Source organism: Silene latifolia, chromosome 10 (genome assembly GCF_048544455.1).
Source record: "Silene latifolia isolate original U9 population chromosome 10, ASM4854445v1, whole genome shotgun sequence".
NCBI classification, from domain to species: domain Eukaryota; kingdom Viridiplantae; phylum Streptophyta; class Magnoliopsida; order Caryophyllales; family Caryophyllaceae; genus Silene; species Silene latifolia.
The window spans coordinates 36066849-36138937 of record NC_133535.1 but is presented as its reverse complement, the minus strand read 5'-3'; the positions used below and the strand labels follow the sequence as shown (position 1 = coordinate 36138937).

The 72089-nt window shown below is 35.3% G+C and overlaps 2 protein-coding genes across 2 annotated transcripts; one reads left to right on the top strand and one right to left on the bottom strand.

Moving 5' to 3' along the window:
- The first annotated feature begins 34809 nt into the window (after window positions 1-34809).
- Window positions 34810-36985, top strand: LOC141605487 (cinnamoyl-CoA reductase 1-like). Its single transcript, XM_074424280.1, has 6 exons — window positions 34810-35051; window positions 35538-35710; window positions 35807-35992; window positions 36071-36233; window positions 36322-36508; window positions 36637-36985. Exons 1-6 carry the CDS (start codon window positions 34940-34942, stop codon window positions 36779-36781), a joined length of 966 nt encoding a protein of 321 aa, XP_074280381.1. The 5' UTR covers window positions 34810-34939; the 3' UTR covers window positions 36782-36985.
- A 538-nt stretch (window positions 36986-37523) lies between these two features.
- On the bottom strand, window positions 37524-47175 carry LOC141605485 (ethylene-insensitive protein 2.1-like). The gene is made up of 8 exons (XM_074424279.1): window positions 46853-47175; window positions 46344-46741; window positions 42956-43042; window positions 42717-42827; window positions 42415-42627; window positions 41763-41948; window positions 38966-41674; window positions 37524-38104 (listed from the first exon to the last, which is right to left on the bottom strand). The coding sequence occupies exons 2-8, from the start codon at window positions 46593-46595 to the stop codon at window positions 37748-37750; spliced, it is 3915 nt and encodes a 1304-aa protein (XP_074280380.1). The 5' UTR covers window positions 46596-46741; window positions 46853-47175; the 3' UTR covers window positions 37524-37747.
- Window positions 47176-72089: the final 24914 nt, after the last annotated feature.

Below are 72089 nucleotides of genomic sequence, written 5' to 3'. Positions count from 1 at the left end.
AGGCCTTTTGGGCAATCAAAACTCTCAACCTTGATCTTAAACTAAGTGGTCAAAAGAGGATATTGCAAATTCAAGAGTTGGAAGAATTCCGACTACAATCCTACGAAAATGCAAAGATCTACAAAGAAAGAACCAAATTGCTTCATGACAAGAGGATTAGGCAAAAAGCTTTGCACAAAGGAGATAAAGTCCTCTTATTCAACTCCCAATATCGACTTTTTCCGGTAAAGTTAAACTCAAGGTGGATGGGTCCCTATGTAATCACCGAAGTGGGAAAATATGGAGACTTTGAGATAAAGTCGGAGGATGGAAACAAGTTCAAAGTTAACGGTCAAAGATTGAAGCCGTACTATGAAGAAGCATTCATAGGAGAAGTAGAGGTCATCCGCCTCGAACCTCTCCCACCATGATGAGATCATCAAAAAGAGAGAGTTTGGTGGAGTCCTCCCTAAACCACCACTTATAAATATACTAACCCTTCTTACTTGTATTTTATTGCATTTGCACTTAATCTTTCCCATAGCGTGATTTTGGCATGAGAGATGGTGAGGGAGTGCTACTAATCTTGTTTGGTGAATAAAGGATATGACAACTCAAGTGTGGGGAAGCATCCTTGTCAATGAATGAAACGAGAAGAAAGAAGAGCAAAGAAGAGGAATCCCCACGGGCAGAAGAGGAATCCCCACGGGCAGAACTGAGCTCGTGGGAGATGAAGATGATCCGGGCGTCCCCAACAACAATCCGGGCGCCCCAGAGAAGAATCTGAGTGTCTTGGCCATAGGACGCGGGTCCTGGGAAGGTTTGAATTGAAGAAAGTGTTCTATAAGATAATCTGCTCAGATCAGCTTCAGGACGCTCGTCCTCAACCTCAGGCCGCTCGTCCTGGCATCGATCCGCGCGTCCTTGGAGACTTCAAATCTATGGATTTTTGCTGTAACAAAATCTGCACATCCCCAGGCGGATCCGAGCGTCCCCAGAAGAGACCCACTTGAGCAGAGAAGAATCCGAGCGCCCTGGCACGGGTATGCAATTTCAGAAAATCCTGTATCAGAATCCGAGCATCCCGAGCTCAATCCGCCCGTCCCTAACTGCTCGTCTGAATTTTCTTCAAAAGCAGAATCTGCTCGTCCCGAGTGCGATCCGCGCGTCTCCTAGCCGTGTTGCTCTCCTATTTTCGAAAAGCTTGCCTCTCCCTCAATCACACATATTAAGACACCTCATCCCCCTCTCCTCAATAAAACATATAATCCTCTCCAAAATGCTTATAACACACCAAAAACACCCAATTACATCTCCAAAACAAAAAAGACCCAAAACCTAGGGTTCGAAGGGATATCAATTGAAAAGATTAATCTTTATATCATTCAAGCAAAATCTCAAGATCTACTTTCAAAATAAGACCAAGAGGATCCCTACCAAGAGAAAGAAGAATAACAAGGGTTATCAGAAGCTCTTGTACCTCTCATCTCAACACTTTGAGAAGAGAAAATGAAGAAATTATTGATCTTTCAAGACTTAATGAGTTCTCCAACATAGAATTTGTCAATGATGTGCAAAGAATCATCTTTCACCGTCTCCTAGGTAAGAATATCCTTCCAACTAAATTTGTTTGCCATGAGACATTGAGGAAACTAGGGATTTATATCATCAAATCGAGGCACTCTTCGAATTATTTGGTCTTTCGACTTTGTTCAACATGCATGAGCTTACTTATCGACCATTAGTCCTCGAATTCTTGAGTTTTCTGAAAATATCAACCCTAAACAAGACGATTTCGGCTTGAGAACACAACAACAATGATGACCCTTGTGGAATTTGCAAATGTGTTGGGACTCGATGTATCTCCTACCAGTACATCAAAACCTCGGAACTATAGCATAGTACCTCTATGACGAGCCTTGACGGGTCGCGATTTCTCATTAATCGTGGAATGCTTGGCCTCTTATATCCAAAACCCCATCATCCGGCTCACCTACCAGTTTATTTTAAGCACTCTCCTAGCTCGCCGCGATCCCGCGGTTATGAATGAACTTGATCTAGTCTTCATGGAGTCTTATTTCAAGATAAAAGGGAGGAGCGGTTATCATTTCAACGCACCCTTAGTACTTCTTGAGAGGTGGGCAAAATTCCGGAATGGAGATGATGATGGTATGATCCACATTGTCAATGGAGGATTAATAACAAGGCTTGCTAAGTTCTTGAATCCATCTTTCAACAACAACAATGCTTATGTACCTCTTCCGGGTACTACCAAAATTGATGAGATGTTAATCTTCCGACACCACCATTGGATCACCTTTGAAGGCTATGAGCGACGGATCAAGTGGCTTACCAAGGGAAGCGCCCCCATTTTCCTTCCAATGGAAGGTTTAACAAGAATATCACCTAGAAGGGGTCCCCTTTCACAAGTGTCATCCTACCTTGTCCCGACTCATTCAAGCCAAGCTAATCAAACCCCACCTCCTACTCAACCTCAACAAAATGAGCCTCAAGCTAACGATCAAGGAAAAGTTAATATCCCGCCTTACCCCTTTCCTTATCAACCTTACAATCACCCAAATCCCTTCATCCTTCCTAGAGATGACTTTGTAACGGGTCTACTTCAAGATTTACACCACAAGCAATATGAAGCTAGAGTAGACAATTATTATGCTCTTTATCCACACATGTTGGCTCACCAAGGGCATATTAGTGAAGAGGGAATTCTTCCCTCTTGGGCCTAAATGGAGATTCTATTTCCCAACTCGGAGCATGCCAACGGTGGAGCACATGGAGAAGGAGAAGGAGAAGGTGTGAGGTCGGGGTCAAGTGGCGGTGATACAGTGGAAGTCAATAGCGATGGAGACGAATTTATGGATTTCTATGAGAGTGATGCATCACAAGCACAATGGGATAGTGATCTTGGTGGGGATGATGGTAATCAATAAAGATGTTTATAGGCTTGGTGGAGAGGGCATGAGGCACCCAACATGGCTTCGGTAAATCTTTTCATTTCCCCCTCATTTTTCTTGTCAAAAATTTCATGCTTTTCTAACTTGGTTAATGATTAATTGTTTCAAACTTTAGAGGGATCCTTGTAAGTATTGAGGACTATTTCCACCTTAACAACATCAAGGTGATGACAAGTTTATTGTTCCCGCTTTGAAAATCCTTAAAATGACAATCAAGATTCATGCATTGCATCCTTTTCTTGTGCATGAACTCCCCCTATTTTTACACTAGAAATAGTGTCTTACTTGGTTTGGGGAAGTTCAAACACAAGAAATGCGAGTTAATTCAAATTAGCTCTCCGAACAATAGAAAGCATGCATCATATAGAATAGATTAGAATGCATCACTTATGTATATATGTCATATAGTTTCCATATTAGTATAAAAATCATGCATATTCATTTAGCTTGCATTGCATAATTTCCTATCGTATTGGTCATTGAGGACAATGCCCATACTAGTGTGGGGATGGGAAATTCTAAGTTAACTTTTAAAATCAAAAATGATAAAAATCGAAAAATTTTGAAAAATCAAAAACATGTTCTTTCATTTCACAAAAACAAAAACCAAAAAAATTTGAAAATTTTTGAAAAATACAAAAATATGTTCATTTCCTTTGTAGTGTAGTATTGTATATTGTGTATATACTTGTGTTTGTTTATCCTCCTATCGCATTGATCGACTACGCCACATCCGAGGCATGTAGAATATGAAGACCGCATGGTATGATCTTTCCAATCTCCTTTTTCCTCTCTATGTTAATGACTATGTGGCTTTATTTTGATTGATACGGTACAAACCAATGTGATCTTAGAAGTTTCATTTAGTTTATATGGAATACTAGTTGATAGAAGCATATGCATTAGGTTGTATAAATGATAGTTGCATCATGGCATGTAGTTGCATTTTAGGAAACATTTTGTGAAAACATCTATTTGGGAAACTTAACAAGTGTATATAAGGCCCTTGTAGATATTTTTTCTTCTTGAGACTTTGCTCATTAGAATACCTCTAAAACACCCTAGGATGTGTCATGCTAGTATCCTTTGACCCATAGACTAAGACCTAGTCAAGAGTGCCTTGTGATGTGATGACTCATTGGCTACCGTTTATTTCAAGGTGACCCTTGAAACCATGCAACCATCTTCCACATATATCATCATTTTTGTCAACAAAAAGGGAATGGGCACAAAAATTATCAAATTGAGTTCAAGTACCAAAATGAAAATCAAAAAGTTTTCAAAATGCATCAAATGAAAAGAGGAGTACAAAAACAAGAAATCATATGCTTCAAATAAAAGCGCCCTCGTTACAAATTGGGGTGACTTTGAAAATGTTCAAAAAAATGCAAAAGTTGAAAATTGTCAAGCATCAAATTGCCAAACATTAAAGAAATGGCAAAAGAAATTATTCTCAAAAAGACAAATGCCGCAAGAAATTGGGGGAATAACAAAATCAAATGCAAACTCCCATTATGAAACTCAAATACATTTATCCCTTTTTCCATTTGAACCCACTTTTGTGCATGGTGGAGAGGGAACGACACTTCTTCTTGTCTACACAAGAGGGGGAATTCCGCGATCCTACAGTGTTTCTAACATCATAGGGAGACTACTCTTGACGAAAGTATTTAGCAATTAGGGACAAAGGTACCCTAGTTTGACACAACTTGGAGGTGATTTATTGGTATCCTCCTAGGCTTAGTAACTTGAAAAAACTATATCTATAATAGAGTGTGTACCCTTAGATTGCTTCCCTTATAGATAATTTCCGCCACTTAGATGAGGAAAGTGGCTATTTATTTTTGTAGATGCATCCATTACCTTTCTTTTGTGTGCTTAATGCTTGGATGTATAGCCATTTTTACAAGCCATACCTTGCCTTGCAAGAAGGCATCCTACCTCATGGTTGTCTTGTTGTGAGTTGAAGGGGCGGAGTGAGACCCGCTAATTGTCTCACATCGGTTATATTAGTAGGCTAGTTTAAATAAAGGTCCTAGTTCTAGTCACCTCTTTACTCGGGACGAGCAAAGGTTCGGTTTGGGGATGTTTGATGTGACTCATATTTGAGCACATTTAGTCCCCGAATTAGCCTCGTTCCCATGCTTTCTAGCATATATTAGGGTCATTTCTAGTCTTTAGTTTTCCATTTTGTATATTATTTGAGGTTTTGTGTCCTTGGTAGGAGAAGATCGCTAACCTTGAATTTATGAGGCTAAATGGAGCTAAATGGACCACATACAATGACCAAGCATCAAAGAGAAGACCAACACTAGAGGCCTAAGTAGATAAATAAAGTGAAATGGGCAATGATGAAAAGATCCTTGCATCCCCAACACGATCCTTGCGGATTCTAAAGGAGCCAAACAAGGGAACAACTCTGTCCAAGGATCCGAGCGGCCCGAGCATGATCCGAGCGTACCAAAGTGCCAGGATCCGAGCGGCTTGATCCCAGGATGAGCGGATTGAAGAGCTATGATCTGAGCGTCTCCTGCCTGATCCGAGCGGATCCCATTACAGAACAGCCCGTGCCTCAGCACAGGACGAGCGGACCGTGGTGGGACTAGTAGAGACGATCCACGCATGTCCCTTGGGAGTTGCATTTCCTCAAGTTTTCTTAGGGTCTTAATAGTCTCATTTAAGCCCTTAGTAACCATAATCCTTGTACTTAATTTTAGTATAAATACCCCTTTGTACTACCTAGATTATCATAAAATCTTAATCAAGTTATAATCATCCCTTAATACTACTATAATCTCATCTTAATTTAGTTGTAATACACATTTTAATATTAATCATGTCTTAATCTTTCCTTAATTTCTCTATTGTTCTTCCTTTTATTTGGGTAATTAGAAGATTATTTGGGTTTATTTGGAGGATTGACAACCTTCCATCAATCATCAAGTACTTCTATTATTCTTTGCTTTATTATTTGGATCATCTCCATAGGTATAATTCCTTTTTACCCTTGTTTAATTATTGTTAATCACTTTCATTTATTCATCATGTTTTGCTTTGTTAGTATGATTGAGAACCTTATTAGCATGCTCAACTTGATCATGAGTGAGTAGTTTCTCTAGCTAAGGTTAATGGGGAATTAGGGGAAACAAACATGGGGATTGATCTATGCTTAATCTAATATGCTTTCATAATTAATTTGCTTACTTGTTATGATTTCAACCTATGCACATGTTATGTTTGATGAAATACGAGCGTATGAATCCTTGCATTTTTTTACCATCCCTTATCTTTTCAATGAGGCTTGTAAGACATAAACCAACTCGAGCCTCATTAGACCATGCATAGAGTTGAATAGGAAGAATTAAGTCGACTTGTAGGTGTTGTACAGTCTAGACGACTCGGCTCCGGGACCCAAACCTTCCTAGGGATTGTAAGACATACACTAACTCGATCCCATCACAACAATAAGTTCTTGCATCTAATTGAGAACATGTTTGTATAATCTACTCCCATGAATCCCCTATGAACCCATGACACCCTAGTGTCTTTAATCAATTGTTTACAACCCCCTTTATTTGCTTTACTTTATTTTCATTAATTTACATTCATCTCGTTGATTAGTTTAGACCACATCTCATCTCAGCCCAATTTGTGACACCCTTATACATAGCTACTTACAATTGAAAATCCTACATCAATACCCGTCCCTTGGGATCCGACCTTTACTTGCCTCTTTGCTAAGAGTAGTTTGTGAAGTTATAAATATTTTTTTAGTTGGTAACTTTTGACGACGAGTTTTATACCCGGACCAATGTGACGACACGTGACAACGTAAAGCATATTATGACCACGTGTAAACCATAGAACCAACATAACCACAATACTTGTGACCAATCCAAACCACCAAGTATAATGTATAGAATGAATGCCGTTAGAGGGATTAACGAACTGCCTCTATCGAATGGAGCGATTAACGAACTGACTCCACTCAATGGTATGGGCCGATTAACGATTTGCACCCACAGTGGACCGATTAACGAACTGCATCCACACTATATATAGAGTATAACCACTGCCTATATGCCTAAGACCTGGCCAGACCTCTCAGTGTAATAACTGTACACCGAACGAGACTCGGGGAACAGAGCGATTAACGAACTACCTCTGCTACCCCCCCCCCCCCCCCCCGGATCATAGACCATATTAATCATCCCCGAAGGGTAGCGTTTGTTCATTCCGATAGTATATAACTAATACTACCGTTATCTATACACCAGCCAACCAACAAATGCATAGTATAACTGACTTACCAAAAATGCATGAACAACATCATGACATAACTCATAGAACAGTGCAACTCACTGTACAACTTATCATGTGAATAGAGTAACCAACTGTAGATACCTCATTTCTGCACCTCTCGCAAACCACCCGGTGATGATTGGGCCGCATGTTTGGTACGCGGAACGATTTGTGACAGTTCATAAGTTTATCGTCAAGTGATTGCTCAAATATTAATGTCTACCTCTTAGTTGTCATCTACATGCCGATACGGTCGTTTTGACAGTAATTAGAGTACATTTGGAGTCCGAGTCTAAAACCGTCTCCATTTTTTCGATGATCGTTCAATCCCGAGTCGGAATGTTGGAATGTTAGGAAATTTCTATTCCATATTTTATAAATATTTCACAATCTTAATCTTTTGGCAAACAATTTCCGGTAATATTCATATAAAGTATTAAGGAAAACCAAATTATTCCGTCCTTCCATAACTCAAACACGGAAATCTTTCTTCCGCAGAAGGAAACCACTTGGGAACAGAGCAAAGCGGTCTTTGCGCCTCTTCCAAGAGACGCAGTGCTTGCTGCGCCTCTTCCCAGGTCTTATTCTGCGTAGTTTTCGTATCTTTTTCATATCTTTCCGAGATTCACTTCCAAAGAGTCTCCGAAACCCTATTTCCTCCACGTGATTAGTATAAATAGGAGCCTTCGCGCCTCATATTTCTCACGCGAGTGTCCGCCCTTCTCTTCTCCCTTTGCATTCTAGACTTTTGTTCTTACTTTTTGGCGTCTACGTGCTTGATCTTTCGACCACGTAAGCTCAGATCCTTCTGAGCACCAGCCTCGTTTGCATGACCGACCAATTTGACCAACTCCACAATCAATCAACTTAATTAATCTAATCGTTTTCCTCTTACGAGGGCACTTTCTTTGCATTCGCGTCGAGCATCACTAATCGATATCTTAGTTCTTCTCATTTCATCAACATGTAAGTCTGAGGGTGTAAATCTCTCTTTTATTTATTGTATTTTAATTATTGCATCACAATTGTAAGGTTTATGTCGAAAATACCTCTTAAAACCGATTTCTAAACCATGCTTTAAAAACCTCTTTTTACGGATTTCCAGAAGACTAACCGTCGAGAAAGGACGCAGCAACTGCTGCGCCTCTTCGAAGGAACGCAGTACCTGCTGCGCCTCTTCGTGAGGCTGTCGCAGTTCCTGCTTCCTTTCTTCTTCCTTCGTCCTCTGTAATTCGTCAAAGTTTATTTGTTTCGTTTGTTTTCTTTAATTCTTCGTCGTAATAGTCTAATAATTTCATGCATATTATTCATTATCATTGACATATTTAATTCGTCATTAAATCCGACTTAAATATCTTATAACCAATATTTGCGGGTTTTCGTCATTAAATTCAATCCGGGTTGTAGAAGTTCGATTTGTTCATATTGAGTTTCTGGAATTCGTCTTTGATATATTTTAATCTGACTTTTGTCACATTCATCGCATGTTCATCATTAATTTGTCGTTAATTTGTCATATTTAACCTATTTTAGTTCACCTATGTCACTAATCAATCATTAATCATGTAATTAATCCGTCTTATCTTCGCCTCAGCCATGTGTATCGTTTTCATGACCTTTAATCGTATGTAAATAACCTACTAATCACTTCCATCCGAGTAAATAAATTAATCCATCGTTAAATTCACCAATGAGTATTAACAACACGCAATTCCGCTTCACACCGAATTCAAAGTCAGAACAGACGCGGCGTCTGCTGCGCTATTCAAGGGACGCGGCTCTGCTGCTTACTATTCGGTTGAATTCTGTCCCTGAACTCCGTTTTCTGCCTTGACTTAGTTTAATTAACTTACATTTAATTGACTATTATTCGTATTATCGCCTTCTGATTTGTTCGTTAATTCTTTCTTTTTTCTCAAATTTTCCGTTTTAAAGGTATTTTCGACATAAATCGCCTACTCCATTGTAATCATTGTAATTTTCATTATTGTAATTTATAATTATTGTGTTTCTTTTATTGCTTGAATGTTTTCACATGTAATTGAGCATTAAATCCTACTTCGACCCTAATTGTTTGCTAAATTAATTGTCCACCGACTTAGTATTAATTCTCACATGCTAGGATTAAAACTTGGATGTTCCATTGCATGCATACAGTCGACGATATATCGAGTACGAATAACTTCCCTAATCATTAGTAGAAGCCGCTATCGAGGCGGGCGGGATTAGGTGTTCGATCAAAAGAGCTTCCTAATACGTACCCTCACCCCTTACTCCAGATCTCCGTGAACACCCGTGTTCATTGGCATCCACGAGAGTCATTCTAGACATAGAATGCTAAGGGTAACGATTGCTTAGTGTTCATGTCACTACTTTGTGTCTTGACATGACACGAGGTATTCGAACGGTTCCAATTTCCCATAAAAATTGGTGGCAACTCCAACAAAAATGCAAACGCTTGTTTCTCTTCTCTCCCAAGCGCCCCCGTGGGCCCCCCCGCTGTCCACACCAACGACTCATGCAAACACAATGTTATACCACAATTGATTACAACTTTACATACGAAACAAGCACTAATGATCAATGTTATAGTAACCTTAACCATAACATGAACTGTAAATGTGAGGTTATACTAGCCTCGACTATAACTTCAATAAATATCTATGAAGTTATAGTAACCTCAACCATAACCTTGACACGAAACTCAAAGTTATACTAGTTCCAACCATAACCTTGAGCCATAATCTCAGGGTTACGTTAGTCACAGCTATAACCTTAACTCGTAGTCCAAAGTTATAGTAGCTCCAGCTATAACCTGGATTCATATTTCCAAGGTTATACCTCAAACAACCATAACTAGAGTAACGATCCAAAATTGTACTAACTTCAGCTATAAAACTCGAATCATCATCAAGGTTATACTCGCTTTAGCTATAACTTTGGAGAGAACTCTTGGCTGCCTATCATGCCGCCATTAGGGTTCATTCGTAAACCCTAATTACGCTCATGAAACCCATAATAAACATACAAACGACATACGATATATAATTAAAGCATTAAAACACGTACAAAAATGCGATAACGTAATTAATCATGATAATAAACAATCAAACATGTACCAATCATAAAAATCAATCATTAAATCATATTAATTACATCAATTGGCATAAACACAATTAAAAGAGAAACACCTAGTTACCTTATTAAGCAATTAATGATGCACAATAATAAAAACTTTCATGAAGAACACGATCAACAAAACCCTTGCCTTCAACACGTGTCAACGTCTCCACAATCAACATTAAAGAATATACTCGAATCCAAATCCATTAAATCACCATAAAAGACTCTTCTTCTTCTTTATCATTAAAATAAAAGACCTTAAAGGTAGGTCTAAAGGTCCATACAAATAATCTCCATAAAAATATTTGGAGATAAATATGTTATAAATATAAGAGCAAGGATTATGAAAATATAATTTTCTTTTGAATTGGAAAGAAGGAAAGATGCACAACAATGGAGTCAAAGGGAGAAAAGGGAACAAAAGAGAGAAACAGAGGAAGAGGCGTGCGGCACTCTTCATGTGAAAACAAAGGAGAGCAACCTAGTTGCTTGCTTAGGTTTTTGTTTATATAAGGGTTTAACTAATGGGCTTTGGGTCAATTAGCTCATACCATGGATTATCTGATTACAAATTGGATTGAACCATATTAAAACGCAAGGAGGGCTTATAATAGAAAAGATAATCATTAAATTAAAATAGCCAAATCATGCCTGGACATTTTAACCCTTCCAAGAGTAGATTAAAACGAGAAATAATAAAATAGAGAACGAAGACAATAAATATAAATATTTCCAAAATACATCCATACACTTCGAAATAATTAATTTATTAAAATACTTTTATAATAAAGTATTATTATAAAATACGGGGTGTTACAATCCAACCCCCTAAAATGGAGTTTCGTCCTCGAAACTTGAATTTCAAAGATAAGATCAAAAGAAGGTAAGAATTACAAGTGATCATCAACAAAGGTCATCTCGGAATCCTAACCGCTGCGCACTCTGATCCTTATTTAAGCTCAAACCAAAGAAAAAGATATCCCAATTCCTCAATGTTATTATCATCCTCATTCACTTTAGAGTCTCAAAAGTCACATCAAACTCCAACCATCGCAACCCAAAATGATCGTTAAGCTAATTCCTTCCTGAATAGTCTCTCTTATCTCGGTATGACCTAGTCGACGTACGACAACAACGTTTCACACATGCATTGCCTTTAAGCATGTGGTTGACGCTCAAAAAGTCCATCATATCTCACAAGCCATAATATCACTGAGTGACTCACTTTCACCAAGTACACTCAACGCCTATAAGTATAACTCCTCAAAGTACAACATTTCATCTAGCTCATGACCTAAAACTTCTAGTCCTCGTATTTTAAACACTCATCTATTATCATTAACCATCATTAAACATCATATAACCTATCACGATTGTGAACTCATTACTATTACTCCAAAACAATATAACCTTTAACAAATACTTCAATTCTAGTTTACCATTCATCACAAGATCTGGCATTAACCAAAACCCCAAACAGATAATCTCTAAACAAAGAACATCTTTTGAATGAGAAAACTCTTCCATTCACGAGTGCCATTAAAATCACTCCTACTCTAATATCCTCAAAGCGAGTAGTGCTTACTAGTAATCACAACTCTCAAGCATAAAAAAAGTTTAATATAAAATCTCGATGATTCTCGATATATACCTAGTATTCAAAGTCATTAATCTCAAACCTTAAACTCTGACTAAACTGTCAAAATTCTATCCAACCTCAATCTCATGACAAAATCATCAGTCGCACTCGCAAGAGTCAATCATTCCCTTTGAACACTTATGATCACGACTTTCCTAAGCACCCAAGGAACCTCATACCTTTAGTTAAGCTAGTACCTGTTGTACCACAACACACCTGCCATCGATAACGCAATTCCATCCACGCATAATAATAAGAACAACAACATACAACTCTCATCACCTGTGCTCATATAATCACCAAACTTATGACCTCAATTGTAGTTAAAGTTTACTATCCATGAATATCATCTCAACATCACAAATCCACCATAAGACTATAAGAATCTATGTCCGTCAATTAATCACTCCTACTCTTTAAATGAAACATCTTTAACCCAGATAGAATAAACAAACATCTATGTATCCTCAACGTAATAACATGCTCAAACTTCCTAAACTCAATATAAGGCCTTTAATAATCCATCTCCAAAACAATAAATTTTATCCCAATTCATACTCGCATCCAACTATGATACTATGTTCTCAACCTCAAATAACCAAACACCATACTCGAAGATCTAACATTTCTCGCCAAGGATCCAAGTTTCGACTACGAGATTATCACAAGTATATCTAAAGAGGAAATTTAAAAGTTTTCACGTCACCATGAAAGAACAATTAGAACGCAAACCAAAAGGAAACATTTTTGTACAATAACACAAGCCAGAAGAACACATTATTTTGGGAAGTAAAAGCTTATAGAGAAATCAATGTGAAAAGGGTAATTTGAAAGATTCAAAGAAGAAGGAACTGGAGTTGAAATAAAGAACAAATCAAGAGTAACGATAGATAAAACTGAGAGAGGACAAAGATAAATGAAACCTTTGGTCCAAAGGTTCAAGTATAAGAGGTATGGTTTGAAAGATCATAGATCCATATTAGACTCTCTAATAAATATTAAATTATCTCATAATTTGTCATTTAGGTGATCTATGTAACATGCAAGCTAATATGAAAGCATAAAAATGAAAGTATAAGGAAAAACAATTTCCTTACATTGATTTTGTGGTAAAAAGAGCACAAACTAGTTCACCTTACTAGCTTGTTCTTGAGCTTATACCAAATGGATGATCCTCCTTACTAATCTTCAAAGAGATGATCTCCTTCTTGTTGCACCCAAGAACTTACCCAAAAATAATAACAAGTATTTATCTAGAACTTGTTATTATTATACCCTTGATATTATTTATAATATTACTAACAAGTCTTAGTAATAAAATTTATTTACTAACAAACTTAGTAAAGATGAATAATTATTTTTAGAGAGATGATGATCTTATGTTCACATGCAAAACATACAAAATGATGTAGTGTAGAAAATGAATAATGGATGGAGTATAAAGGAAGGGAAAGTGGCGGGTGGAAGTGGAGTGTTGGAGTGGACAAATTTTGTCTTATATTTTTCATCTTACATCACATGCAAAATCTTATATAAGATAAATTATGGTAGTATATAAAGTAAGGTGAAATGATTATGTGAGTAATCATCCACTACTCTATTTTACACGTCCACTTGCCCATATACGGGTTCATGTTGGTTCTTATATTTATCGCACAAATACGTGTAATTTTATTTTAAACATCGTTTCATGTTTAAATACGTCCATAATTAATTCGTCCAAATCACTCCGTAAATATATGTGTACCACTACACATATTATTTACGTACTAATATTAATCACATTAATCAATTAGTACAATTTTAGTAAATTAACAATTAATTAACTAAAACCCGTCTCCCAAAATTTATTATTCAATTATCACATAATTAAATAATAACTGTCGTTCCTCGAGTTCGCAACTCGAATTCTCTCTTAAAATAATTGACTAACCTTTTAGTCTACAAATCAAGGGACTAAATAAATTGTATCTCATACAATTAATTAGTTGTCTATTGGGGTTCGTTCCTATAGGTGTGACCGAAAGGAGTCAGTTGATCACCGTCGTCTCACGACAATAACGTCAAACTCTAGTCAGCCAACCGTTATCGATTTACGTTAATCAACTGACGAGGATCAAATAATTAAATATCTGATGATATTCCATTAATGAGATTTATTATGTTAACGCACTATTGTGGAGGACACTAACTTCAACAATCTCCCACTTGTCGGACACAAGGTGTGCGCTACCAATTCTCTTGTCCGTTTTAATCTCCCACTCAATGCAAGGTGTTTTTCAAGTCGCACTTGCACACGAACATATCGCGAGTGGTTTTCTCGATCGGGAGTGTTGAACCATATAGATATATATATGTTTATGTTTTGATGATGTCAAGAGTGCTTTATATTCTATATACTCGTTGCATGTAATTGTTTGTTTAGTCTTTTAGATTGGACTTACTAATCGCAAGCATTAAAGAATTGTGATGGAAGTATACAAGAACATATTGTGATCAAGCCCTCAATCAAGGATCAAGATATTACAAGATAGTGAAAGAGTTATTCAAGCGTCATGAGAAGATAAAGCTCATCTAAAGATTGATCAAGCTCATCTAAAGATTGATCAAGCTTGAATGATGAAGTAGCCTATGCTCGAAGATCTCCTATGAAGATTAGAATAGTATAGGTGATTATCTCGTAATGGTAACGTAAGAATGGACTTCTTACATTGGTAAAGTTATGGCCTCACAGCTATAACATTACTTATATAAGAGCTCAATGTTATAGCTCTTCTACTATAACATTGAGATGTGAAGTTTTTAAATTGTTTTTGGAAAACCGTTTTAAATGTTTTAGTAAAAGTATTTATTTTACAAGGGAGCTTATTTTAATATTGAGTATGTTTCTACTTTGAGCTTATAATTAGTAATTATGATTGAATCAACTTATGAGTTGAGGCATCTTGCTAATTAGGGTTTCTAGTTTCTACATACTCTAAAATACCCTAAACCTAATTTATCTTACCTAGGGTTTTCGTGAAAGAGGATTGGGCTTATGAGTCGTTTCTTTCTCATACACGGTTACTCTTTGTACAAGTTAGGGTTTTGTGTAAATCTTTATAGTATTTGATTAGAGATCTAATATCTCTTTTATATTATTTTGATTTATTCTTTCCTAACTTATAAGATATTATTTTTGCAAAGATAGAAGGAAAGATTGAATAAATCTTTAAAATAATATTTGATTAGAGATTTGTTATCTCTTTATTATTTGATTTATTCATTTCTATCTTATAAAAATATTAGGGATGAATAGTGCTGTGAATAGTAAAACGTGAATAGTGCTTTGAATAGTAAAACGTAAATAGTAATTTCCTTCTTGCACAATAAGTCATTGCTTGGATAAGGGTTAAGGTATTAGGATAATATTTGTTAGAGATTTCTTTATCTCCTTATATTATCTTTCCTAATCTCCAAGATATTGGTGAGTTGTTAAGATAGGAAGATATTATTTATTAGAGAAAATTGTTGATTACAGCCTTTTAAAAATCACTTTTTGAAAATTACAGCCTTATAAATTTTTTTTTGAAAATTACATCCAAAATATTACTTTTCTTCTAAAATTGCACCAACTTGAGGTTTCCGGTGAATTTTGATGATGTTTTTATGATGTTTGGGGTGATTAATTGGTTTGTGTTAAGGAGAGGTAAGAAATCTGGGTAAGTAGACTCTCAAATAATAAAGGGTACATCATAAAAACATCATCAAAATTCATCAAAATTCACCAAAAACCTCAAGTTGGTGCAATTTTAGAAGAAAAGTAATATTTTGGATGTAATTTTCAAAAAAAAATTTATAAGGCTGTAATTTTCAAAAAGTGATTTTTAAAAGGCTATAATCAACAATTTTCTCTATTTATTAAGGCAAGTCTTGGAAAAGAATTAAGGAAAGATTTAACCTAATTCTTTTCTTGCTTTACAAGCCTTCCACGGCACTTAGGGTTTTGCTAAACCGAAACCCTTGCTTCTCTTTTACTATAAACTAGTTTTCAACCCGTGCAATTTGCATGGGTATGAATTTATAATCATTGAAATCGGTATGAATATATAAAGAATACTAAATAATGAACATGTATATTTTAATTTGTATTTCTTGTATATATTCATAATAGAATAAAACACGTGCTAAATTTGCAAGGGGTTGAAACTTGAACATGTTTTAAATTTGTGATATAAACCCACAAATTCGGTGTTGTAACATGGAACATAGTATATAATATATAATAAATGTAATGTATGAGAAATAATAAAAAGCAAACAAAATAAATATCGCTATAAATTGGAAATAGTTATCAAATTTGAAAAGCGGTTACAATCAAATTGAAGAAACATAACTATAAAATTAACGAAAATAGTCTAATATCATTCCAAATATTGGAAAATTTCAAGGTAGACTACATTTGTTGTTTTATTTGATGTAACCTTATTACTATCACAAATCAAGAGTTTTAAACCTTCTTTTCTTGTAACTCTAGAAAGCGCTACGTAAAGCTGTGCATGACTAAAAACTGGTCTTGGAAGGTAGATGCTGACCTGAGATAATGATTGTCCTTGACTCTTGTTTATAGTCATGGCAAAACAGACCGCGATGGGGAATTGCCTTCTGCTAAAACGTACCGGGAATTTACTGGAGTCCGATGGAGTTAGTGTTAGTCGAGCAATATGCACGTGATCACCTTTATGACTACCTGTTAAAACCGTACATCTAATCACGCGTGACGCTAAATCAGTCACAATTAATCGTGTTCCATTACACAAACCGCGTGATTGATCAATGTTCCTGAGAAACATCACCATAGCACCAACCTTCAACTTCAGCTCATGATTTGGGAGTCCGGAACATTTAATACTATTGAGGTATTCAGTAGAATGCAGGTCAGGGTCACCTAATTCTTTTTTTGCTTTACAAGCCTTCCACGGCACTTAGGGTTTTGCTAAACCGAAACCCTTGCTTCTCTTTTACTATAAATACTCCATACTTTACATCATTAAAGTTAAGACCTTTGAGCATAACTTTCATATATTTTCACAAAACAAAAACCGTGTTTTAAAGCAAGAAAACCATTTTGTTTATTTTCGAAAAAGGTCGTGTGAATTATAAACTTGTGTATTCGTTTTTATTGTTATCGTTATAAGATAATAGTGCTTAGTTGATTTCTTTCTCGTTCATTAACGTGAACTATTAGAAGAATCATTAGTGCTTTCTTATTAGCGTAAGTTAGTCACTCGAGTATTTAACGGTACTCATTGAGTTACAGCTAGAGTTAGTTGTACGAGTTGGGTTAGTAAATTTGTAATCCGGAGAAAGGTACTAAATTTATTAATCGAGAATAGTGGACGTAGATTTCGACTTGTGAAACTGAACCACTTCAAAAATCCGTGTCTCTTTCTTTCGTTTATTTGCTTTGCTTTAATTCGTTAATTAGCTAAATTTAATCAATAAACTTTAAATAATTAATTATACATACATAGTCGAAAAAGCTTTCAAAAGTTTTAAATCCTCAATTCACCCCCCCCCCCTCTTGAGTATTTTGGATCAATAGACTCTTCAGGGAGTGTGACTACCTGACCGGAAAAATCTCTCACATATTACTTCCGAGCGTGGCCACGCATTTGTAGTCATTAACTCCTCGAGTGGCCTTGAGATATAAATACCCAACGTGGGTGGACAATTCCTGTATGCCCAATCTATCCTATTGCACAATACAGCTCACCATGACCTAGTAAATGCCCTTTTGGCCTCCTTTCACGGCACGACCTAGGACAAAAACCAAAGTCACTCGAAAACTGCACTTGCTCAGATAATAGTCTCCAGTCAAAAGAATCGACTCATTAGAACATCTTAGAGATCCCCGCCACGACCAGGCGTCTATAATAGAACTTAGGGACTCTCTAAATGGTCACTGTCCGGCAAAGTGTCACACACTCTGCCTTTGTAATCGACCAGTCATCACATATGACCTTATGGTGTTGAACAACCATCAACCGACTTACAATCTAGTCACTCCGAGACGTCACCTCATTAAATGACTAGGGACAAAATACAATGTTCATCTTATTCACTTGAATAGTGTTCAACATTGTCTCCATAACTTATTCAGATAAACAAGGTATTAAAATTTAAACACACTAAATAAAAGATTCATAAAAGAATGAATGCGAAAACAATGAATGTGATTATCATATATATAATAAGAGATACACTATCCAATTATTACATATCCATAATCTAAAGAAAATATGGTACTCGTCTCAATCCCATAGCGACGACATGACCATCATGCTTAGCCTTTGATAAAGACTTGGTTAAAGGATCAGCAATATTAACATCTGTCCCAACCTTACAAATGTCGATTTCCTTCCTTTCCACATAATCTCTAATTACATGGTATTTCCTTTCAATGTGTCTAGATTTGTTACTAGACTTAGGCTCTTTGGCTTGAAAAATAGCTCTACTGTTATCACAATATAGAGTGATAGGATCTTTGGCGGAATGGACTACTCATAGCCCCTCCATGAATTGCCTAATCTAAACAGCTTCCTTCGCAGCCTCAGACGCTGCAAGGTACTCAGCCTCTGTTGTATAATGCGCGGTAACGCTTTGCTTGAAGCTCTTCTAGCAAACAGCTCCTCCATTTAGCATAAACACATAGCCGGATTGGGATTTCATGTCATCCCGATCGGTTTGGAAACTTGCGTCCGTGTAACCTCTTACACGCAACTCAGTTTCTCCTCCAAACACTAAGAACGAATCCTTAGTCCTCCTCAAGTACTTAAGGATGTTCTTTACGGCTATCCAGTGACTCTCACCATGCTTGGCTTGATAACGACTTGTCATGCTCAAGGCATACGCAACGTCGGGACGAGTGCAAATCATAGCATACATGATAGACCCAACAGCGGAAGCATAAGGGACGGTCTTCATGTGTTCAATTTTCTTAGGGGTAGAGGGAGACTGTGACTTGCTCAAAGTAATCCCTTGGCCCATAGGTAGAAATCCTCTCTTGGAGTCTTTCATATTGAACCGGTCAAGAACTTTGTCAATATAAGCTTCTTGACTCAATGCTAGTATCCTTTTGGACCTATCCCTATAGATCCGGATATCCAATATTTGTTGTGCCTCTCTCAAGTCCTTCATTTGGAAGTGTTTCCCTATCCACTCCTTAACGGAAGTGAGTGATGGAACATCATTCCCAATGAGCAATATGCCATCCACATATAGGACAAGGAATGAAACCTTACTCCCACTAAACTTCATGTATAAACACGGTTCTTCCACACTTCTAGTGAAACCGTATTGTTTAATAACATGATCAAAGCGATGATTCCAACTCCTAGATGCTTGCTTAAGACCATAAATGGACTTCTTGAGCTTACACACCTTCTTAGGGTTAGATGTATCCACAAAACCTTCAGGTTGTATCATGTACACCTCTTCTTCTAGAATCCCATTCAAGAAAGCGGTTTTGACATCCATTTGCCAAATCTCATAATCATGAAATGCGGCAACCGCTAAGATTATCCTAATGGACCGAAGCATAGCGAATGGAGCGAAGGTTTCGTCATAGTGTAAACCATGAACTTGGGTGAAACCTTTTGCCACCAATCTAGCTTTGTAAACATCCACATGTTTATCCACGCCGAGCTTAATTTTATATATCCATTTATACTGAAGGGGTCTCACTCCCTCAGGTAAATCCACCAAGTCCCATACTTGGTTCTCGTACATGGAATCCATTTCGGACCGCATGGCTTCTAGCCAAAGCGAGGAGTCGGGACTAGAAATGGCCGATTTGTAGGTAGTGGGTTCATCACTTTCAAAAAGTAACAAAACACCATCCTCTTCGATGTTACCAAGGTAACGGTCAGGTGGATTAGAAATCCTATTTGACTTTCTAGGAACAATTACCGTTTCAGAGGAAGAGAGAATGCTATCCTCCAAGTTCTCCTCTACCTCATTCTCGGTTTGTGGCTCTCGAACTTCTTCAAGTTCAAATTTTCTCCCACTCTGTCTCCTAGAAATAAACTCCTTTTCTAGGAAGACAGCATCACGAGCCACACACACTTTGTTCTCGTGTTTATTATAGAAGTAATAGCCACGTGTTTCCCTTGGATATCCTACAAAAAGACATTTGTCAGACCTGGGTGCAAGCTTATTGTCAGACTTGATCTTGACGTACGTTTCACAACCCCAAATACGCATGAATGACAAATGAGGGACTTTTCCTATCCATATCTAATATGGAGTCTTATCGGCTGCTTTAGTCGGGCTTCGATTTAGTGAAAATACTGCAAACAAGTGGGCAAAACCCCAAAATGAACTAGGAAGCTCAGTTAGACTCATCATAGACCGAACCATATCAAGTAAAGTTCGGTTTCTCCTTTAGGCCACACCATTTAATTGCGGTGTGCCAGGAGGAGTCCATTGTGATACTATACCACAATCTTTTAGGTGTGAATCAAATTCAATATTTAAATAATCACCACCACGGTCGGACCGTAGGGTCTTTATCCTTTTATCCAATTGGTTCTCTACTTCATTTTGGAACTCTTTGAACTTGTCAAAGGCTTCACTCTTGTTCTTTATTAAGTAGACATACCCATATCTACTTAAGTCATCAGTAAAAGTAATGAAGTAGTGAAAACCTCCTCTAGCGGTGATGGTTAATGGTCCACACACATCCATATGTATGAGAGCCAAAACTTCACTAGCTCGTGTCCCTTTTCCGGCAAAAGGTGCACGAGTCATCTTGCCTAGAAGGCAAGACTCTCATGTAACATAAGATTCGAAACCAAATGGTTTGAGCACTTTTGATGAAGCAAGTCTCTTAATGTGTCTTTCGTTTATGTGGCCTAAACGACAATGCCAAAGGTAGGATTCGTTTGGATCACGCGTTTTGAGATTTTTAGTTTCCACATGATAAACGTCATTAACATCATTTAAAACATAAATGCCTCCAATTGAAATGGCCTTGCAAAAAACCACATCATTAAAAGAAAAAGTACAACACTTGTCCTTAATCATAAAACAAAAGCCTTCCGCGTCTAACGCGGAAATGGAGATGATGTTCTTAGTTAAAGTTGGTACAAAATAACACTTATTTAAATACAACTCTAAACCACTAGCTAAAGTGAGCACATAGGTCCCCACGGAAACGGCGGCTACTCTAGCTCCATTGCCCATGCGGAGATCCACATCACCTTTTGCTAGTGCTTGCACATCCCTTAAACTCTGCAAATGATTACAAAGGTGAGAGCCACATCCGGTATCAAGTACCCAAGTGAAAGTACAAGCATAATTAACGTCTATCACATAGAGAGAGAAAATCATACCAATAGGCGTCACACGCCCTTCCTTGAGATCCTCCAAGTATTTGGGACAACTCCTCCTATAATGCCCCTTCCCATTACAATGGAAACATTCGGCCTCGGAGAGCTTGACACTTTTTGCCTTGGGATTGCCATTCTCAATGGCTTTCCCCTTTTCATTGTCATGTTTCTTTGACGATTTCTTGAATTGGAACTTTTCTTTCCCTTTTCTTTTCTTGACTCCAAGGGACATGTTCTTTAACTTCATGGTTAAAACATCTCCCTTTTCACTCCCACTAGCTTCCATATCCCTCTCCGCTTGGGTGAGGAGTGCATGAATTTCATGGTAACTCTTATCCATGTCATTCATGTTGTAGTTTACCCTAAAGTGGGCAAACTTGGTGAGGAGTGAGTGGAGGATACGATCCACCACAAGAGTATTAGGAATCTTACACCTAGACGCTCTAGGATGTCAACATATTCGACCATTTTGAGTACATGGGGACCAACCTTTTGGCCCCTCTCAAGCTTAGCTTCAAAGAAGCGTGCCGCCGCATCGTATTGACGGACTTTAGGTGTTTGTGAAAACATACTGATCATACGAGTGAATATCTCGTACGCATTTAAAGAAATGCATGATAGCTATTTACATCGGTTTTAGACCAAAAACGATGTAATTGAAATACAATTAACATCGGTTTTTACCTATAATCGATGTTAATTCTACACTATTTACATCGGTTCTAAAATCGATGTTAAGGTAAAAATGCTAAATACGTCGCCCCCAGAAACATCGCCACAAAAGCGATGTAAATGGGGTAAAATAACCGATGTCAATGAGACTTTTTCTACTAGTGAGGTGGTGCATGCGGCGGCAAAAGCGTTGTGAGAGATGACGAGATTTCATGAAGGTTTTACGGTCTTTACAACGGAATACTGCTTCTTCGTTCTCGATCTTCGACTGTGAACAGCCATCTTCTCTAACTTATTTGTGAATTTGGATAAGTAAAGTGCTAAATTAATTAGAAAGTAAGTACGTAACATGTTTGGCAGGTGATAAATTGATTGGAAATTGATGAAATATAGAAGAATCTTGGGGGTTTAGTGATTTTATTTTATTTTAAATTTTTTCTATTTTTCTTTTAAAAAAATGACCTAATCAATGGTAGCCTGTTACCCGATGTATTATGAGAACAATGTGTGCATAAATCAGATTATTCTGAGTTAAAACGTAATATGGATTAATATAAGAAGGGAAGATATAGGTTGAATTATTGCCGTGAAATAACCCAAATTTTAATGAGTTAAACAATAGTACGGATTAATATGAGAAGATCCGACTTAGGTTGAATTATTTACATAAAATAACCCAATAACAAATACAAAATGACCCGTTAATACCACAATGGATTCAAACTCGTTACAAGGGGCCCATTTCTCAAAATGACTTGCACCAAAACATAAATGTAATTTATTAAACATAAGTGTTGCTTGCTTTATGTATATAATTGCTATTTGTGGACCTGGTAAATGAGTTATTCGGTTAAGTTTTAGATCGGGTTATATCGTTCGATTTAAATAGAGTTTACCCTAATTTGATTTTAGTTCGATTTCGATCGGTTTTATTTCAATTAGCAACTTTAATCGGTTTGTGCTAGAGTCGGGTACGTTCCCGTCTATTTCAGTTCAATTGAGTTTCGATTCATAATTTTCTTAAGCCGAGGTTCAAAAAATTAGCTTAAATATACTTATACTTTTCGATTTTAATGTAATAATTCATAATATCATTAATAAATAAAGATTCAAACGAAAAAATTTATCTAATATGAGCGTATTAACGTAGTTATGAGAAAATAGACATTTTTCATTCAGATCAATCGGTTCAATTATATTCAGTTTCGGGTATCATTCCACTATTAATAAGTTTGGTCCAATTTTAATTCGATTCAGATTAACTTGGGTCAATTACAATAAGTTATCAGATACTATATTTTCAATCAGTTTTTTGAATTTGGGTTTATTTTGCATGATCTAACCATGCCCATTTGCCAATTAACTTTTGGTTTTATAGACCGTAGTGAGAGGGCCCTCAATCATTATACCCTATACCCAGGTGTAGGATGTTTCCTACTCCTACTAGTTAAAAAATAAAATAAACAGAAATTAAAAGATAAAAACCCACTTTTTACAAAAATTAAAAGATAAAAACCCACTTTCTTAAGCAGTTATCAGTTCTACGATTAACATAAACTCTTCTTCCTCTCATTTCAAACCTAGATCTTCCATACTTATCAAAAGAATTATACATAAAATTTAATTTCCATCCAACCTATTAGTTTTGTAATCATAGATTTACGTTTTGAATGATTATCTACTAAACAGGTAAGTGTATTAATTGAATTAAATTTTTATTTTTTTTCTCTCATTATTCGTTGTTAGATTTGTGATTTCAAGGGTGTGATTAATCATATGGAATTATCATATTCACTTTCAATTTAGTGAATATGGTAATTTAGTTTGATGAATATGTATTACCTAATGAGATATAAGATATTCATCATATTAGGATATTATATTCATTTTGAGTTTAGTGAACATGATAGTATAATTTAATGAACATGTGTTTTGTATTATGATATTCACCATATGAAATTACTATATTCATTTTGAGTTTAGTGAATATGATAACATAATTTGATGAATATGTATTGCGTGGTGTCATATTCACCCCATGACACTATTATATTCATTTTGAGTTTAATGAATATCATAGTTTAATGTAATGAATATGAGTCGTATTCGACCCTATTATATTCATTTGAGTTTAGTGAATATGGTGTTTAATTTGATGATTATGAATTATGAACTTGAAAATTTTCAAAACGACTAGATGAAAATTATGAATTTAATTAATCTGATATAATTTTAAAATTGAGAAATTGAGTAATTTAAAAAAGAAGAAGAAACGTACAATTAAACATGACTTGAAAACATGTACTGGGTAGTTATTTTTGTTTTTTTTTGTTTTTTTTTTTTTTTAATTTTTCTATAACTTTTATGGGAGTATCCTGCTCCATACTCCTGGCCAGGGCCTATGGCTTTTCAGAGCACATTCCGTAATCTGGCACTCAACACGTATACACTTAATTTCCTCGCACTTTTGTCATTGCTCCAACAAAGCAAGCCCACCCGAGTGTCAGTGTGTCACACTTCAGTAATATCATACCAAGTGTCCGTTTTCTATCCCTTGCCTTTACATTCACATCCACCCATTTCGAAGAAATTTTGCATTCGACGGGGACCGATTAACCAATAATATAATAAATAACTACGGATGTCGGCCTCCGACATTTTGTGTTTCAAACAATATTTGAGTTTATTCCATTTTTATATTTCAAGTTTATCAAATTACAAATTTTTATTTAAAACAGAGTTATTTATTTTGTAGTTAAAATAAATTACTTATTATCAACTTGCATAGACTAAAACAAAAAGAATAATATTGGAGAATAACAAAACTTTTTTTTTTCTATCTATCTACATAGTATTGTACACGGATATCTCCGACATAAGAGACTAACTGCAAATCGCAAAAGATTTGAACATTTCCTTTATTAAATTATATTTTTTTTAGGTTGATAAGAGCTGAATTGAACTGAATGAACCTAAACTTAACTTAATGGAGCTGAAGTAAGAGTTAATTTATGAAAAGATAAGTTGAACTGAAGTGAAATGAATAAAGTTGAACTGAAATGAAATTAAATTAGAAAAAAAGAGCCTAATTTAATTTGATCTTAATATGAATAACTTAAGTGCATGTATTTTTTAACCACCAAAGAAAATATGGATTACATCATCAGTTCATCAACTAATTTATTTCATTTGTAGAACATAAAAAATAGAATAGACCTAAAAAAATAGGTAACTAGTTGCGCGCCTAGTAATCATATAAGAAAACAAAATAGATAACTAGATGCGTGTCTAGCAATCATAAGAGAATATTGATATGATTAAGAACAAAACAATTAACAATGATCAAGATAAAGATTCGAGCTTTCAAACTCAAATTGAATATATGATTAGGAACAAAACAATTAACAATGATCAAGATAAAGATTCGAACTTTCAAACTCAAAATTGAATATAAGTGCTTCAATGGGTAGATCCAAGAAGGCGGATTTAGTTCCCTAATTAAGATCTAGAATTGTTAGGTTTAATGAAATAAGAGTTTCAAAGTAGAGAGATAATGAATAATAATAGGGATATTCTACGGTGTACCCCTGAGTTTTTTGGTTTTCCATGTTGTACCTCTCCTTTTTTTAAATTCTACATTGTACCTCTAAACTTCTTACTTATTTTTCCATCATAACCTCGTTTAACTCTCCATTAACTTTATCACTATCAAACTACGGCACTTTGACATTTATTCTGACTTATTAATGTTGTATCACCATTCTATATGAGAAACATCACAGATCCCTTTTAATAAGCACCAACTACTATTACAAAACATCTGTTATGATTCATGACATGATAATGGAGATTTTTTGAACTTTTAGTTATTTTCGTATACTATTTCTTGGGCTAATGAGTAATTCGGCGAATTAATAAGTAAATGAGTAGGTTATCAAGTAATTGGAATGATGAATAGACGATTTAATAGGTCATTTAAGAATCTAAGTTAGCAATGACAATAAATAAGGTCATGGTATAGACTAATGTATAGAGTTTAGGGGTACACCGTAGAATATAAAAAAAGGAGGGGTACAACGTAGAAAACCGAAAACCACGGGGGTACACGGTAGAATATCCCATAATAATAATAATAATGAAACTAAAATCGTCTCAAAATTTTAGACGTGTTTTAATGGTTAGATCCTAAGGTTTCATTAGTTTTACTTAAATTCACCCAAAATAAAAAGTAAAACAATATAAATGGGAGGAGGAGAGAAATACAAAAGCAGTAAGTGGATTATACATCTGATGTACTACCACCAGTTTATACTTTCTGAGCATTATAATAAAGTTTTTGAGCTTTGTTTTAAAAATTATGAGTCTTACTATAAAGTTTCTGAATTCATTTAGTAAAACATTAAGCTCAAACAAATTACAATAAAACTCAAAAACATTACATATAAAACTTACATAAATTTGAGTTTTGCCGGAAAAAAAATTAAAATCTAAATTATAAACTTTATTAAGCTCAAAAAATATACACATATGCTCAAAAACAAATAAAGTTTGAGGTAATAAGCTCAGAAAAAATAGAAAGATGCTCAAAAACAAGTAAAATCTGAGGTAATACATCCGATGTATGTTCCTTTTTCTCATACAAAAGGACATGAATTAGACAGGGAGATTGATTATTATTAAAATGAACATAAATCTTTAGCTTCCTCCTCCTTTTCTTCTAGTGAGTTGAAGGAAATATGAAGAGCAACGAAATGCAAAATTGTATGTTGGTGGCGATGTCTGAGAATATACTATGTAGCCTATGTATAGCATGAAAAATTCTTACGTCTTTCAGGCATATCATATTCCCTACACTTAAAACCTTTAAAATATTCTATTTGATAGATTGTTTTTAGGTGTAAGAACGACTATCCTTTCGAAAGACACAATAATATTTCCTATAGCAAGGAGTAAAAAAACATGTGAGATGTCTATATGATCACAAGAGAAATGGAGCTTTGATGTGCAAATGTGTCTTGTAATAAATCTGCTTTTAGTTGCTTGTTTTCTTCTGAGCATTATTGCATGTAGGTTCCATCAAGCTAAAAAGCTTTCAAAATAACAGCCATTTATTTTCCTGAAAAAGATCTCATTATGTTTGAAATTTCCACGATAGACGGTTTGAAATAGTAGCCATTAACCCGAGTTAAAATCTTCTCCATTTTCTAAAAAAATATGAAGAATCCATTTTCTTTTAACGGTTTAGATTGCATCTTGACAACATCAAACAATTATACACGTATGCATAAAAATAAAGGAGAAAATATTATTCAATGGATTTATGGGAGAAAATGAAGGATCTTCATTGCATTAACACATACTACCTCTATATTTCGGTTTTCTTCTCACTTCTCGAATTTCCCCTCCTATAATTTGAGTAGTGGGAAAAAAAAATAAAATAGTGGGAGAGTAATTTAATACAACAAATTACAAATCGTGTGATTTAAATTAGCAACTAGTTTTGAAACCCGTGAAAAATCATGGGTCTTGTATAAATTTCCTTCTTTTGATTAATACTACCTATATAAATACGATTTATTTGGAAACATGACAAATGATAAAATAGGATGTGAATTATGAAAATTAAACATAATGACACGTAGACCTTGCAAAACGGGTCAACGGGTCGGGTTCGGGTCATGCCATTTCGGGTCGGGTCAATTCAGGTCTCTCATTGATTTCGGGTTAATTCGAGCCGGGACGGGTCATTTTGGGTTTCGGGTCTATTTCGGGTTTGTTGATCGGGTCTGTTTCGGATCAGGTCATTTTCAGGTCAATAAATAATAGAGAAATAGCCATTTCAAGTCTTTTCGGTTCAATTAGACTTATATTTTGTCGGGTCTTTTTGGGTTTAGTGGTTTCGGATCGGGTCATTTTTGGGCCGGGTCAGTTACAGGTCAAGAAAGCTCGGGTCATGTTCGGACCGGGTCGGGTCAATTCGGGTTTTCGGGTCGCGTCGGGTCTCTGGTCAGCATTTTCGTTTCGGGTTGTTTTTGCCACGTCTAATAGTGACACGATACTTCGTACTGACTGTGACTAATGTCAACTCCCTTTAATTGTTTTCCTATTTAATCCTCGTTTGCTTCAAGGGTTAAAATTTAAAAATATCAAATTTTGAGTGAAAATCTGTTAAAGATTTCGCGGTTTTTATTTTAAATGTTTTTTTTTTGTTCTTCTAAATTTTTAATTATGGTCATCATATAATCTTATAGTAATAAAATTAACTAGTATAGATCCCGCGCAAATGCGCGGTTTTTTAGATAGAAATATTAAATAAAATAATAATTATACAACTGATATTTAACTCAATTTGAAATTTAATTGTAAAATTTATTATTATTAATGTTTTGTATTAATTGGTGGAAAAGGAAAAGTTCAGTATAACCCAGTTGTAAATATATTATAACGAAAGCCCAATTATAGATATGATATAATAAAAGTCCAATTATAGGTATGATATAATGAAAGCCGAACTATAGTCAAATTCATTTAGGCGGAAAAATTTGGGAGAACTTTTATTCTTTTAGTATAAGGGGGATTATAAGAATGTCACTTGGAATAAAATTGAATATTTTAGTTAGTCTTTTAACTATATTTTATAGATTTTATAATTATTTCATAGATAAAAATGTTAGAAAATAATAAGGTGTACAAATCTCCTGTGGAAAAAAAAATTGAATGTGTTAAGGTGATGTGGAATAAAATTGAATGTGTTAAGTTAGCCTTTTAATTAAATAGGATTAATTGATAGGATTAATCCAAACTATTAATGTTCTTCCCTCAATAATCCGAACTTCAATTTAACTCAAAATAAACCGTACTATTACCGTCATCTTCTCATACTACACTTATGTCCTTTTTAACCTATGAAAACCGGTAAACTAACAGGTGAATACCATAAGCCTCATCACCAATCACCACAATCACTCCAGCACCCACAACCCTGCAAATAACCACCCCAGAAATACAACATTGGTGCACCACACACTTTCACCAGTGCAGCACGTCGGCCAATTTTTGAGCCATCAGATATTGTATATCTTCCTGCATCTCCTTCCTCCAAACCTCTGGTCTAGATCTCGTTGGCAAACGGTGGTGCATCGACCCAGCTCTCTCAGTCTCTCTATTCCTCTCATCTCAGTATTCCTCACGACATCGGCGAGCTCCTTCCCGCCCTATAACCATACACCAAACCCCATAAATTCCTTCATAAATATGGCGTCGGACTTTAATTTCACACCACCACGAATGATGATGAGGGAGGCTAAAATAGTCTACATGGTGGCAGAATGGCGGCTACGACGGGTTGCACATCACCACGATCGACAGCGTTGGGGGCTCCAAAAACCAAAAAACTCGTATTCTACTCGGATCTCTTACTGAGATCTACAATAATATATGTGAAATTTGAAAACTACCACCACTAAGAGTTAAGTGGTCAGACAATTTTTGGTGGTGGATGGTATGATGTGGTGTTGGTGTTGGTAGTAATGTGGTGGTGGTTTTGGTGTTTGGTGTTTGGTGATGGAGGACTATATCTGTTAAGGGGAGGAAGGGGATGAAGACATGGAGTCATGGAACGACGGAGTTGATTTGTTCTCAATGATTTTAGAATATATTTTTTACTTAAAAGGTGACCTAATGAGCAGATAATCGGTTACTAAGGGTAGTATGAGAGGAGGATGGTAATAGTATTGTTTATTTTGAGTTAAATTGAAGTTTGGATTATTGAGGGAAGACCACCAATAATTTGGATTAATCCTATCAATTAACCCAATTAAATATTATAGATTATAGATTGATCTTCAAATAAAGTCATAAATAAGGGGGCCTTGATTTAAACCGTGGGGATCTTCTATCTCATTTAGTGTCTTATTGTGTATCCCACTCACTTACCTTCTAATACATCAACAAATTAATATATTTGTTGCAATATTTTATTTTGCCAGATATCTCAAAAGATAAGTGAAGTGACATCTATCTATAAAATACTATTAAAAGGCATCCTAAAAAATGCCAACTAGACAGAGCCACGTAGGATGTGGAAAAGCCACATAGACATTCACATTACCACCTTAGTTAAGATTGACACACGCCTACCCAAACATTCTCCACCCAGACATCTACACTATATAGTTAAAAGGCTACTTATACCTTAAAAAAAAAGGTTATTTATACCATTTAATTTTATTCCACATGTCAGTTTTAGATGGGTTAAATATTAATTAATTTTAATTTATATTGCTTACTTAATTAATGACAATTGACAACATAACATTAACTTATAAAATTAGCATTTTAATTGAATGTTTTGTAATAAAACATGTTAATGAATTGATTAAAGTTTTTCATAGTTTTTTTTTTAAAAAATTTATTTTCATATGATGAAATATTGGTTGAAAATGTTGTATATTTTTTTTTTTTTGGTAAAAAGTTAAACTTAACTTTCCTGAAGTTGTACCACCTAAAATTTACACCTACATCTATTTATTTAAGATCGTTATACAAACCCTTTTAATTAAAAATAAAATAATTGTGAAGTTTAATAATATTCTTAAAAGTAAAGGTATGACATTTTATTTTAACCACCATTTAAGATCAATAATAATAATAGTAATTTTCATTAACATTTTTTCCTATTTGTTTTACCATTTGAGCTCCTCACTAATGAATTATCTTATTTAATAATACTCATAACTCAAAAATAAATGAAAAGGCAAATTAAAAGATGGGAATCAATAGTTTATAATGGCTATTAAACCTACAATAGTTTCCATTCACTAATACTCCATTTAATAATTATTACTCATGAACTTCCAAATTACAAACTATATTTCATGGTTGAATTAAAAAATTCCAAAAAAAAATATAACTTACCAAAATTCACATCAAAATTTCTTAATTTACAATTAAAATTCCCATTTTAAAACTAAAAAAAATGTTGACATTTTTCATAGTAATATAGCTCATAAAAGTTATATATTTATTTAAAATTACATAAACTTGAAAAGAAAAACAAATGAGTAGCTTAATAATATTCTTAAACGTAAAATTATGGCATTTTATATTCAACCATTATTTAAGTTCAACCCACGATAATTTTCACATAAGTCCAATGATTTTCTTAAAGGCATCGTCGAATTTTCTCACAAGTCTCTTCTAATTCCCTACCCTAGCCTAATCGTTACTCCATTTAACTCTCATACTAATTTTGCAATAATTCCTACCACCATAAAGATTATATAAAACAACCCATTATATACAACCCTTTGAATGCTTTCATTTTTTTTCCTAATTAATATTTATGTCATTTAAATTAAAGTTTACGAACACTAATTTTAGTGTACATCATTTAACTTCCAAATTAGCATTATTTAGCCTCTCCTATTTAAGATCGTCTCATTTGTTTTCCTCCAAAACAATCATTTGGGGTGGTAAAAATTTGCAGTATTTTCTTTAACTTGAATTTGGAATGACGAATTACTAATTTGTGCATTGTTTTTTGTTATACTTTTGTTTTGTAGGCGGTACGAAAGGAAGACCTTGTGGTGAAGTCATATGGTTAGCGGCTAACTTTTGATGTCATGCACACTCCACATGTAAATTCGCTTTTTATACAACTAACAACTTCAATATTTCAATTTGGTTTTAAAGTTTCAATAGGTCTTGGTATAGACGGGTGGGGCGAACAGACGGGTAAAGACCTCTAATAAAATGGGTAGGGGGGACAAGGTGGGGCACCCCCATGTGCTTCCCACTTTATGGCAAATGGGTATTTTATGAGGGGAAATGGTATCCGTCTATACGTATAGACGGATAGTGTCCGTCTATAATGAGAATTTGGGTTAAAGTTTTCTAATGGGTCCTGATTTTCGCAGTACACCTTTTACTCAACTCAGTACAATGTTGACAATTATACCCCTTTCATTTCTTCCTCCATTTTCCCTCTCTAACTTCTCTCTATTGTATTCTCTCTAATTTCAAGCCTTCATCCCCCTCTAATTTTACAAATCCACTATTTCAAACCTTCATTCCCCTATAATTTCAAGCCTTACTAGATCGCATGCGGTGTAACACTCTGTACTACATTACTATATACGACATACATATGAACTACTTAGCCCAATAGAACGGAATTTTGTAATTTGTTTAATTTATGCATTACGCCGTACTGCATACTACATTTGCACTAATGCCCTATATTGCCGCCCAGTGTACTACATTATTTCTTTGCTATTTTGATTTTATTTTTATTTTTTAAATGTACTACATATATCTGCCTGTTGAACCAAATCCGGTGACCACCAATAGTCCTTATCGCGGGCGACATCCGACTACACCAATATCCCCATCATCCCACCAATTACCAATAATTAATTTGAACATAAACCCTAATTAAAAAAAGTAAAAAACAATAACAAAGAGTCGATGTGGCAATTTGATTATTAGTAACGGATTAGTGAGTAATTTGACTAAGGTTGAAGATTGTCAAGGATGTAACAATAGAGAGAAGGTAGAGAGAATGAGGATGACATTTTTTAGTCAAGGGTAGATAAATGGAAAGTTTGATGTAAAATGTACTGAGATGAGTAAAATATGTACTGCGAAAATAAATTACGTTTCTAATTCGTACGTAATCAAATTCTAAAATTTAAGAATTTTTATTAGATGATAATCAAAACTAAATAATAGGAATATGTATCAATGATGAAATAAATTACGATTTCATTTGATATTCACAAAAAAAAATCAACTATCTAAATTTTTAATTTTCCTAGAGATAACCCGTGATTTTCACGGGTAACAAAACTAGTTTACAATGAAATACGAAAGTAGGACAAAAGATCCTTAATATGATTTAACAGCAAGTCTCCCTTGTGACGGGTATATCCCTCACAAGCTTGCGACGGGTCAAATAATACCTACATGAATTATATTTGACCCGTCGCAAGCTTGCGACGGATATGTCCGTTACAAATGAGAATTTGTAATGATTTAAAACCCTGAACTTCAACTCCAAATATTTACCAATCAACATATAAGTCAACTGGAGCTACGTACGAGTAAGAGTTACTAGTCGATTTCCAGTAAGTGGATTATACATCTGATATACTACATCAAATAGTATAGTTTTTGAGCATTAAGATAAAGTTTTTGAGTTTTAATCTAAAATTTTTGAATTTTATTATAAAGTTTTTGAGTTTATTTACTTCAACTTTAATCTCAAAAAGTTACATTATAACTAAAAAAAATTACATATAAGCTCAAAAAAATTTGATTTTTGACATTATAAAACTAAAATGTAATTTATAAACTTTATAGTACTCGAAAAAATACACAAAAACTCAAAAAGTCATTAAGTATGATGCAGTACATCTGATGTACAATCCTTTTTCTCGTCGATTTCTTTTAGAAAAGATAAATTGATTTATTTTATGCCTAAACGTGGCAATTTGCCCCCTTAATTTTGTTCAATGGTGAAATTAGGCCCTTATGTTTCAATTGTAGCAATTAAACCCCTTAACTTTAGTCAAAAGTGAAATCCCCTATCACCACAATTGTGATCAATTTTTACATACTATGTATGTAATTGAAAGATTAAAGGATATTCTCTCATGTACCCTTTAACTTTTTCGTTTTTTAAGTATGCCTATCGCATTTCACAAAAAAACTTTGATCGACAATAATTCTCTGTTAGGAGTTCAGAAAACGGTAATTTTTTTTTCAAACCAATTATTTCATCAAGACCTTGAATTTGAAAAAAAAAATTCACCGCTTTTGAACTCGTAGCCGGTAGTTATGGTTGGTCAAAGCTTTTTAACGAATAAACTTTGACCGACCATAATTTCCGACTACGAGTTGAGACGTCGGTGAATTCTTTTTCAAACTTAAGACCTCTTAAAGACGGTTAATTTGAGGAAAAAAATTATCGTATTCTGAGCTTGTGACCAAGAGTTATTGATGGTCAATATTTTTTTTTTTGCAAGAAAAGAGGGGTGCATTTTAGAAAGTAGATAATTTTCCAAAATTAAATATAGGAGACAATTTTACAGGGACTAACCGTATAATACTACGTACAAGGAGGAGTAATTTGAAAGATAAGTTGTGATTAAGATTTTCCGTCTTCACTCTATTCATATTCTTTTGTGTAAAATGAGTCACATAATAAAAACTACTGTAAATGATACGAGACGGAAATTTCAACCTAAAAGTAGTATCTACCGTTCCTGAGTGTTAATGAATAGTGACTATAGATTTAGTGCCCAATACGGAAGTAAAGAATAAAAAGCAAGCAATTAAGTGTTTTATTTGAGACGGGTTAAGACATATCAAATACATACCAAATCACGTAATAAATTGTTTAGAAAATGGCAAAATTTTTGTCTTTATTCCTACCATATGGTAACATTTGACCCGTTTTAAGATTTATGACAGATAATTCATCTCAAGCAAGACTTATGGCTTGTACTTTTGGACTTAATTTCAGAGCTCTGTTCAGTTCAGCTTCATTCAATGCAGTTCACTTCAATTCAATTCATCTCTTTACAAATTAACTCTTATTTCAGTTCAGCTCTATTAATTTCAGTTCAGTTCACTTCAATTCAACTCATCTCTTTGCAATTTAACTCTTATTTCAGTTCAGCTCTATTATTTTCAGTTCAATTCAATTTAATTCCACTCTTTTGAGCCGAAAAAAACAGGGCCTTACTACAATGTGTGGTGTTGAATTATTTGAGGTTGGACTGACTATAAATATTAGTTCAAAAGAGAGCATATCATCATATTATCATCTCACATTTTTGCAATTAAATTAAAATATATATACAAACCAAGTTCATATAATGACAGGAGAGGCGGTTTGTGTGACGGGAGCCAGCGGTTTCATTGGGTCCTGGCTAGTCCAGTTCCTCCTTGATCGTGGCTACACCGTCCACGCCACCGTCCAAGATCTCAGTACGTAATTACCTGCCCTTCTTCATTTTCAGATTATTTCATCTTGCTTACTCTTCCTACTGTCATTCAGCTTTTTTTGTAAGATCATTGTATAACATACAACGATCTTGTAATCCATATACATACCTTGGATACCTCGTTTACTATTAGCAATAAATAAATGAAGTGTATAAACATTACAGGACTTTTTTATAGGAAAATGCACAACGGTACTACATGATACCCCGTAATTTATAATTTATATAAGGAACACATGCATGGCAACGAGTCCATTTTCAAAGCCACATTGCTGTGTGCTTTGGTATTCTTTTTCATAAAAAGACTCTTAAGGAAATGATACGGTTAGAATACGAAGATTGAATAAAAAGGAAGGAATAATCATGCTTACGAGTTCATAATTTATCGGGATTCAGAGGATTCAATAACTTTAATTTAACTCGACTTTCTAAATTATTGTTTAACTTAGTCGTCCTTTTGTTTGGGTAGATGATCCAAAGGAAACAGGGCATTTAAGAGCACTTAAAGGAGCTGAAAATGGTCTCAAGTTGTTTCAAATGGATCTTCTTGATTACGATTCTATTGTCGCTGCCCTCACCGGTACTTCCGGTGTCTTCCACCTTGCTTCACCCAATGTCATTGGTCAAGTTGTCGACCCTGAGGTATATTAGTGAAGCGTCTAAATAACATAAATGTAAATGCGTTATGTATGTTGTTCTGTGGCTTAACTTTTGCAAATGTACTCTACGAGAACAAAGAAAGAGTTGTTGGAACCGGCTATTAAAGGGACAAAGAATGTACTAACGGCCGCAAAGGAGTTGGGTGTTAAACGTGCGGTGGTGACTTCTTCAATATCGTCCATTGTTCCTAGCCCAAATTGGCCTGCCGATGTTCCCAAGGGGGAAGATTGTTGGACCGATGAGGAATACTGCAGGAGCAAGGGAGTAAGATACTTACTTTTTCATCATTTCTTTTTTTTAATAATTAACATTGTATTTAAGGTTTTTAACATATATTTACAGTTATGGTATCCACTGTCAAAAATGTGGGCTGAGAAAGCCGCATGGGAGGTGGCGAAGGAGAAAGACATGGATGTGGTGGTCATCAATCCGGCTACAGTTTTAGGCCCTGTTCTTCCACCTATTCTCAATTCCAGCATGGCTGTAGTTCTTGCCCTCCTTAAAGGTAATTATATATCTCGGATTGTCGCTCTGTCTCAAATCGAAATTTGTAAAGTTACAAAAGGGAAAATCATGTAAAATCGTTGATGCAGGGAGCACGGAAACATATGAGAATTTTTACATTGGATGTGTACATGTTAAAGATGTAGCCATGGCTCATATTTTGTTGTATGAAAACAAGTCCGCGACTGGAAGGCACTTGTGCACTAAAGATATTACTCACTTTAGCGACTTTGCTGCTAAGGTTGCTGAACTATACCCTGACTACAATGTTCCAAGGTATCAAGTCATAATTTGCGCGCTTTTCGTTAAGATCGAGTCAGGCCATGGGATATCTATAATTCTGTGTCGGTTTATATTTACTGTTTTACAAGGACGTAATTCCTACACATTGTTCCTATAAATAGGCTTCCGAAGGATACACAGCCAGGATTGTTGAGAACCAAAAATGCCGGGAAGAAGTTGATGGACTTGGGTCTAAACTTCACTCCAATGGAGGAGATCATCAAAGACTCCGTCGAAAGTTTAAAAGCTGGAGGATATCTCTCTTGATTCCGGGTCTACGAAGCTACATATGCTGCTATAAAGCATATATATATATCAGAATAATGTAATTTGGTGTTATGTTTCTCGATTTAGGTTTCGTAAGACCCTCCTTCAAACGGCTTAATTATCGAAATAATGTAATTTTAAGCTGATGCTTAACAATCCTTCATCTTGACATTTGGAGATGTTTCATTGCGATTGTGTTCTTTACTTCTATGCTTGTTATGATTTGGTTGGTTACGTAAAATATCCGAATTTTCAAATGCGTCTCAAATCTAATCTAATATGGGAGTAAACATCTTTTGGAAAGGTCAGGTTAAATAATGCAGAGTCGCAGCCCCTTCCTTTCTGTCATGTGTCAGGGTTTTAAACTGACGTCCTAATACTTTTGACGAAATCAGTCGCTGCTTCCATGACTGGGAGCTGAACGTTTTGAAGATTATGAGACCGGAGTCTGAGACTGTATAAGCCACATTTATAACACGAAAGAGAACAGGCGCCACCAAAATGAAGAAGGTTATGGCATCATGCCCAAGTACTTGTTTCAGAAGTGTACATAAAAGAAAACAACTGTGGTTCATCAAAAAAGCACTCGTGGTTTATTAAAAAAACACCTGTGATTTATTAAAAACTTACTGTGGTTTATAAAATTCTACAGTGATTATTTAAAAAAAAAAATAAAAAAAAAAAATAACTACTATGCTCTCTACCACCCCCTCTATTCTTCCTACTGTGATGTGGTCAGATACACCCCCAAAGTCATTCCGGTGTATAAAATGAAACCAAAGGATAAACTACTTACCAGATTTTCTGATACACATTGCAAAGCCTCCGATTATTACAACTAACCCAGAGACCACAGACCATAGACCATACCCCATGATCAAAATAATTTACTTTCTTCCAAAAATGAACTGCTCCAAATCTACCCACTGATCAACAAACCATGCTGACCCAGATGATGTTTAAGAGTTACGGCTTTCTTGAATTCAGACCACCATCGCTAGGCCCAACTGATCTATTCGACAAACGACGTTTATATCGCTTTAGGACAGATGCCAGATTCTCTTTCCCCTTGGGAAACGCCACATCACCTGCTGCAGTTCCGGACCTACCTTTCCGACAAGAAATTGCAATCTCCACATCCTTAATTACTTCTAATATCATTGATGCGGTTGTGACTTTTCCCTTGGCTGGCCTTACAGCGGGAGGCAACATACCATTAAAGACAGGGGAGCTTGATCGCTTCTGGTATGATGCTGGTACTTGGAGGCAGAAACACGGGGACATTGGAGTCCGAGGTTTGAAAAAAGCCAAATCAATTACACCCTGGCATTTAGACGATCAATTAGTATAGAGATCATTTCGAGTTGCTGTTCCGCTCATATGTCAGTGAGTTTATTATGACTGTCTCACATGCGTGATAACAACCCAAATCCTTAAACTTCCTCAATCCTCATTTAATTATAAGGTCAATGTGTTGGTCTCACATATGAAGCCGTCTTATACAAGTTTCTAAGATTTTACGCAACTATGAGCAAGGATTATCTTAAATACAGAGTTCTCAACAAATACAAGCATAGTTTGCATAAAAAAGAAAATGTATTTTACTCAACACAAATCTGCAACTCTGACAGAAACCATGAATAGCAAAAGATCAATTTCCGCCAATCAGATTGTTTTAATCAAAGCTTAACCTCCAACCCAACACCTCATTAAGTACAGCTTGCCAGCCAACAGGTAATTATCAACCTAAGTGGGTCGTAAAGCAAGTTCATAACAGATAATAATTCGCTAGAAGATAGTCATGAAAGTTTTCCTAATTTTCCAATGGAGCCAAAGACTCATTACCCTTTGGTTTTGGATTATGATGGAAAAAAGCAAAATGGTTCACTAAAGTGGTTGCAAATCTTTCTCTTATGAAGTACCAGCCCTTCAATGCAATTCTCAAAGCAATTTCTAGGGTCATTCGGAAACAGTCTCTTTGTGTTGCTAACGCAAGAGTAAGACTGCGTACATCCGACAGCCCCCCCCCCCCCCACTCCTACCCCGAAATTTGCGGTGGGTTAATATTAGTGCTGTTGTATAGTCATAATTCTGCCTATTGAAACATTTTTTAAACAGATACTACCCAACACATAGACAGAACGCAGAAGATCAAGGAAAAGAGGATTCATACTGATGAATTACCTGAAGACGGTTTAGCACGTAAGTATACTTTCCCCAGAGCTCTGGCCGACTTTCCATAAGAGAGAGCTCCAGGACCCGATGAATACACCACACACCAAAGCTTGCAATCAGATCTAATTTCCAAACACAGCCCTCTCCACAATGGGGAACTGAAGATATCAGTTGCGTGGAAGCTGCCTCATTACCCGCAGAAGTAGAACCAAACTTCCTCTCAGTATGTGAATACTGAGAAGCACATAACTGATCAGGTTGTTTAGAATCTCGAGACTCTACCTCGAAAACGAACCTCTCTCTTGTAGCCACGCGGTCAATGAGATCTTCATCAACACCATCATTTTCCCTAAATAACCATTCGGAACCTTCCAATTTCAGCAACTTCAAAATGCAATGCCTCAATGATTGAAGCAATTTGCTCTCCATCTCTGCAAATGGAAGCTCTTGAGTCATAGGAGTACTCCTATTCCGTACAACCTGAGGTCCAAGATTGTTGGTGTCATTAGCCAAGCCAAACTGTTCAAAAGGCTGTTTGTACCAAAGAGAACGTGCCCCTGAGCTTGAGCTGAGTGAAATAGCATCACAGTATGCCATAGAAGGAGAAAGTTCATCAAATGCAAGGGGTCCAACAGGCCTTGACCCAGTGCTGCAAACTGGCGATCGCTCATAAGCTGTCCGACCAACGGTTGCTCTAAAACCCATAGACGTGTTAGGACTGTCAAACTGCATATTCCTATCGGGCAAGTAGGAATTTCGGAGAGGTACAGAAAGTCCAGAAATATCAGGCAAGCTGTGATATTGTTTGACATTATTTGGGTTAGTCATCCTTCCGATTGGTCCAGCAGAAAGGTCATAACCAGAATTATCAGATTTCAGGACACTATTTCTTGGCACTGCAAGATTCTGAAAGGGCTGTTCATTTACCAATTGCTGCCCTAATGCAAAACCAAATGATTCTCTATAGGAGTTAGGTAGCAAGGATGGTGACATTTGAGACGGGTATTCTTGTTGACCAAATGCATAATCGGACCTTTCCTTGGCCGCACGATTAGCATAAGATGCCAATTGATAACCATGTACAGTTGCTGGCTGATATTCCGAGCTCTGAGAAGATGGCGGGAGGCGTAAACTCTGATATCGCCTCTCCCCTGCATCAAGAGAACCAAGATTAGAACTCTGACCATAGATGTCTAATGAATGCCTCTGATTTGACCATATTGAAGTAGATCCTTTTTGAGCCCTATATGCTGATTCTATACTGTTTTTCAACTTCTGCTGACTAGGGTTGTCATATAAGCTTGAATTCATCAGATTTTCAGCTACTCTGCCACCCACAGGTTGAGCCTGCATTCCAAAGTCCTTTCCTACAGAATCTGAATTTGGCAAGGACTGGAATGGCTTTGAATCACCACTAAAAAGCCTATCTAAATTCTTGGCCTTTGCTTCTTGAGTTAATTGACCATGAAAATCGTACAGCTGTCCCCAAAATTCATCAAGGACCACAGCCAACTGTCGTCTCGCTGCACGGCCTAATCCTGAAAGTCTTGAAAGACTACCAGTACTAGATCCCCCGTCATCACTTTTTCCACTCAGACTTCTAAATGATCCCGGGCCATCTGAGGTGGTAGATGGACCAAATCTATAAACATCTTTAAATGATTCCTCACGTTCCCAGGTGTTCCCATCATCTTCTTTCTCCACTGGTAAGTCACCCTCATTTCTCAAGGTTTTTAAATCGTCAAAAGCCTGCTTGTTTACCACAGGACTTGACTTTAGAAAAGAACCCTCAGAAACCTCGGTTTCCAGGCTAGAGACCGCCACAGAATTAAAAGAGGTTGATGATTTCTCTGGCTCGGGTTGAGATATAGATGAGTTGGCAGGCACTTCGAAGTTATTACTCACATAAGGCTCAGCAACAGTATCCATAATTGTGTCCGGCAAATTAACATCATATTTAGCAGTTGGTATGATGGCATTACGGCTCAGGGAAGTTTCCTCCTGCGATGTAAATTCTTGCTTCATATTAATATTAATGAGTTCCTCTTCAGGAAAACTAGTCTCAATGAAATCATTGTTCTCCATTTCAGGGCATGATTCAGGAGCAACTTGCTGAAAATCTGAATTCCAAGGCTGAGAATCCAGTCTAGTAGTTGAAGATTTCAGAGCCGTGGCAGCCAGCCAAAGCATGATAAAGAATGAAATAAAAACGGTAACAAGAAGCAAGATATATGATATAGAGGTACCATTATCAATACTCCAACGCAAGTTACCCACCCAATCACTCTCCCCAAAAATCATCTCTACGACAAAAGTAAGCTCCAAACCAAGCATTCCCATGAATATTAAGAGGACTACAAACTCAAGAACTGGAGAAATCTTGTGCAGACCCATGATAGTTCTGCAAGATGCTATTCTGAAAAGTGGTATCACTGAAGATGGAAGCAGAAGAGCCACCACAACTTGCGTGCAAATCAGCAAATGGTACATCCCTTCAGCTCCAGAGTGCCACAAACAGAAAAGCGCAATAACAACAGCAAAAATTCTAACAGTAGCACGATGGAGCCACTCAGGAAGATCCATGTTAAAGAAATCATGCAGCATTTTTTCCCCACTTTGGGCCCCTTCACCACAAAATTCCCAGCTTGATGCCACAATTTGATTGGCTAAAAACAACACAACAAATAACCCAATTGGTATTACGGAATGCTTGTATGCCTGTCAATAACAGAAATGGAACTGAATTAGTATGCATGTGCTGTATAGAGGGGAAAAGCACAAGTTAAATCCCAAGTCAGCAAAAAACCTGTTCAAGTAGAGAAATTGTGTCTTGAAAAGATACCAAACCAACACCTGTACTGTAAAAACCATTTGCAGCAGAATTCATAAGTACATAATTCACCAGAAATATGCCACTGGATATGGCGAAGTTGAGAATAAAATTATCTTGAGACCATGCGCTCTTTGACATACTGGCTAGCCCTTGATATCGCTGCAAAAGAGTAATGTTATTATGCAAAAGAAAATATAATAAAAATACGTGTTATAACTTATAATGCAAAAGACCAAACACTTCAATTACAATTATTGAGCATAAGATGTATTGAGCTGGGACATGTAAAAAAAATGTCTTTGGATAGGGAGAGCTGCTTAGTGTGAGAGAAGAAATCAATGTGAACGAAATTCACTCTCTCTTTTTGTCTATAACTTGCACTTGTTTTCTATGGAATACAATTTTCTAAGCAAACAGGAAAGGTGCTACAATTTTTTGAATCACTCAAATTCTAATCAAACTCATAAAAAGTTACATTTGAGCATACTAGGGCCAGTACCAGCATTCCAAACCGCAATGTATAATTGCACATATCATTTTCATAAGAGCATAAACGTAAAGAAATGCAACTTTGACACCCTAAACAAATTTCCTCCCATAAAAGACGTTAAAATTTGTGAATTACCTGTACAATAGAAGAATGGAGATAAAAATTGTGAGGCATGACATTCGATCCAAGAAGACCCATCAAGGCAAAAACACTCTCGCCACTCAACTTGAATGCAAGACTATTGGAAGAAGATGTAAATTCCGGTAGACTTGATAGTATTCCAAACACATAGCAGACAATTGTAAATCCAGCCAAGCATACAACGAAGAATTTTGCCTTGGAGCTTTCCTACGGAGATAAAAAAAAATTGATAAAATTGTTATCGAAATAAGATATGAAGTTCAAGATAAGACAAACACAGAAGTAGGAAATCTTACTAAGAGGGATGAAAAAAGTGGATACAGCATTGAATTTATTGCTGTCAAAAGGATACCGGTGAACAAATCCAGACCAAAGAGCATGTTGACTCCAAGGGCGATACCAAGAACCTACAAGAGAAAACACAGCACTGTGTTGCATAAACAATGAACAGAGAAATACAATTCAAATTATGTAACTTATGTAGAACCAGTATATTTTATATAAGACTAGAACAATGAGCCACTTGATCACTTACCATACTGAGATCTAAGGAAATCACAGAGATCTCTGCTTGAGCCCCCAGAAGAAAACAGGTGACTCTATCATACTCCTGAGTGCAAATCTTCACGACATGGAAGACGAGCGTAAATATTAATGCCAAACACATAATAATCCAAGGATAAGAACATCAAAGAACAATGCTTATGGAAAAACTGATTCAGACTTTTTCTGCTTTGCGGAAGATCCAAAAATCCTGAACCATTCATATTATGGCTTTTAAACTTAATTTCTTCTTATATGATAACCTTGAATATGAACTATTACACGTACCATAACAACATAACTACATAAAATTGAAAACATGCACAAGATAACGATTGGCAGGAACAATAAAGTATTGATGACAATACGAAGTAACAAGGTGATGCAAGTTTTTAAGTAGGAGTCCTCTAACAAAGCAATAATCACTTGACTTTGGGTCATTTCGGAAAGGGTCTCTGTGTTTCTAACACATTCCCCCCCTCTTTTCTCTTACCTCGACAAATGCGAGATCCTAAACGACACATGTTGCTAAACCTGTTATAAATTGACCAGATTAAAAAGAAAACCCGGGACCTGCCTGTTTTTGACACGTATTTGGCCCGAAAAGGATCTAACCTAAAATAACCCAAGAACTGTGGACCAAAATGGGTTAAGATTAGGGACTTAGGGTTAACCCGGTGGGCCAATGATGAGTTACCATCTAAAATTAAATTAAGTTTAATTTTAATTCCATTTTATTTTCTTATACTTAATTAAGTTCATTTATTTTTAATTGTTTTTTTATATAATTTATTTTCTTAAGTACTATTTTCTGTTTTTATTTTAAATTTATTACCAAGGCATTGACATGTTAAAATGATACTCCCTCCGATCCAGACAGATGGTAACATAGGGAGAATTGGGTTATTTAAGAAAAGGTGGAAAAATTAGGGGTAAAGTTGGAATGTTTGGTTGAGGCCACATGAAATGAAATGTGTAATTGTGGATGGGTGAGTGGGTATAAGGGTAAGTTAGTCATTTTTTATGCCAAATAAGGTATGTTACCATTTGTCCGGATCGTCCGTTTTAGGTAAGTGTTACCATCTGTCTGGATCGGAGGGAGTATTCCATTTTAGGACACACCTAATCTTTAAGGGTTTAATGTTGTGTTGCTCCTAAACAAGAACTTCTCACTTTAATAAGTTATATTTTAATTCCAGTTTAAATTATATTACCAAGGTTGGCAAGAACTTCTCACTTTAATAGAAGTAGGAGACTTGGTATGCCCTATGTTTCAAGTTAATATCAATAATGACCAAATGATGTACATTAATGTTAGTACTCCCTCCTATTCTAACTAATGTTACTTATTTCCTTATGGGCTTAGTCACCTTTTGTTATTTCTTTATTTGGCCATATGGTTGGGTATGGAAGTACAAGAATACCGCCTAATCACTCACTCTCTCCTAACACCCAGGAACATTACCCCCTCACTATCTTTTCCCTCCACGCACGTCTGCTCCACCACCACAACCTCCTTCCCCTTCAACTAAAACGCCCTCAACAACCCTCGAAAACGCCCCCACCCCTCCAATACTGAAGCCCAATCCCTTTCACCCGTGGTTTAACCGAGACGTATTGCATCGCGCGAGATGTACCAATGAGATGTATCAACATCAGAGGCAGCCGATACAAGATATCCCAAGATGTATCGGGTTAATTAAAAATAGGAAAATATCGGCCGAGACGACCAATTTATAACGTGTACCGGTCAACTCGGTCCGCGATCAACCTTAGATTGACTAGTTAACTTGCACCCGCCAAATTTTGCAATAATTTTTTTTTCAAAATGGTATAACATTGGTCAAATTATTTATTCTAAATAGATATAATGTTAACTTTATCTGAGATGGTCATAGATGACAAAATATCTACAGAAACTTGTAAATAAATATCACCTCGATGACTATGACTCAGAGCGCGACAACCGAGTTCAGGACGATTCCGCGACACCGTTACCTGATGACGACCGATACCGCGATTTTAATCCATGCTTTCACCTAAAAACATCATTCACCTTCGAAAACTCACACCACCACACCCACCCTAACCCACGAAAATCCACCCCCTCCCCTTAACAACCCTTGGTTTTGGGTTGGGTTGGTAGTAGTTCGGCTGGGCTGGGTTGCGCTGCTGTGGAGTAGGGTTCCGGAAGTTTTCGGCTGATTCAGTGATGATTGGGACCTCCGGTGGGTTATGATGATTTTGAGGATATTTTAGACAGAATTAGTTTGTTTGAGATTTTCCCATATTTCCAATGGAGCCAAAGACTCATTACTCTTTGGTTATGGATTATAATGGAATAAATCAAAATGGCTCACTAAAGTGGATGCAATTCTTTCTTTTGTGAAGTAGCGGTCCTTCAATGCAGTTCTCAACGCAATTTTCATCTTGGGTAATTCGGAAACAGCCTCTTTGTGTTGCTAACACAAGGGTAAGGCTGCGTACATCCGACCCCCCTACCCCGCAATTTGCGGGAGCCATTGAGGCACTGGGGTAATTAGTTTGTTTGAGATGGGTGAGAATTGGGTGAGAGAAGAGAATGGTGGGTACTATAAGGGCACAAAGGCCGTAAGTCTGGCTTAAAACGAGCACTATCCGTCTTAAGCTTAAGACGGGTCAAATATTACCACATGGTGGTAATAAAGACAACTTTTTGGCATTTCCTAGGCAACTTGCCATGTGATTTGGTATGTATTTGACCCGTCCTAAGCTTAAGACGAATAGTGCTCCTCGTAACTGAGAATTTGAGCATATATTAAGTCACCGCAATTAAGAACTTAACGGTAATTATACATTTATATTGGAAAAAAAACAAAGCAAGTGAACAACTCTTAGAAAGGCGTTAATAGACATGTATTTTTAACCTAGCCCGACATGATTAAACATGTATCCTCAAACTCAAAATACAGTTGACCCGTGACAAGTCTAGTTGTTGTTGACCTGTTGCTCAAATAGTTGGATGTGAGCGTCCCACGCTATAAAGGATGAGGGAGTTATTTCTCCCATTACCTATTCGTTTCGTAATCAAGTTTGGTCTGACTTATGAAGGGTATTATCAACCCTCCTTATGAGTGTGGCTCAAGCCAGGTTTATCTAAAATTTCACAAGACTGTTGGTGGAACATAAGTGGAAAAGAAAAGGACAACAGCTGCAACAAATTAAAGTTAGTCTTTTTAAGCCATTTAGATTTGTTCAAATGATAGCACAAGCTTAAAATCCCACAAACTCAGACCCACAACACATTTTGATTATCAGCTAGTTCGCATATTATCTCGCAAACAAAAAACATGACAGTCGAGAAACACAACGACTAATATAATTCGACATAAGTTTCATACCTGCGTTAAATTGCGACCAGTGACGACAGTAATCCGAGCGGATAAATAGTGACACAAGACAGCAACAAAGTTAAAAGCGAGAGCAAAGAGCAGAAGATCACCACCAAAACGAGCACCAACATCAAAACAAGTAGCCCACTTTCCAGGGTCAATATATCCAATCAAAATCAAAACCACCGGCGCCACTGCAGGAAACAACCCTTTCGCCATTGAATTCGTGTTACTTGGACTAGAAGGATTTGTCTGCTCCATTTCGTAACCGAAAATCACAGAACCCGAGAAATTACTACTAAGGTAAAGTCTCCAAAAATAGATTAAACAAAACACAAGACGAATGATTTGTGATCACAACTCTTGAGCAAATCACATTTCCAGCTGTGGCCAACACGATCAACCATCTACCTCAACACAATTAAAAGAAAATCTAATAAAAAAACAGATTCAACATCAAATTACATTGAAATCGACTGAACCGATAAACATATGATCAAGATATAACGAAATCATACCAAATTGGGGCGAAAAGTGATCGAAATTAGAATCTTGATTGACATACATATTATCCAGCAAATGAATTACTAGAAGCAGAACCAAATCCAAACCCTAAGAGATTGCCTTGCCACGCTAATACATACACGGTTACAAGTGATAAGGGTTAGAAAAGGAGTGAAAAAGAGAGGAAATGGAGTTGATGTGAGGTGAGGTGTTTTAGCAATGGAGGATAATATAATAAAATAATGGATAAATAATGAAAAAGAAAAAAGAAGAGGGAGAGAGAGGGAAAAAGGCGTCAAGTGATGGTAAAGGTGATAGAGTGAGCAGAAAGTGTGTTGAAGAGAAAAGAAATGAAATGAAGAGAGGTTACTGGGTAGTAGTGTTGACTTGCCACTTGATTTCCGGGTTTTATCATTCTCTCACATTTTATACCCTCGCCCCCATTTTCTAGTGAATTTTCTAAATACTAATTGGGTCTTGGGATTTGGACCCCAATTCTTGTATACCTCATATAATGGGGTGTTAATTGATTTATTTTTGGGTTAAGGGATTCGGGGCCGCTATTTTTGTTGATAGTGGTAAATCGTCGGATATGCGTAATAACCTAAAAACCATGTATATTAATATTGTATAATTTTATCAATTTGGTGAGCGGCCTTGTTCCGGTTAATTTTCATTGTTTATTGATAGTAATAATTGGTTGGGCATAGTGTATAACTAGTTTTCTTGCCCGTGCGTTGCACGGATATTAAAATAATATGTGATAAATTTCATAATAAAATGGAATATAGACATATAGTACATTGTTCATGTCTAAGATTTTATGTATGCCGCATGACCAACAAATAATTCTCGTTAACATAATATTGAAATAAGAATAAAAGAGTGTTTGATTAATAAAATACTTTTTTTAGGAAAATAAAACCAATATGAAGTTTTTATATATGATACTTGGACTGATAGTTTTAAAAGTTGTTCGTTAATACCTGTTTGTTTTTCAATTGGTCAAGGAAAACAATAATATCTACTTTGCATAATCAAGTTAATGATGCAACAAATCTCCTTCTTTCGAATAACAACCATAATTTAATCATTCTTTGGATCAAATTGTAATTATGTAAAAACATTTAGAGGTAGTTAGAATGTTATATCTCCGGTCAAAGTATAGAAGACGTTTGAATGTGAACCAAATTCGACGCAATACTACATGCCTAGGTCGCTTATGACCCCCCTCTCTATAGCAATAGTCTTGGCCCCCATCTTCTCATTTGAAACAAAATATTTCACACAGACCCCGATTTTTCTTCCATATTCACACACATGATCTAAAACAATCTCATCCCTTGAAAGATCGATCATTGTCTCCGAAACTTATCTCATATTTATCCAATCAAGTGAAAAACTAAACTAAACCCCTACTTCTAGAAAAATCCACCATCCAATAGAAACTAACTCTTACTCTCGACAATGTTGTTATTTTTTTAGGAAAATAAAACCAATATGAAGTTTATATATATGATACTTGGGACTGAGAGTAGTTTTTAGATTTTGTTCATTAATACTTGTTTGTTTTTCAATTGGTCAAGGAAAACAATAATATCTATTTTGCATAATCAACTCAATAATGCAACAAATATCCTTATTTAGAATAACACCCATAATTTAGTCATTGTTGGGTCAAATGATATTTACGTAAAAACATTTACAGGTAGTTAAATGTTATATCTCCCGGTCAAACTATAGACGTAACTTTGAATGTGAACCAAATTCCAACGCAATACTACATGGCTGGGTCTGCTTATGACACCCCCCTATAACAATAGTTTTTCCCTCATCTTCTCATTTGAAACAAAAACCTTCACGCAGAGCCCTCTTTTTCTTCCTTATTCACACACGTGATCTAAAACAATCTGATCTCATCCCTTGAAAGATCAATCCTTGTCTTCGAAACTTCTCTCAAATTTATCCAACCAAGTGAAAAACTAAACCCTTACTTCTAGAAAAATCCACAATCCAATGGAAACTAACCCTTGCTCTAGAAAATATGTTTAGAATTAATATTTAATTTAATTTGGATTGATGGGGTTAAGATTAAATTTATCAGTATGATCTTTTGAGGTTTATTGTTATTATTCATGTTACCTATATGTTTTAATGCAAGCGATATTTTGCGGATAAATAACCTTATTTATTATCACTATCCTCGTTGAACTCACCACCCTCCACAAATGCACCCTCCCTCCACCCTACTAATTTACGCGCAAAATAAAACATCAGTCACTGTGATTAGTTCTTACTACTTGAAACAACCTTCAATCCACTACCACTATCACTACCTTTCTGCCACGTTTTACATCTAAGAAGTCATAAATCATATTCACCTTCATGAAAATATGGATCATCGTCTCCCTTATCGAAGACAATTTATTTCTCCTTCAACAAAGAAAAGTTTAAGAAGCAATCTTCCCTTTTATCTCTCTCTTTTTCCTTTCCTAGTCGTTTTCTCGTCCTCTCCCCTACCTCAATTCCAGATACTCAAACAAATTGTTTAGGTACTATGTTTGTAAACTGAATAAGTTTGAATATTGTATATATACACGAACTTTGTTATTTATTTCATATTGCATAATTAAATCTTACTATCTCCATCTCATTTTTATTGTCTTTTTTTTTATTCAAATTTTATTATCTCATAATTATTATCCCCTTTCTAGATTTAGTAAGGAAAAACTTTAGTCAACCAACTCGTAGCAATGAACCTCATTCCCACTCGAAACAACCTTTAGCCCACTACTTAATCCCTTCGACACACATAAAACGGTCTAACATGCAAAGCTTTCATCTCTCTCTTGAAAAGTCCATCTAACTAACAGAAACCTAATCGTTACTTTATGAACTTCATCATTTTAACATCCCGTAAAGCTTAAGTTGAACATAAAAAAAAATGCAGAAACTTAGGTTTTGTTTGATAACGACAAATTGAACATTTTTTTAGCATTTTGAGAGTTTTTGCACTATTTAAATAACAAATGTGTTGTTTTGAGTGTTGATCATCGATATATTGAAATAGTAGATTGTGGTGTAATTTACTGTTTTACATTATGATCTTTAATTAGTACGGAGTATATTATAAGACAATAAAAATTGAATTTTTTTTTTCTCTGAGGAAATTAAAGATGAAACTTTATCTATATCATATTTATAATTAATATTTTTCACTTAAAATATATAAATTAAGCAAGTTCAAATAAGTTAGCTAAAAGTTATAAATCACACATTGTACGAAGCTGTATAATCATTTTTTTTATTAATATGAAATAAATGTCATAAACTTCATGAGAATATTAAGACGGTAGAGAAGTATAGAAGAGTTGACAAGTACGTAACCGCCTTTAAGGTTTAAATTTTTCATTTATTTTTATATTTTTGCCTAAAGGTGGTTAAAGCATTGTATTATGCATGACGAATATGTCTCACCCTTCCCAATTTGTATCTCTCCCTAAATTATACTGATGATGTGCTCAATTTACAAAAAAAAAAAATATATATAGCGTCAACAATAATTAGTTTGCTCCATATAATTGAATAGTACCGTTTTTTATGCATGTAAATTTGTCAGAAGAAAAGTTTGAGAGAAACGGTCTTCACTATATTAGGGAAAGACTACACTTACCCTTTTATGTGTTTTTCATGACTTTTTTTTAATGTATCTGATAATTTGAATCATAACCTTATACTATTTCTATAATAAGTGTATCTAATTTACCTCAAGCCTCATTCAAATCTATTTTATTACTCGTGGTACCATTTTTACTTTAAATTGTAAAACAATCGCACAATAAAGTTTTTCAAAACATTTACTCATTTGTCATAATATGATATTTCGATTTGCAAATTAGCAGCAACTTTCTTTATCTTTTAATACTCCTTGAAAAATAGATATCGAACTTTTTACTTATCAATAATTTGTGAATATCTTATTTAAATTTTGATTAATATAGTTTTATATAATGATAAATGAATGTAAATAATATAATAAAAAATTATCGATAGAAGTTGAAGTGTATTGTGAGAGAAATAACTTTAAAATTAGTAGGAGAAATACATATGACATTTGAAAAATAAACTTCGTATTATGTATAACTAAATATGACATTAGCAATAACAAAAGACGTAGGAGCATATTTCAGCGTTCATTTTACTCTTTACATGAGTAAATTCCATGTAGTACGTATTATGCATTCATACTTGTCACAACCTAGTTCGGCCTAGAGCCTTTTAGCCTTATAATACCTCATTTTTTTTTTATCGAAAGTTGTTATAAAATTGGATATTATAAATATATCAGTGTTTTTTTGGCCTTCTAATTCAATAAAAAGTGGACAAATATTAATGAATAATTTTTTAATTTTAATAAATTGTAGATAATTAATTTATTTCTTGTTTCAAATAATAAAATTGTAAAATTAATTAATTCTCATTTCTAATAGGAAAATCATATTCCTAATTATAATAGAAAATTTTAAATAATTATTATCTCCTAATTCTAATAGTATAATTAGGAAACATAAGCCTTAATAAATTGTTAATTTATTTCCTATTTCTAATAGGAAAATTCTAAAATAATTAATTAATTCTCATTTCTAATAGGAAAATTATATTCCTAAGTATAATAGAAAAATTGTAAATAATTAACTATCTCCTAATTCTAATGCTAATAGTATAATTAGAAAAAAAAAGCCTCCTTTAGTTATATATATTGATTTTGGACCAGAAGTTCCAAAAGATTTATTTTACAAAAATGAGGAGATATGTCCATATAATGACTTTGACCTGTAGTTTAAAGTTTTAAAGGTGTGTAATAATTTAACACCGTCTCATCAGTACAATATATTAATATTGTATAAGTGTAAGTGGCCAGAAGTCCACGTGTATGAGAATATGAACCGCTGTTGAGTTTAAAGCGGTCTTTATAAAAGGCAAATTTATTTGCGAATTGATTCTTGTTCACCTGAAGTTGAACAATATAATGAGATATGAAATTTGATCCACTCTTTGAATTGAACGTGACATCTTATAAAGACTTCGTCTGTAGCAAAGATCGAAAATATGGCGGTATGATAAGCCTAATATTGCGGCCTTAATTGAGCCTAATAATGTGGCATTTGATAAGGCAAGTAAAGAAGCCTTAGTTGAGCTTAATAATGTGGTCTTATTGAGCCAAATTTGTTCATTGAAAGAAATGACAATATCGCATAAAAGTGAATATCTCATGAAAATCCCCGTGAGACTCGTATATGCTCGAAGTTTGATATGAGAAAGGGAAAATTATTTACGGGTTGAAATATTGACATTCACACTATGAGCTGAAGTTCATAGTGTTTGTAAATAATGAAACTATGACTAGAAATTCATAGTATTTAAGGATAATGAGATTTGTGACCGAAAATTCACATTGTTTACATATTTCCATTTTTCATATCTTGCATATTACGGAGTACTTTTATCAGTTTAAATTGTTGTTTTAATGATGATTGTGTAGTCAACACAAATGTAAAATAAGTATTAATTGACACACGACAACATGATTAAATTGTGTGAATAAGGATAGCATCAGTTTTTGCCTAGTATATTGACAATATATTTGATATTTTTCTTTTTCGCCATTTATGTCATCTACACAAAATCTAACCAACTGAATTGAAAAAAAAAGACAAGGAGACGTATTATCTTAAACATGTAAGTTGTTCTATATAACTATGTTGTCAATTTGTTAATTATGACAAGAGCAAGTAATTTCCCTATCATGCGGTAATTTTGTACGGAATATAAACTTAGTTTTCTATTTCAATGTTCTGAGTTTCTGATCATATAGATGATTTTGAAGCTACCTCTCCAGTCACCATATTTTGATTGCAAGGTTTTTTTGTTAATATGGTTAAAGATGCATTAATAATTTATTAATCAATTCATATGCATCGCTGTTCATGGCTTCTGTTAATATTTGGCACATGATAATTATTAAATTTATTTTTATTTTTTTAATTAATTGTTGTTTTACGGTGACTGATAGATAGCTATTTGTTAATTATTTTGTTTAGTGTGTCAGTATTTTATGAGTTTTTGGCATGTTAGTTATATTAACGTACAATTTTGAAATTTGCAAAGAGAAAAAAAATTATATATGAAAATATTCAAAGAGTAATATGGTCATGTTCCTTATTGAAATATTGATAAGTCTTGCCTAAATATTGAGACACGTGTTGTGTCCAATGTCACATCATTTATCTGGCCGAATTCTTAGAAAGTGGACATGAAATAATTCAGATGTGACATAGTAAGGCCATCCGGGTTCTTATTATACCCGTTTTGATAAACCTGAAGTTTATCCTAAGGAAAATATAAGTGCTGAAACTCTCTCGTGTAAATTTATTAAAGACAAGACATTACACGAAAACTAAGTATATTTGATATTGGAGATCATAGTTTGATTATTATATTGAATCGTTAGTCTCCAAATTGGACAATGTGATTCAGCACATTGAAAAACCAACTGCATAAGACGATTAAGGTGGATATAAATTATTGCCCATTAAATCTATCTAATATAGATAGTTTTTATCACCTTAGGGGGAGAATGAAAAGGAAAAGCTGGTAAAAACAAACAAATATGTTATCCCCAATTGAACCTGAAGTTCAGCGGTTTGTTTTCAATATGAAATACATCAAGTAGAGGTTTGCGGGATTAGAAATTAAGGTATTCATTTGGTTAAGAAGATGTATTATAATACCAGTTAGATCACCTTATCAAAATGTGATATGTTACATTAAAATCTATGATTTAATTATAGACAGATTAACCCTATATGTGGTATAGCGAGCTATAAATTAGTCATAGAAAATATATGTAATGAAAATTAGATTCTTGCCAAATTGAACAATAGCCACACGTGGAATGTAGTGTGAGAGTTATATCGGTTCACATATTTCAAGTAATAAGAAAATGGCAAGCATGGACAGTTGGTACTCCTATGGAGTAAAGAAATTTGGATGTCCCGGAAGTGACATAGATATCTGAATGATAATAGATGGCCTATATAAAAAGGAATGGTACCATATATATTCAGATATCACTGATTCAGTACTGACAATATCATGAGATGTTGAAATTATATCGATATGGTTAAGGAACCGATATGCATTTGCGCGCGGAATTTAATGGACTAGATAATGGGGATCTTATAAATAAGTTCAATTTTATTGTTGACACATAATCAATGATTATGAATGAGCTCATGGACCTGAAGTCCATCCATTGACTTGAAGTCAATTGCAATTATGAATATTGGAAAAGAAACTATACAGTTTGCATTATCGAGTCATCATCATGTTTATTTAGAGATTAAGTTCATTTTCATATTAATTAGTTTTATTTTATATATACATTATACATTATTGCATTGTTTTTATTGTTGTTTAGAATTAGTTACATATCATATGCATGCACATAATTAATTATATTGTTATAGTTTGATAAATGTTTAAAAAGAGAAATATATTTTACAGCCTCTTATAATTGATGATATTTTATTAATTGAGTTTTGGGAACTCATGATTATATATGAACCTCTACGACACGATTGAAAGGTTATCGTGATTATTTCCAAAATGGAAAATTCAAACTCTTGTAGAGTTACTTGAAGGAAGTTGTTATTGTCTCAACCTGAAGTTTGAGCATATGAGAATAATGATTTAAATGAGCTTCATGCTGAACATGTGAAATTAGTTTATGGTCCAGAAGTACCATAACGATTGGAAAATAATGTAGTCAAAGTCTACAATGAGAATGCCAATTCATACATATGTGGTTTAGCAAAGAAAAACGCTCAAAAGTATTGGATGATATTCAATAATTATCGGATTGATTCTCCTTAAGAAAAGGAATTAAGGAATGATGGTTACGCTCTTTTTCCCTTCGACTAGGTTTTTTGTCCCAATGGGTTTTTCCTAGCAAGTTTTTTAACGAGGTAGCACAATAAGCGCATTGATACGCTATGATTATTAAGATGAGTTATTCTTAACATATAATGTTATGTCATCTATCAAGAAGTTCCCTATCAGTATTGTGGAAATATTATTTGAAATGATGATCTAAGAGTCATCACAAATGACTACACCCAGATTGTGAGAATTAAAGAAATATGAAGATTGAAATTATCAAGGATTTGAAGATATCAAGTTCATCAACTACGATGGATTTTATTCAACGATCGAGAAGTTACGTCAAAGCATGGTTCATTTCAGATTTATCAAGTTATGTACCCATCAGGGGGAGTTGACACGCTCTGTACTCTTTTTCCTTATCCATGGTTTTGTCCCACTGAGTTTTCCATGGAAAGATTTTAACGAGGCAGCTATTATCACGTGTGTTTGAAGATTATTGTACTCTTTTCCGTTCTAGCATTTTTCCCATATGGTTTTTCTAGTAAGGTTTTTAACGAGGCATGTTCTTCGATAATGGACATCCAAGGGGGAGTGTTATGAAATATTATTATTATATGGATGTCCATATCTTATAGGATTATAGAATATATTATCTTATGAAAACTCTACCATTGTATGTGTATATATACCCCTCATAATGGAATAAGAATATAGTTTTGTCTCTCTTTTCTTCTCTCTACGTTTTATCTAGTATATCTTGTCTTTATTTCACAACAGTATATTAGATTTGTCTTGGGGATTTTCTCATTTGTATTCCGCAACTTTTCCGTTTTCTCACTTATACCCTTTTTTTTTAAAAAAAAAAAATTGACCAGGCATAATTCTTGGATATGACTTCAAAAAATGTTAAATTCCTCTTTTCAAACTGATCGTCTTTGCGAGAATTTCATTTTGAAAAAAAAATCATTTTTTTTACTCGTAGTCGAGAGTTATGGTTAAAGTTTTTCTACGCGATAAACTATGGCTGATGAGAACTCCTAGTTGCAAGTTGTGAAAAGGTTATCGTCTTACCAAAACTTTGTTTTGGGAAAAAAATTTAACGTTTTCTAAACTTGTAGCTAAGAGTTATGGCTCGTCCAGTTATTATTTTTTCCCAAAAAAGAGGGTTATAAGTGAGAAAATAAAATAGTATAGGGGTACACATGAGAAATTTCTTTGTTTTTAACATTAGTATCTATTTTTGTTGTTTTACAAATTCTTGTTTAACACGGTATATATTTATTTGTCTTAAACTTAAAACGAGTCAAATATAATAAATATGATGAAATCATAATGCCCAGAGACTATAAAAAAGTTTGATCGATCCAAGTAGGGTGTTATTTAACCCGTTTTATCTTAAACTGGATATATTCGTCTTAAGAGAGACCAACTAATCTATTTTATCGTATTTAGTTATCTTTTATTTATAGTATCTCGTTTTGTATATTTTGGTGCTATTTGATAACTTTTGTTTACTTTACTCAAAATAATTTACCCTTATAAGGTTTTACAAGAGGGTTACAAGTTACTTTTGTCTTGCGAATTAGTATACTATAGCTAGTGAGTATTTTTTTCATCTCATTTTAATGTCTCATCTACCATCGTTCTTTATCTCATTTCGAAGTATAAATGAATGATGGAATTTGTGTATGTTTTTACCTTATTATGGGTCAAATGAAGAGAAGCTTGCAACACAAGATTTTAGGAATTTTCTTTAGAAAAAAACGAGAATTTAAATTTTTTTACCATTGATAGAATGGAGATATTTAAGTTAATATTAATGGGATTGGTGTCACTAATGTATCCTTATTCAATTGATTTGTTAATATATTTATGTTAACGGAATTTGCATTGGAGATTTGTATTGTTCTTATTTATTTTGCCATGCATGACTTGACTATAACGAGTTCGTAATATATATTTACAAAATTGGGAAAAAAATACGAAAACAAAAAAAAACCCAATCAAGTTAATAATTACAAATACTTGGAGAAAAATTAATGTTTCTATTTTCCAAGGAGATTCAAACTCCTCCATAATGAAGGAGTTGGATTACCTCCCCCCCCATACACACACACACACACACACACACACATTTACTATTATACAACCAGTTGTACAATAAGCATTCTACAATCCTATACATTAATCCCCCCACCCCCCACAAATACTATTATACAACCAGTTGTACAATAAGCATTGTACAACCCTATTGTAGATACCTCATTTCTGCACCTCCCGCCAACCACCCGGTGATGATTGGGCCGCATGTTTGATACGCGGAACGATTTGTGACAGTTCGTAAGTTTATCGTCAAGTGATCGCTCAAATATGTATGTCTACCTCTTAATTGTCATCTACGTGCCGATACGGTCGTTTTGGCAGTAATTAGAGTACATTTGGAGTCCGGGCCTAAAACCGTCTTCATTTTCTGAAATGCCGAGTCGGAATGTTCTGGAATATTCCGGATATTTCTATTCCATATTTTATAAATCTTTTAATCTTTGGCAAACAATTTCCCGTAATATTCACACAAAATATTAAGGAAAACCAAATTATTCCATAAACTAAACACGGAAATCTTTCTTCCGCAGGAGGAAACCACTTGGGAAAGGATGCAGCAGGTGATGCGTGTCTTCCAAGAGACGCAGTGCTTGCTGCGCCTTTTCCCAAGTCCTTTTCTGCGTATTTTTCGTATCTTTTCGAGTTTCACTTCCAAACTCCGAAAACCCTACTTCCTCTATGTGATTAGTATAAATAGAGACCTTCGGTCTCACATATTTCTCACGCGAGTGTCCGCCCTTCTCTTCTCCCTTTGCATTCTAGACCACGTTCTTACTTTTTGGCGTCTACGTGCTTGAACATTCGACCACGTAAGCTCGGACCTTTCTGAGTACCAGCCTCGTTTTGCATGACCGACCAATTTGACCAACTCCACCATAATCAACTTAATCAATCTTAGTCTTTTTCCTCTTACGAGGGCACTTTCGCTACATTTGAGTCGAGCATCACTAAACGTTAACTTAGTTCATCTCATTTCGTCAAACATGTAAGTCTGAGGGTGTAAATCTCTCTTTTATTTATTGTTATTTATTGTTGTAATCATATTGTAAGGTTTATGTCGAAAACACAATTAAAACCGATTTCTAAAACCCTTTGTTTAAACCCTTTTTACGGATTAACAGGAGACAGACGTCGAGAAGGGACGCAGCAACTGCTGCGCCTCTTGGAAAGGACGCAGCACTTGCTGCGCCTCTTCTTGAGGTTGCCGCCGTTCCTGCTTCTCTTCTTCTTCCTTCGTCCTCTGTTGGTTTCGCCTTTTGTTTACTTTCGTCTTTGTTTGTTCTTATTTCGTTCACATGATAATTAAACATATTGTTCATCATCATTAACATATAATTCGTCATTAAATTCCCGACTTAAATCCCAAGTAACCAATATTTGCGGGTTTTCGTCATTAAAGTCAAACCGGGTTGTAGAAATTCGATTCATTCATATTGAGTTTCTGGAATTCGACCTTTGATATATTCTTACCTGTTTATTATCATGTTTATCATTAGTTCATCATCAATTCATCATAGTTAACCTAATTAGTTTGTTTAATTCACTAATTAATCCATTTAATCTTGTAATAATTCGTCCTATTTCGTTTGTTCTATGTTTATTGCTTTCATGACCGTCAATCATATGTAAATAACCTGTTAATTACTTTCACCCGAGTCAAGTAGTATAATCAATCATTAAATTAACCAACGAACGTTAACGATTTAATCTCGCTTCATTTAATCAGAACCGAGCCAAAGGAACAGACGCAGAAGAATCGCTGCGCCTCTTTCGAGAGGCGCGCTCTCTGCTTGCTTTGTTTCTGGTTGATTTCTGTCTCTGAACTCCCGTCTTGCTTTGACCTAGTTTTAGCTTACGTATTTGATTAACTATTATTCGTATTATCGCCTTAATTCTTGTTCGTTTATTTGTTTATTTATTTCTTTTCTCAAATTATCCGTTTTAAAAGTATTCTCGACATAAATCGTTTAACCCATTGTAATTATTGTAATTTTTATTATTGTATTCCTTTTATTGTATCACTTGTATGCCTTCACATGTAATCGATCCTAAACCTCAACTTTGACCCAAATGCAGGTTAAATTACGTGTTCACCGACTTAGCATTAATTTTTACATGTTAGGATTAAAACGTTGGATGTTGCATTGCATGCATATAATCGACAATATATCGAGTATAGACAAGTTCCCTAATCATTAGTAGAGGCCGCTATCGAGGCGGGCGGGATTAGGTGTTCGATCAAAAGAGCTTCCTAATACGTACCCTCACCCCTTACTCCTGATCTCTGTGAACATCCGTGTTCATTGACATCCACGAGAGTCATTCTAGACATAGAATGCTAAGGTAACGAGTTCTTGGTGTTCATGTCACTACTTTGTGTCTTGACATGCCATGAGGTATTCGAACGGTTTCCAATTTTCCACAATAAATTGATGGCGACTCCACAAATGCAAACGCTTGTTCTCCCCCCAAGCGCCCCCGTGGGCCCATTGTCCACACCTATACATTAATCCGAGCTTATGTGTAATTTTTATGAGTTTTGTAAGAGTTTATTTTCTTATGTTTAAGTGTGTGAGTTCAAAAACTTTACATCATAGCTCAGATTCTCTTAAACAAAACTCGAAAACTTTAGTACAAAGCTCGGATTTTACACCATACAATTGCATACAACTGGTTGTATAATCTACAAATTGCCCCCCCTAATTGCAAACTCCGATGTAATTGAACTCCTACATTAGCAACCAAACGGATTTAGCTAATTCACGTGTATTTAATGTGGGAACTTAAATCTCATGAATTCAATATTCCGATGGAATTGTATTCCAACGGGCAACCAAACGAGCTCTAATATTACCTATTTTTTTGTGATTTTAGAATGTTTTTCCAATGATATTATGATAAGCTTAAGATTTTTTGTGTCCTACTAAATAAACATACTGATACTGTGATTTATTTTGCACCTAACGATTGTGTCGTCATATAGTTTATTTAATGTTCAAACTCGAGTTGTCTAACAAAAGAGCATTATGATCATAAAAGGATTAGAGATTCTTCGCGTCATTGTGATAATACAATTAACAAATATTTTTTACTTATGATTTATCTAAGATATTTACTTCAATTACTCCTAGAAAAATAGTTACGAATGTATTTTTATTTTATTTTTAAAAAACAAAGATAGATAAATGGGTATTTTCTTCAAAATCTACATACATGTGTAAGTTCATACACGGTTTTTTAAGTAATTTTTTGAATGATTTTATTCTTATTTAGGTCATTCAATGTATGAGTAATGATTCATTCCTATTTGATTTGATTATTTTTTCTATATATCATTTTACCATTGACACACCAAGACTACTAAAATTATCCCACCTATGGATAAACTTTAATTTTATGTTTACATTATTAGTAAGATAATGTCTTGAAATTAACATATGAAAAATTATTTAATCAACAAAGATCTAGTTTAAAGTGTTTCAGTGTATTTTTGCTACTTATGGCAAAGAATTTGATGATGCGACATCTTTATTGTCATTGTTACTCTTATCATGTACGACTTCATATGATAAGAATATAAACACACAAAGTGCAGGGATTAAATTTTGACTCATATACATGTAATTTCATCACTTAAATTGTTTGAGCGATCCCGAGAAAAAAAATAAGAAGCAAGTCATAATTGACTAAAAAGGTGCAATGAGAAGATTAAAAAAGAATCGCTAAGAAAGCTTACACCACTTAATTTGAACACGACAAGCCAACAAATTTTTGGAAAGATGATGTCTTATTTATGAATTTATGTATAAAGAATTAGTAAAAAAGACGATGTATACAAAATACTAGGTGGCTTGCACCTCGCTATCTATTGACTGTTAGTATGATCTTATTTTGCAACCCTACTCTCAAATCCTCATTGTTCCTTAAACATTCTTGGTCTCCAATCGGAGAGGAATACTGTTCAGCAGTTAGTGAGGCTTTTAATTAAAAAGTTCAATGCCAAAACAGGATAATAATGCGTTTTTGAATTTAATTCCAAAATAAAAGGTGGTGAAACAAGTCCAGGATTTCAAACTCATCACTTCATGCACTAGCTTCTAAAAAAAGTGAGCAAAATATTTACTACGAGAGCGGCTTTAGTGCTACCTTCCCTCATTGGCGTTGAACCAACATCATTAGTCAAGGGGAGGAATATTTTTGAGAATATCATGTTGTCTAAGTCTCTTGTCAAAGGGTATGAGATCAAAGGCATCGCTCCTAAGTGTTTAATTAAACTTGACATTAAAAAAAACTTTTGACTCTCTCTGATGGAGTTTTGTGGAACCAATGTTGATAACTCTAACTCAATTTCCCTCATGTGTTAGTGACTTGGATAATGGGATGCATTGCAACGGAAATGGATCCTCTCCATTTTTTCTCTCCATTTCCTCTCATAATCTCTTTAAATAATAATTTCCCCTTTCACTCCTATTTTTCCTTTATTTTTATGCTTAAATTTAGAACCGTTACATATTGTCAAAATACGATCCAGACCATTGATAAGAACTTGCCTCTCCATTTCTTTTTAGGAAATGGAGAGAAAATGAACCACATTGCAACTACATGGTTTACATTGAAAATAATTGGTACTCTAAAAGGTTTTTTCCCTGGGAAAAGTCAAGTAAGACAAGATTATCCACTTTCCCTATATAACTTTTATCTGAGCATGGAAATACTCTCGAGACATCTTAGGAAGTTCTGCCCTTTTCTTCAAACTTCTTACAACTCAAAATGAGCTAAACTCAAATTGATTCACCTACTATTTGCTGAAGATTTGGTGATCTTTACCCAAGGAGATTTATTTTTCGTTCAAGCCGTGAGTACTATTTTGGAGAAATTTGCTAAAATGTTAGGTTTGTATACAAACTCCGATAAGACATATATATTTTGAAGGACTTAGAAGTTCAGTTTAGGAGGATATTTTGTTTCATACATGTTATGTTGTTGGTCAATTTCTTTCTTGTTACTGGGAGTTTCTCTTCATACTAGTAATTTGGTTATTTATAAGTATAGTTCTCTGCTCACAAAGATTCAAGGTGCCCTTCATCACTGATAATCCCACTTGTTTTTATATGCATGTAAAATCCAACTTTTCAATTCCATCATTTTTTAGGTGAAGATTTTTGTTGTATTTTTATTCTCCTTAATAAGGCTATTCTTTAAAACATTAATTGGTTTTGTTAGGATTTCCTTTGGGGAATCCCTGCTGGTAAGAAGTAGTTGATTCTTAAAAATCAAAGATCAATTTGTGCTCCTTATGCTGATCAAAGAAATTTTGTCTTGGGATAAAGCTTTGATTTGTAAATGAATATTCATGCTCTTTTCTCATTCCAGTGGAGCTTGGGCTCTCTGGAATCACTCTTATAACCTTAAATCCCACTCTATTTGGACTGCTCTTAAGAGGACTTTTCACTCAGAAAGTTGAAGAAGCATCATTGTTATAAAAGACTCCCTAATTCAAAGGGCATGTGAGATCTTAGAGGCTTAACGACTCATTTTTGCTTGTGTTATTAATGGTTGATTATTAGTCAACAAAATTTTATCATATTTTTAGGGGTACTATTAATTGGACAATTGCCATCTGGGATTCTGTGAACGTTCCGAAACACAGTTTCATTGGTGTTTTAGCGGTTCAACATTTGTTTCCCACTATAGATAACAAATGCAAATGAGGTATAATTCTTGTCAATCAATGCATATTGTGCGAAAATAAAATTAAGGATAATAGACATCCATTTTTCAAATATAATATTTTTACATCTTTATGGAATCTAGTGCTGCATTGGTGGAGAATTTATAGTATAAGTAATAACATGCTCAGACAACTAAAGCGGACTGATTCCGCCAAGAAATAGAAGTATTGGAAAGCCCATTAGTACAGATGTAGCCTTCTTTCAGTGGTGTATATGATTTGGACTGAGCGTAATGCTCAATTATTTACTGAAGATGAGAGAACAATCAAACCATATGTTTTTAGTTCACTGTTAGTGTTAGCCTCCTTCTAAAGGCTAAAGAGGATTGTTTAGGGGAAACTCTTGCAAGTCTATGTGCTAGGTAGAACATTTAGGTGATGTTCTTTTGGACTTTTAGGAACTTAACTGAACTGAACTGAACTTATAGGAGCTTAACTGAATTGAATTGGACTTATATGAGCTGAATTGAACTTATATAAGCTGAATTAAACTAAACTTATAAGAGCCGAACTGAACTTAACTTATAGGAGCCGAACTGAACTTATAAGAGCTGAACTGAACTTATATGAGCTGAACTTATAAGAGTCGAACTGGACTTTTAAAAATTTTCTACTTTATATAAATTAATTTTTTCTATTACAAGTACTACAATACATTACAATAAAAAATAAATCAAATATTACATTTTTTTCTAACCACCTAGTTCCATGCATATTATCATCCTCCTCGTCACTTTCATCTCCTTCTTCATTTTCACTGACATCATCGAATCCATTGCCTCACCAAATGTAACACTCTCTCATACCAAGGTACCTTACCAAGGACTACCCTAGCATAAAAGGCTGTTACCATCTCGGTTGCCCGAGGTTAGTATATCAAAAGCAACAATCCAAAACACATTTATTAAAGTATGAAAGAGTAATGTTTACATCGTCTTAAAGAAATCCCAAACCAAAGTACTGTTATAAAATCAACAACTATAAAAGACAACTAAAACTCTTGACAGCGGAAGCTAAGCTTGTGTGGTAACTCCCCATGACTGCCCCAAAGCTAAACGACTGCATCACCTGTCACAATCTGCTCACCATCCCCGAATGGATCACCACAGATTTTACAAAACAACAACGGGGTCAGTTACTGAATAATTAAAGTAAGACAAGTACAATAAGGTAATCAGCTGATCAACATCCACCTCCGTCTCCCAATCACACACAATCACTGACTACACACCGAGGTGTGTAGCCCTGCCAGATTATCCATCGCAACAGGTAATCCTCGCCGCCAGTGGGGGACCGCAGCCAATCCCACCTAAACCCCGCTCATCAACGAGCGATAACCTATCCACTAATGTGCACATCCCCTCCCGTGGCGGGTTCCACGGAGGGTGAAACTAGGGCGTGAAGCCACTCCCGCAAGTAACTTCACTTAGCCAAGGACGCACCTTGCGAACCGTAAAGATCAACAACCCACAACTCCAACACCCAACTCCAACTCCGAGATCAACAGATAATCACAACAACAATTACCACAATCGCAACACAAACTTAAATCAATTAAACAGGAACTGAGTAGGGAAACCCTACCTTTTCGCAATCCGCTACACTGCAATCAATTATACAAATGCATAACAAATACCACATCGTCACCTACAACAATGATAATCAACAATCAACAGACATATGATGACCAAACCCTAAACCCCCAAATTAACCCAAACAATAATTAGGGCCAAACCCTAAAAGATAACCTATTATCAGGTTACAACGAACTAGAGACTTACCAAATAAATTGAGACAAGAGACGGAAGTGTAGACTTGCGACCGATCAATTGTCCTTGAGAATGATTAGGGTGATTAGAGAGAGATGTGAGCGTCGTTTAGTTTTGGTAAAAGAATGATTTAGAAACCGTAAAAGCATAATTTATAATAATCTCTAATCACCTTAACCAAATCGCGGAATTAAACCCGTCAGACCGGATATCGATCGAATATAGAGTATACTCGGCCGAGTACCCTCTACTTGGTCGAGTATTCCACATACTCGGCCGAGTGTTCCTGGGCAGTAGCCAAATCAGGATACACGACACCCCTTACTCGACCGAGTAGGGCATACTCGGCCGAGTACCAGCTTAGGAAAACCGTAGTATTACACCAAATGCCTGAAATAGTTGTCCCTTGAATGTTCAAATCATATTGTACAATAGGTATTCCAAGAGTGTGCATCCTTATAAAATTACGAAGTGTGAAAGTAGAAACAATAATGGACATTTGATACTTAGGTGACAATTTGAGGCATGACTTTTAACACCTTCCACCATTTTTTCAATTGACCAAATGACATTTCAGCTTTCATTCTCAATGACAAATGTCGATAATTAAAATGCTTTAACATTTCTTTGAGGGGTCTATGTTTAAATTTCGGGCATACAAAATTTAGCATTTGCTTTTTTTTTTTTTTTTTTTTTTTATCGCAGATAAGAGACAAATATCCTATTGTATTCGGATATTCGGAGTCCACTAGATAATACTTTCTTTTAGGTGGATGCGGGAAAGCATATTTTGAATTAGTTAGAGCATCCCGCCACACCGTAACGTCATGGGCACTTCCCTCCCACCCTACATGGATAAATGTGAAGATTCTATCAAATGAACAAGAGGCTAACACTTTCCAACTTTTTTTTTTAAGAATAATGTGTATAAGATAAATTTAATATTGAATTTTTGTTGCATTGATTTAATGAAAAGCGTACTATTTTTTTCAATTCGTCAATATTAGAAAATGGGTATGAATTTATAGTAAATAAAAGTTGTATGAACTTGTCTGACTGACTTATAGGAGTTGAAATGAACTGAACTTACTGGAGCTGAACTGAATTGAACTTATAGGAGCCGACCTGAATTTATAAGAGCTGAACTGAACTGAACTTACAGTAACTGAACTGAACATAAAAGGGGCGACTTTAAGTCCAAAAGAACAGGGCCTCCGTTCTTTTGAACTGAAACTGTCTGAACTGAACAGAACTTATTGGAGCCTGAACTGAACAGAACTTAATGGACCTGAACTGAACTGAACTTAATTGAAGTAAAGAGTTAACTTGTGAAGAGAAAAGCTGAACTGAATGAAGCTGAATTGAACCGAACTGAAGAGAGTTGAACTGAACTGAAACAAGCTGAAATTAAGTCCAAAAGAACATAACCAAATTCTTGTTTAGGATGGGCATATACGTTATAAAGTTAAAACAGACCAAATAGATAACATTTGATAAGATAGGCTGTTTAGGGACTACCAAAAGTTTGTCCTGTCTATCATCACGTGGTAGTATTAGAGCGTTAGTAATAGTAGTTCTTATTCTTGAGATTGTCACCAAGAACTTTATTTTAAAAGTTTATCTACTAAATCATAAAGTTGGTTCTTAATTTTAATAATTGAGTTCTAAAATAAGAACTAGGTTGGTAAGCATATATTTCTTCTATTATAGAATAAAGTTCTTAAATATTGAAAATAAAGAAATATGATATGACATGAGAAAAACTTTATAAAGAGTTCTTCTATTGCTATTGCTCTTAGAATTTTTTTTCAGGTAAAACGAATATATTCATATTAAGGGAAGGAGATTAATCGAAAAGAAAACACAGTTTCATCAAGATAACTTTCATCAGTCACATAATTCACATATAAGTTATAAGATATCATAGTTCATCAAAATAACTTTGTGTAAATGCAGACCATTTTTCACACAAAAACCATGCTAAAACAAGCTCTAAAATGAAATTAAAGTGTACATTATCAAGCTACCATAATTCCACATTTCAATGAAGTAATACGGGACAAATTGGCTGCCGAGATCGCTCCGGATAGTGGAGTAGTTCATTTAGCCTCTCAATGTTCTAGTAATCAACGGAACCAACAATCAACCCTAAGTACACAGAGCAATCAATAAAACCAAAAGGTCAGCCAATAATTATTAATTTTCCTCACATTATGAGTTTTGTGACTGACGAATGACGATGGACCAAGTTGGGAAGAGAATTATTTTATTTCTGTGAAGATTATTGTGAGTAAACATAGCACAAAATTGTTGGAGTTGTGTATAATGTGAGGGATAAAAACGGGCTTAGTAGACACATATCAGGGCATGCGAATGTGTCCAAGTGTCTAACATTGGTGATGACCTTCATTTTTTTTATTTTAACAAGATAGAACATCTTATATCAATCGCTCAGATCTCAATCACATTATTTTACCTCTCTAAAACACTTCTGCAAGGAGAATCTCACAACTTTCCTCTCGTTTGTAGAACAATCATGAGAACTTCACAACTTAAGCTTAAATTAATAACGAGCATTTAACTACGTCATCCTAGAAATTTTCATACGCAAACAATAGGTTTACTTCTAGAATAATCCTACATATATATTTAGATCAAAACGTCTTTCATTTTTGTCACGAATTATGACTATTTCAATCCTACCAATCAACACTTAACTTAGTCATCTTAGAAATTTTCATTAACGGCCTATAATTTCTCTTCTAAGACAAGCAATATCCAGTAAATAGACTATACAACTAGTTGTATATAAAAGAACCTGAGCTTTGGAATTATTTACTTGAGCTTAGACCTATAGATTATGAGCTTTGTTTAAGAGAATCCGAACTACATTATAAAAATATTGAACTTAAAAAACTATAATGAAACTCAAAAATAATATATAGGAGCTCAATTAAATTTTAATTTTTGACATCTAAAAATTAAAATATAAATAAAAAATTATAAGAGCTCAAAAAAAAATAGACATAAGCTTAGCAAGATTGATTATGGTTGTACAATGCTCTTGTACAACCAGTTGTATAATAGTATTTGTGAATATCTTGATTTAAACGAAGCCGGTTGATTTTCCTCACAATTTGTCAATTATAGCCTACAAAATCAATCAATACATCATCCTTTTAACAAAATTCGCCAAATTCATCACTTTATTCAACAAATATACTAACATCGTGATTAATTTATACAAATAAATAACTATGGAAACAATTGTGGACGGCGGGGGCCCACGGGGGCGCTTGGGAAACAAGCGTTTGCATTTTTGTATGGAGTCGCCACCAATTTTATGGGAAATTGGAACCGTTCGAATACCTCATGTCATGTCAAGACACAAAGTAGTGACATGAACACTAAGAAATCGTTACCCTTAGCATTCTATGTCTAGAATGACTCTCGTGGATGCCAATGAACACGGGTGTTCACGGAGATCAGGAGTAAGGGGTGAGGGTACGTATTAGGAAGCTCTTTTGATCGAACACCTAATTCCGCCCGCCTCGATAGCGGCCTCTACTAATGATTAGGGAAGTTATTCGTACTCGATATATCGTCGATTATAATACATGCAATGCAACATCCAAGTTTTAATCCTAGCATGTGAAGATTAACTAAGTCGGTTAACAATTAATTAGCATACAATTGGGTCGAATTAGGGATTTAAGGTTGATTACATGTGAAAACATTCAAGCAATAAAAGAAATACAATAATTATGAATTACAATAATGAAAATTACATCAATTACATTGGATTAGGCGATTTATGTCGAAAATACCTTTAAAACGGATGATTTGAGAAAAAGAATAAAAGAATAGATTAACGAACAAGTCAGAAGGTGATAATACGGATAATAGTTAGTTATACGTAAACTAAACAAACTAGGTCAAGGCAGAAACGGAGTTCAGGGACAGAACTCAGCCAGGAACAGGCGCAGCTGAGCTGCGTCTTTTGGAATAGGGCGCAGCAGACGCTGCGTCTGTTCCTTGGCTCAGTTCTGGCTGTGAAGCCGTAATTGCAAGCCGTTAATATTAATTGGTGATTTAAATGATCGATTGAATTATTTACTCGGATGAAAGTGATTAGCATGTTATTTACATGTGGATGAGTCATGAAAACAGTAAAACATGGATGAGACGGGATTAAGATGGATTAATTACAGGAGTGAAAAACATTAACAAACTAAACAAATTAAACCAATTAATTAAGTTAGATACGATGGATTAATGACGAATATATGATGAATACGACAAAAGACAGATGAAAACTATATCAAAGACGAATTCCAGAAACCCAATATTGATGAATTGAATCTCTACAACCCGGAATTGAATTTAATGACGAAAACCCGCAAATATTAGATTATTTGGGATTTAAGTCGGATTTGTGATGATTAAAACATGTTAAAGATGAATAACAAATATACATGTGAATTATATGCTATCATGGTGAAGAATCAACAAACAAACGAAACAAAAGAAAGAAACTTGACGAATAACAGAGGACGAACGAAGAAGAAAGGAAGCAGGAACTGCGGCAGCCTCACAAAGAGGCGCAGCAGGAACTGCGCTCCTTCGAAGAGGCGCAGCAGTTGCTGCGTCCTTTCTCGACGGTTATCTACTGGAAATCCGTAAAAAGAGGTTTTAAAGCATGGTTTTAGAAATCGGTTTTAATGGTATTTTCGACATAAACCTTACAATTGATGATACAATAAATAAATACGATAAATAAAAGAGAGATTACACCCTCAGACTTACATGTTGACGAAACGAGAAGGACTAAGATATCGATTAGTGATGCTCGACGCGAATGCAAAGAAAGTGCCCTCGTAAGAGGAAAACGATTAATTAATTAAGTTGATTATTGTGTAGTTGGTCAAATTGGTCGGTCATGCAACGGAGAGGCCGGTACCCGGAAAGATCCGAGCTTACGTGGTCGAAAGTTCAAGCACGTAGGCGCCAATAAGTAAGAACAAAGTCTAGAATGCAAAGGGAGAAGAGAAGGGCGGACACTCGCGTGAGAAATATGAGGAGCGAAGGCTCCTATTTATACTAATCACGTGAAGGAATTAGGGTTTCGGAGACTCTTTGGAAGTGAATTTCGGAAAGATATGAAAAAGATACGAAAATCACGCAGAAAAGGGCCTGGGAAGAGGCGCAGCAGCCACTGCGTCTCTTGGAAGAGGCGCAAAGACTGCGTCTATTCCCAGGAGGTTTCCTCTTTGAAGAAAGATTTCCGCGTTTGAGTTATGGTAGGACGGAAATAATTCGATTTCCTTAATATTTTATATGAATATTACGGGATATTATTTGCCAAAAGATAAAATTTGTGAAATATGGAATAGAAATATCCGGAACATTCCAGAACATTCCGACTCGGGATTTAACAGTTATCAGAAAATGGAGACGGTTTTAGGCCCGGACTCGAATGTACTCTAATTATCGCCAAAACGACCGTATCGGGACGTAGATGACAACTAAGAGGTCGACATTTAATATTTGAGCAATCACTTGACGATAATCTTACGAATTGTCACAAATCGTTCCGCGTATCAAACATGCGGCCCAATCATCACCGGGTGGTTTGCGGGAGGTGCAGAAATGAGGTATCTACAGAGCCCCCACTTTGACTGAGGCTTGGACAAGGCGAAAGTCAAAGTATAGCCATCAGGTCAATCGAAGATTACAACCTGACGACTATGGCGACGCGAGGCGGTTCTAGGGGTCTGAACCAAGGACCTGTCGTCGGGAACATTTTAGAGTCTGTCGACTATCGGGGAGGTTCGTTTAAAGTCCATTAGACTACGTAAGGAAGCTCGCCAGCCATAAGAAGAGACCATACCTGAGACTTCCTCCTCGAGATGCTTCCGGAGTTGCGTAGGAGCTAAGGTTGAGCATGGGAGCTAAGGGTAAGACCTAAAGGATATATAAGGATTGTGCTAGGGTATGGGACCCTAAAGGAAAGCATTGACGGGAAGGAGGCCTAAAGTAAGTTCAATCTTGAAGGGTAAACCGGAGGTTGGGTATAGGAACTCTATTGGTTTGGGGAACTTGGAGGCTTATGAACCTAAAAGGATTGGGATCCTATAGTTAAAAAGTCCTAATTTCGGGTTTACGAACCTAAGAAAGAAGGCTTTGGGTCTGGGAACTTCTGGAGAACGACACCCTCGTCGAACTCCGCGGGAATCGAGAGATATTGAGAGTAGCAGGACACGGCTGGGAACTGCTGAGAGGAAATTGTTTGGATAATCTTCGGGAAAATATTGCAAGTAGCAGGACACGGCTGGGAACTGCTGGAGGGGGAAGATCTGCTTGGGTAGATGTTAATCCTCGCGTCTTGAGAGAGACAGTACGTCCGCTTACTCTCGCTTGAGACATAGTTGGGATTATTCTTCTTGTCATGAGAGGGAAAGTATATCCGCTTACTCTCGCTTGGGACATGACGAATGTGTGTCGAATTTTTGTAAATAAGTAACTGCTCGTTGCGACAAGCAAAATGAGTCTTAGAAGGAGTAAGCAGCCTGCTGCTGGCTTGGAAATGCGGGCCGGAACGAAAGAAAATCGTCGAACGGACCGAGAGAGTAAAATAGCATCGAGGTAGAGGCGCACCAAAGATGGGCCCATAAATAACGAACTTATAACGAATTTTTGAAAATCCATATGGAGGGAACAAAAGGAAGAGGCGCAGCAAGAGCTGCGTCTCTTGGAAGAGGCGCAGCGCCTGCTGCGTCTATTCCCCAATTTGGCTTTCCTGCGTAAAAACGCGAAAATCAGAGGGATTGTGTCATTTGCATTCGAGACATAAATCACTCATTTCTCTCTCAAATCTTCACCATTTCCGCCAAGGTTTGATTCAAAAGCTTGCTTTAAACATGACTAATCGAGGTATGTGTCTTAATCTTGCATTAATCTTCTATACTTGTTGAATTTTGAGCCGCGAAATTTAGGGTTTTTGACCCTTTTGATCGAAAATTTGGGGCTTTTCCCCCAAATGGATTTGCCTTGTCAAATTGATGTTAGAAATGGATAGTAGGCAATGTTAGGAACATAACCATGTGCTTGTTTCGAATTTTTGTCGAGTTTTGAGCCTTTGAGTGAAATTTTGAGACGGTTTCTGACTAAACCGTAAATTGCTTCGAAAGTAGCCTTAGGACTGCCCATTTGCGATGAAATTTGATATTTGGGATCCTTGAATGATGGGTAAGCTTTCTACCATCTCGGAATTTTGGTTTGTGACCACTTTTCAGGACACCTTTCTAGGGCATAATCGCCGTTATAGCGAAATGCTGCCGAATTTCTGACTTGAAACCAGAACTAGGCTTTGAATTGGACCTGACTTTACCCAATTTATCACATTAGTGATCGGGTTGATGGGAATATGGCCAAGGATGGCAAGGAAAGGGCGATTTCAGGGCCTTGAAGGCTCGAAAACTCCTTAACAAAGGCTCGTCGTCATGTGACGCGGCCTGAATTTGCTTTAACGTTGCAGGTGATGAGGCTTCTACTTCCGGGAGAGCTCCCATGGAGATAGACGCCGCTACTGTTGAGGAGTCTTTAGAGCAGGCCTTTACCGCTGCGGTGATGGCCGCTGAGTTTCACGAGGAGGAGGTCGTCGAGGAGGAGGAGACCCCGAGACGGGCCAACGTCGGGCGAGGA

Bases quoted from the DNA above. Each gene is read 5' to 3' on its own strand.
- LOC141605487 (XM_074424280.1), top strand. From the start codon at position 34,940: ATGACAGGAGAGGCGGTTTGTGTGACGGGAGCCAGCGGTTTCATTGGG. The intron at 35,052-35,537 runs GTACGTAATTAC...TTGTTTGGGTAG, and splicing joins CGCCACCGTCCAAGATCTCA to ATGATCCAAAGGAAACAGGG. The intron at 35,993-36,070 runs GTAAGATACTTA...ATATATTTACAG, and splicing joins AATACTGCAGGAGCAAGGGA to TTATGGTATCCACTGTCAAA.
- LOC141605485 (XM_074424279.1), bottom strand. From the start codon at position 46,595: ATGGAGCAGACAAATCCTTCTAGTCCAAGTAACACGAATTCAATGGCG. The intron at 41,949-42,414 runs GTAATTCACAAA...ACTCTTTTGCAG, and splicing joins TCCATTCTTCTATTGTACAG to CGATATCAAGGGCTAGCCAG. The intron at 41,675-41,762 runs GTTTTTTGCTGA...TGTTATTGACAG, and splicing joins CAATTTCTCTACTTGAACAG to GCATACAAGCATTCCGTAAT.